The 72,089-nt window shown below is 35.2% G+C and overlaps 2 protein-coding genes and 1 long non-coding RNA gene across 3 annotated transcripts; 2 read left to right on the top strand and 1 right to left on the bottom strand.

The window, feature by feature from the left end:
• Positions 1-7,030: 7,030 nt before the first annotated feature.
• Positions 7,031-8,145, bottom strand: LOC145614210 (uncharacterized). Its single transcript, XR_014107070.1, has 2 exons — positions 7,870-8,145; positions 7,031-7,758 (listed from the first exon to the last, which is right to left on the bottom strand). It is a non-coding gene; the product is annotated as an uncharacterized LOC145614210 (long non-coding RNA).
• A 20,625-nt stretch (positions 8,146-28,770) lies between these two features.
• LOC145625146 (WAT1-related protein At1g68170-like) lies at positions 28,771-56,491 on the top strand. Its single transcript, XM_081678226.1, has 8 exons — positions 28,771-29,208; positions 36,417-36,479; positions 38,178-38,294; positions 41,321-41,538; positions 50,521-50,549; positions 51,050-51,208; positions 55,850-56,001; positions 56,218-56,491. Exons 1-8 carry the CDS (start codon positions 29,015-29,017, stop codon positions 56,489-56,491), a joined length of 1,206 nt encoding a protein of 401 aa, XP_081534352.1. The 5' UTR covers positions 28,771-29,014.
• LOC145621455 (uncharacterized) lies at positions 45,648-50,515 on the top strand. Its single transcript, XM_081676186.1, has 7 exons — positions 45,648-45,730; positions 46,672-46,978; positions 47,691-47,903; positions 47,998-48,090; positions 48,339-48,466; positions 48,546-48,896; positions 49,855-50,515. Exons 1-6 carry the CDS (start codon positions 45,648-45,650, stop codon positions 48,889-48,891), a joined length of 1,170 nt encoding a protein of 389 aa, XP_081532312.1. The 3' UTR covers positions 48,892-48,896; positions 49,855-50,515.
• Positions 56,492-72,089: the final 15,598 nt, after the last annotated feature.

The raw sequence follows: 72,089 nt of genomic DNA, 5'->3' as shown, positions 1-72,089 counted from the left end.
TGATTTAGGATCGCAGAACGTTCTGAATCACTCTCCGTCCCTATCGATACTTTGACTTTTGTTTTCGAAACTTGCGTTTCTCCAAACTCAGTCAAAGTGGGGGCTTCTGTAGACACCCATTTGTGTCTCCCCAAAACCAAACCCAGTGATGAGTACCTTTCACGTCGAATCATAATCGAATGAAACGAAAGTGTGGAAAGGTCTAGTGTTGCGGAAAGTTTTATTTCTTTTCTCTTCTCTCTGTTTTTGAAAACTTTATTTTAAGAAAACAGCCAATCTAATTTACTAAACTGGGCCCGGTTTGAGCTTTATGTACGGCCCAATGATCTAGGGGAGGGCCTAATATGATTTATCATTCCTAATGCAATTAGGAATGGTTTTAGTCTTCTAGAATCTTCTAGAAGGTTCTTTTCATTCCTAATTCAATTAGCATTGATAAGTTGACTTTGTTGACTTTTCAGAGCTTTAATCAAGATCAAATAGCATTTTCGAAGAAATTATATTATTTTATCCTCCAGTACGGGAAATTTATCAGATTTTTGAAAACGCGTTGAAATCCAGTTTGGCGTCCAACCCCAGGCATTGGCGCCTGGAACCAGGCTTGGCGCCAGACGCTAGCCATTGGCGCCTGGCGCTAGCCACTGGTGCCTGGCGCTAGTTAGCCAGGGTTGGCGCCAACCTTGTTTTGCGTGCGTCAGACTCTGTTTTGTTAAATCATCTTTTTTGGCTAATTTTCTCTATAAATATCGTATCAAAAACTCCGTTTTCATTCACCAATTCTCTTCATTCTCAAGCTTTCAACAACAATCATTAATTCTTTAGCATTCTTTCTTTCATTCAATTCTTTCTAGCTTTTTTCATACAAAATTCCGCATTCGCAAGATCTAGAAACACCTAGCCATATTCGAAGTTGCCTTCGCCCTAGACGTGAAAGGTTTTAATTTCTGAGGGTTTGGTCCCAAATCTCTATTTCAATTATTTAATTTAATTGTTTGATTATTATTTTTCCTTGAGGTTACTAACGTGTGTATTTTGTTATTAGAAAGTGGTACGAGGCATCAAAGTAAGTACTTTAATTGATTAATTGATTTTATGATGTAGAAATCATGTTTAGATTGTTATTATGATTCCTAGTATCATGTCTAGGTTATATTTAATATTAAATATGATTGTTATGATGCCTTTTATTTTCTTCCTAATATTTATGATTGTTAGTATCATGTTAGGGTTAAAGATTTGATTTTTATTGCTTAGTGACATGCTAGGGTTTGTTATTATTCTTGTTAGTATCATGCCTAGGATCTTGCTTTTATGCTTTAACATGAATATTATTATAATTATGATTATTATGATTATTACTAACTATGATTGCTATGATTATGATATTCGTTATTGTTCGTGGTCATTATAATTTGTTATAATAATGGTTCATGATTATTTATTATTTATTGATTATTTTTATGTTGCTTGATTATTTTTATTTATTGCTTGATCACACCTTTTATTGCATGTTTAAAGGGAATTTTGTACTTGTAATCACGCTTAATAAGATAATTAATAATCTTGTTAGGTTAACTTTGATTATAATCCAAGTGATCGCCAATAATAGTTTATTTGTGCATTAATATTCAACCAACATAGATTAAACAGGTTTAGGGTTAAACCTATTGATTGCATGTTAATTAAAAAGCGCACATGAATACGATCAGAATAAAGTAGAGGCATATTATTAGGGCAGGTTCAATCTCTTTTAGGTTGGATTTGTACCTTCATCCCCGGACCCTTATTTGGTTCTAGACCTTATGGAGTTGACGATCTCTTGGATCGTTAAGGGGTGTAACCTTCACCTCGTGAACGGTTTACAAGTTCCTAAAAACTTGTTGGCGACTCTTTTGCTCTATCTTCTTCCCTTTTGGACGCCACCGTACTTTAGTGTATGATCACAGTGGGGTTCGAGCTAGTGGGATTAAAGCTTGAAATTATTCCCTACAGTAAGAGCAAGTTTAAGCATTCTTCTTGTGTTAACATACAAGCGGCCAAGCTTCCTTCGTGTGTTAGCATACAAGCGGCCCAAGGCAAGTCCAATACAAGCGGTTCTAATGTCGAGTCGATGGGTTCGATTGCGTGAGCAGGGGCTGCTTGGTATGCATATCATTATCTTCCAACATCAAAAGAGTATTGTAATTAACTTGTAACCAATGGAGACAAGCGACAACTATGGGGAATTGAAGCCCAGGTTCCGCAAATACAAGCGGCAAATATGCCGACTTATACAATGATAGTCAGGCGGCACTTAGAAAGTGGATGCCTAATTGATACAACCGACCATGAAACTTATATAGCAGCTCTATGTACACCACTATTATTATAGTGAGCTTGCACATCATAGTGCATACATCCGGCTACTATCATCTTTTACATTAGTACACTCAGGCGGCATGGGGCAGCTTTGCTCCAATGGTGTCAGCCGGTGATCGCTATTAATGGTGGCAGCCGGTCAGAGCTATGAACAGTGGCAACCGAGTTGTTTTCTACCTCAATTAAGCGGCTGTCGTGGCTCAATTGCTCGCCAATTAAGTCCGACTGTAGGGGCATCCATGCTTATCAATTTATCCCGGTTGTATGGGAACCCAGGCTCATCAACTAATTCCGGTTGGAGGGGTTGTTACCTGTCTCAACCAAGCCCGGCTGCTGGGCTGCTTTGTTCATCCTCAAAAGCTGGCTGAAGGGGTTGTCTGGTCATCTTTTCACCCAAAAATTTTAGGGTGAGCAAGGTAGTGAGTCGTTCCTCATTACCGGTTGTATTATCATTGAAGAAGCTCACATGTATAAGTGGAGATAGGCAGCTATATGAGCATTTAAAGAAGCCTCGCCACTTGTATATCTCTCTTTGGGAGTATAATAGTTAGGCGGTATTAATGCCGAGGCGAATGAGTTCATGCGGAAGCTGCTAGGCACTAACAACCAGAGTCTCATGAAGGCATGGTCATATGAGTTTTGTTAACGTCAATATATATCATTATTATGATTAAAAAAAAAAAAAAAAAAAAAGATTTGATAATTATTGTTGTATCAAATGGTCGGTTCTTAAAAACCAAGAGGTCGAGATGCGGAGATGAAAGCATCCGGCCATGGTGTTGCAGTATCATGCGGAGAACTTATTGCTGAGTTCTCATGAGACGGTCATCAAAGCCGACCAACGTTTAAGAGTTTGTGCGTGAGTTGGGTGGCCGTTTGAGGTTTGTTCAAGCTAATAATCATCATTATTTTGATTATAATATGAAAATATGAAGTATCATGCCGGAATCTTGCATACAGGCGGCAAGCATAGCCAGCAAGCAAAATCGAGCCATTTTTTATTGAGTATAAGTGGAATCGAAGAATGATCATTTAAGCCGCTTGTAAAACCGGCTATGTATATACAAGTCAAGCCATAGATTTCTTGCAATATGATGGACAGTATTACTAGATAGCTTGTATGTATTACAAAGGCGTCGGCAAGCTTCTCGATGTCTGCTACTTCTTACAACAAGCGTCCCTCAACCACAGCCCAAGCCAACTCCAATGCAGGCGGCATGGGGCAGCATTGCTCGTCAATTTAGCCGCCTGAAAGGGTTTCTTTGTTCTTCAATTAAGTCCGGCTGCAAGGCTACTTTGCTCTCAAGTTAAGGCTGGTCGCAGGGCTGTTTTATTTATCAATCAAGCCGGCTGTGGGGTTGCTGTATGCATCAAAATTAGCGAATGCTTTGCTCAACCTCAAAGCCGGTTGTGATGGTTGCTTCGTTCAACCTGAAAGCCAGCTGCCAATCTGCCATGGCTGCTTTGTTCACCCTCAAAGCCGGCTGTAGGGGCTGTTTTGTTCAAGCGGCATTTTTAGTGACTGAATCTTAGCTTAAAAGCCGGCACGATTGAGCAAGGCATACATCCGACCATGGTACCAAGTACCATGTCAAGAGCTAATGTGAATATGGCTGGACAACTACCTGTTCGAAAGGCCGCTTGAGTGTTGTTCACTTGTTCATGACAATATTTATCATGAAATATCATTATAATGATTTATTTTTATTTTGTTTTAAAAAAAAAATAGTGAACTTGAGTTCTTGGTCTCAAGCTGCATGTCACCAGCCAGGCGGCATCATATCAAAGCCCATGCTATCTTATGATTAAGCTTAAGCTCCTCCGAGTCGGAAAATGATGATGTTGAAAGCAACAATGGAGATCGACTCTTTGGGAGTATAATGGTCAGGCGGCATAAGTGTCGAGCACCCTTCGCATTTGGTTAAGCTCGGCAGCCGGCCTTCCAAGGTTCTTCAAGGGCTAAGCTACCCAATTACATGGGTTAAGCATCAGAATATTTGAGGTAACAATTGACTTACTCTCCTCTAAATAATGTTGATGCATTAAAATAAACAATAAACTAAGTTAAAAACTTAGTAGCTACTAAATTAACGTCCAAGTGACGTGAGGCCAATGGCCGGATAATCAACTAAGTTTGAAACTTAGTAGCTAAACTAACGTCCAAGTGACGTGAGGCCAATGGCCGGATAATAAACTAAGTTTGAAACTTAGTAGCGATTTCAACGTCTGAGTGACATGCGGCCAATGGCCAGATAACTAAACTAGGCACAAAACCGCTTAGTGGCTATACAGCCGGTCTCAACCTAGACCAGAGGCCAAAGGCCGGATGGTTGCTTTTTTCATAAAATCGTCTGTCCTAACATGGACAATGGCGTCCAACGACACCCCTCCGGGTGCAATCGTCGCAGAAAAAGCATACTTGCTTGCTCTACGTACCTATGCAGACGGCAAAGATTGAACGACCAAATTGGTCAACTCATAGCCGTCTGACCAGAACAGTCTAAAGAACGACTAAGTTTTCGGAACACCGGATGTCCAAAAGACATCAGCCGGTGATCGACCAAAGTTCTAACCTAGATTACCTTCCGAAATTATACAAGTCCTCCCAATGGTGTAGAAAGACATTGAAAGTATAATTGGATTACAAACACCCCAGGCGGCCATTTGCCTCCTGCCCTGTGAAGAGTCAAGCGGCCATTTGCCTCCTGCCCTGTGAAGAGTCAGGCGGCCATTTGCCTCCTGCCCCCCAGGCGACCATTTGCCTCCTGCCCTGTGAAGAGTCAGGCGGCCATTTGCCTCCTGCCCTGTGAAGAGTCAGGTGGCCATTTGCCTCCTGCTCTGTGAAGAGTCAGGCGGCCATTTGCCTCCTGCCCCCAGGCGGCATTTTCCTCCTTCCCTATGAAGAGTCAGGCGACCATTTGCCTCCTGCCCCCAGGCGGCCATTTGCCTCTTGCCCTGTGAAGAGTCAGGCGGCCATTTACCTCCTGCCCTATGAAGAGTCACGCGGCCATTTGCCTCCTGCCCTGTGAAGAGTCAGGCGGCCATTTGCCTCCTGCCCCCAGGCGGCATTTGCCTCATTCCCTATAAAGAGTCAGGCGGCCATTTGCCTCCTACCCCCCAGGAAGCCATTTGCCTCCTGCCCTCAGGCGGCCATTTGCCTCCTGCCCCCAGGCGGCCATTTGCCTCCTGCCCTATGAAGAGTCAGGCGGCCATTTGCCTCCTGCCCCCAGGCGGCCATTTGCCTCCTACCCTATGAAGAGTCAGGCGGCCATTTGCCTCCTGCCCCCAGGCGGCATTTGCCTCCTTCCCTGTGAAGAGTCAGGCGGCCATTTGCCTCCTGCCCCCAGGCGGCCATTTGCCTCTTGCCCTGTGAAGAGTCAGGCGGCCATTTGCCTCCTGCCCCCAGGCGTCCATTTGCCTCCTGCCCCCAGGCGTCCATTTTCCTCCTTCCCCTATGAAGAGTCAGGCGGTCATTTGCCTCCTGCGCTCTGAAGAGTTAGGCGGCCATTTGACTCCTGCCCCCAGGCGGCCATTTGCCTCCTGCCCTATGAAGAGTCAGGCGGCCATTTGCCTCCTGCCTTGTGAAGAGTCAGGCGGCCATTTGCCTCCTGCCCTATGAAGAGTCAGGCGGCCATTTGCCTCCTGCCCTTTGAAGAGTCAGGCGGCCATTTGCCTCCTGCCCCTAGGCGGCCTTTGCCTCCTTCCCTATGAAGAGTTAGGCGGCCATTTGCCTCCTGCCCTGTGAAGAGTCAGGCGGCCATTTGCCTCCTGCCCCCAGGCGGCCATTTGCCTCCTGCCCTATCAGGCGGCCATTTGCCTCCTGCCTTATGGGATGTCAAACGTCTCAAAAATATTCTAAGTCACCCAAAGGTCATATGACCACCATAGTGGGGCTAAAAGAAATAAAAGTCGTCATCTGTCTAGTTCAGGAGGCAATCATTATTATGATTGATTAACTTAGAAAATATCATACCATTTAAGGTATCAAATTTTCCAAGTTAATCAAATCTCTCTTTTATTGAACTAGACATATGCCGCCCATAGAGCTTTTGAACAAGCGGAAAATAAAGCCTTGATTTCGAAAGGAGTAATTCCTCTTGAAAAAGAAATTACCCCTTCCGAGGGGCTAATGTTTGGGGGTAAAAAAATACCCCCTATATGTGGACCAATGCCACCTCGACACGTGTCCGCAAGCTCAGCGCTCAATGAGCCAATTAGAGCATGACACGTGTCACTCAATGATAGAAGGGTGAAAATGGGCTTTAAGCCCACAACCCTAGAAACCGTAAAACGGTGGGAAGCCAATCTACTTAGGTTAAATAACCTAAGAGGCACATATCCCAATACTCTATAAATACTGATCATTACATCAGCTTCAAGGGATCGAATTCTCTCTCCAAGGGCAATGCCCCCGACATTTACTCTCCCTTCTCTCTACTTTCTCTCTCTAAAATACATTATTTCGGTCACTGTCTTAATCGTTGGAGGCGGACCTCCGCCCCCCCCCCCCCCCCCCCCGGGGTCCGTTGTTTTGCAGGTGATCAAGCCGTTTGAGTGTTGTATTGCAGATCTGTCTCCCGAGGGACGTACACACCCTCCATTCGGGTACGTACAAAAAACCTCAAAACAAAAATAGTTGATTTTTCTTTTTTGGCAAATTACGAAATTACAATTTAACATCAATAATATTTCTTTTAAATAACAACATTAGTATTATATAACATTTACAAAGAGAAAGAAAGAAAAAAAAATACAACATATACAAAGCTACAGATCTAAATTTACAGGTATATAATTACAAGACGAAAAAATTAAAACTCTTTAGTTCAAAAATTTATACAAACACAATTCCTAAACATATTCAATTGATATTAATCTTTCAACCCCACGCACCAAAGTATTGCAGTCAACAAATTTGCAAATCATAATTATGTCTTCCTTCCAGTAGTTGAAAATTTTGTCCACTATCTCCATTTAATTCATATACTGCAATCATCAAGAACAACCCAAACTAAAAAATCAAAATACCAGCCATAAGAAGAAATTGGACATAAAAATTGAGAATAAACTAAAATAGAAATTAATCATTAATTAAAAAAAAATTAAATAGTCCAAGTTTATGAATATGAAATCCCCAAAATCAAAATCAAGAAAACTCAAATCCAAACCCAAACAGATAGATCTAAGAAATATAAATTGTTATCCACCCCGATTACCAAAATACCTTCATTTCTTTGAACAAATCCCAGTTGCTATTGAAAAAGCGTAAGGAGATGCCGGCATTTCTCGACCGTGACTCTGAGGGACGTATAAACAAAACAAAAAAAAACCCAGAAACCGACATCAAGGCCATTTAAAAACAGCGAACAAGATGACCACGCACGATTTCATGGTTGAATTCTGCAATTTCACAAAAAAAAAAAGAAGAAGACCATAGACATCATTGTTGAACCTCAACATACGATCTAAGAGACGGAGTAAAAATCCCGAATGAGAGAGAAAACTATATACCTTAGAGCATGATTTTCTTAAGGTGATGGTAGGAGTCGCTTCAAAATTTTTAGGAAATTTTTATAGCTTGGAAGATAGTCGGCGGATGGAAGAGAAGATGAGGATTTAAATTTGGGGATTGAGGTTAGGGTTTTGAGGAGAGAGAATGTAAAAATAAGAGAGCATGCATTAAAGGACGAAGGTAGAGACCCATGAAATTTAATAACGGGTTTCATATCCTTTCATCTTTTGTTCTTCAATCAAGTGTGTGGGCCCTAGTACACCTAAAAGACCCGTTGAGTGCATAATTAGTTCTTTTATATCTCATATATTCTTTAGTAGTGGGCCCTAGGATATATAAGAGATCCGTTATATTAAATATTGAATCTCTTACATCAAACAGACCCGTTTATTAAATAACGGGTCTTTCATAAGCGGTATGTTTTCTAATTTTTGTAGTAGTGTAAAACTTCTCCTTCCACCTAGACCATTTGGACACCTTGTCCAAAGTCATTTGGTATTGGGGCAAGGTGGTGAGAGTATACCACACCCCATGACCACTTGGGGCCTTGCTCAGATAATGCATATGAGTGAAGGCAGAAAAGCTGGGGTCTTTATTCTGGAGCTCGCACGTGGCAATATAACTCAATATATTCACCCCACGACTTTGGAGTGAGCTGCCAGACGCCCAAATCGTACCCCTTGAGGATTTTCCTTATCCCATTATGGAGGGGGAACCGGAGGCCGGCTTTTATTACCGCCTTGTAGAAAACAAATTAGTTGTCTGCATTTTCAATTATATCCTCCTAGGCCATGATAGCATCCCCAGGCGGAACAATAATATCCCACCCCTTTCCAAAGGGGTGTTTTTCCTTGAAGGCCTTGAAGCCATTCTTCAACAATGCTATATCACCCGGAAGCATCCTTATCTTCTTCGGTCAGGGTTAGCAGAGGTCTTAGCCGGCTGCTGGTAGTCAGCTGCAAAATTGTCTTGATCGAACCTAGATGCTTCGGCCCCCGATCTTTCGGCGACATCGTTGCCGCCTGCCTCCTCCCCTGATCCATGAGAGGAGGCGGCCTCTTCACCGCCTAACTCCCTCACGCTTGAACTATCTGAGGATGAGGGAGCCTCATCATCGGAACCACTCCTCTCCTCCGATTCCTCTTGTTCCCCATCCGAAACAACCTCAACCGCGGGCACTTCCCTAGCGCGCCGGCTTCTTGGCTTAATAGCCTTTTGTTTAACTCTAGCCATTATGTCCTGCATAGATACAGAGATGGAGAAATTCGGGGATGAGCACAGCAGTTCCGACAGTCCGGAAAAGGCACCTCTTGTTCTAGATTCAGCCGTATAGTGATGAGTGTGTGAATTGAGAGTTCATTTTTATTTTAAAGACTATGTATACAGACTAAACAAGAATGTATACAAATGAAAAAGAAGAAAAAGTTGAAGGAGGGTACAAGCGGTTACCTTACTTTGATTCTGAATTTTCTAAAAACTGCTATAGATGGCTGACCGGGTGTTTTCAAAGTATGCACACGGAAATCTTGAAAATCTGACGCAGACGGAATTAGGGTATCTCTCTCTAAGAATCTCTCTTTCTCTCTCTAGAAAGTCAAAATAATGAAAATAGTGAGAGAAAGGAGGGGGGGTAAACCCCTATTTATAGAGGGGTGAAACGGGGGCATCACTGTCATACCCCAGATTTACTAGCCGTTTTCATTTTTCATCTCACACGGGTGGACACGTGTCACAGGCGTCATGTAGCCCGCCACATGACCCCTGTGAGGGGCAAATGTTTAGGGTAAAAATACCCTAGACATGTGGACCAATGAGAGAGGGCCACGTGTCAAGCCCAGGCTGGTCCAAGTGGACCAATAGCCATCTAACACGTGTCACCTTCAAATACCTTCTGAAATTGCGGCCTTCAAGGGCCCAATTTCCAAGAGCGCTGTAAGACGGCGCAGCCCACCAAATCTAGGTCAAATGACCAAGATAGGGGCACACCTTCCAATGACCCTATAAATAGGGAGATATTCACCAAATTGTGGGACACATTCAATCATTTATTACATTTACTTTCTCTCTCATCAAAGAAAATCTGATCTCGGAATCCGAGAAGATCCTATTTAATTTTGTCGTCCATTTATCTCTTTTCAAGTTACTAACTTGACCGTTGGAGGGGGAGCTCCAACAACCGGAGTCTCCGTTGTTTTTGCAGGTGCAGCTCAAGCCGGACCAATCTTTGTGACGTAACTCTCCCGAGGGACAAAAACACCCAAAACAATCTTTCTCCATGGTAGTCTAATAAAATCCTTGTCGTTGAATCTTTTGGACTAACATTTTAGCATTCATATGCGTTCCACATATTCTGGCATGAAGATTTTCCATGGTTCTGTACGCTTCTTTCTTATCTATGTATAAGAGATTTCTTCCTTGAGCGGTCCTTTTGTAGAGTTTTCCTCTAAGGAGCACATACTGTGAGGCTAGGAGCCTCAAATCACGGCGTACTCTTTTATCAGTGTTAAGAGGGTATTCTTCCTTTGTCACATAGTTAAGGATGTCTGTATACCACGGTTCTTCATGTTCTGCTTGTGATTCTTGTTCATCATCAAATGCATGAACGTAAGCTGGCTCATATCTTGTTTCTATGGTCAATGGAATTCTAATACAGTCTCTTGAAATTCGCACCATTGATGCCAACTTAGCTAGTGCGTCGGCAAACTGATTCTCTTCTCTAGTCAAATATGTGTATTCCAATTCATTTAGTTTCTCCGTGAGGGTTTCCAGATGAGCTTGATACGTAGCGAGACTTTCACTTCTCACTTTCCATCTCTTGGAGATCTAGTTGATGATTAGTGACGAATCGCCATAGATTCTGAGATTCTTAATTCCTAGGGCCACATCTATTTCTAATCCCAGGATGCATGCTTCATATTCTGTAGCATTATTGGTGACATTAAAGTCGAGCTTCATGGATATTGGGATGTGTTCTTCGTTAGGCGATACGAGCAAGACTCCTACACCACAAATATTTTGGTTCGAAGCTCCATCAAAATATAGCGTCCAGCTATCATCCTTGGTCATTAGTAGATCCTTATCAGGGAAATCATACTCTTCTTCTTCTTTCACAACTTCTTCCAGTGGAAAATCTACTAAGAAGTCAAAAATTGCAGAACCTTTGATGACCTTTTATGGTACGAATTTCATGTCAAACTGAACAAGGTTGACTATCCATCTTGATAATCTGCCATTGGGTGTTGCCTTTTCGAACAGGTACTTGAGAGGATCCATCTTTGACACAACATGAACTGTATGCCTGAGCATGTAATGTCTTAATATTTGTGCGGCCCACACGACTACGAGACACAACTTTTCAAGTGGTATTTACCTAGTCTCATAACCTTGAATCTTCTTACTCAAATAATAGATTACATTTTCTTTGTTTTCGATCTCTTGCGCTAGCATTGCTCCCATTGTTTCTCTTGTGACCGTAAGGTAGAGTCAAAGAGGAAAGTCAAGTATTGTTAGTGCCAGTACAGGTGGGTTTGTCAGGTATTCTTTTATCATGTCGAAATCTTTTTGGCAGTCGTCATCCTATGTAACTGGAACATTCTTCTTTAGCTTCTTGAATATATGTTCACATATCGCACTGAGTTTGGATATGAACCTACTTATATATTGCAACCTTCCAATAAAATCCCGAATCTCCTTCTCAGTCTAGGGTGGTGGCATGGCCATGATTTCCTTGACTTTGTAGGATCTATTTCAATCCCTCGGGAACTAATCACAAAGCCAAGTAGTTTACCTGATGTAACTCTAAATGCACACTTTGCTGGATTCAACCTCATGTTGTATTTGCGGAGTCGTTCAAAGAACTTACGGAGTGCAATGATGTGGTCTGGCCGATCTTTGATTTGACAATAATATCAACAACATAGACCTCTACTTCTTTATGCATCATATCATGTAACAATGTTGTGGCTGCTCTTTGGTAGGTGGCTGACAGGATAAAGTCGTATCACCTAATCAAAAGTAGTTCCTAAAACCACTAGCTAAAATAGATAGGGAAGTAGGGTCGAATCCACAAGGAAACAATGTTCTTTTATTCCTAATAAATTATTATAGTCTAAATTATCAAGAAACAAGGAAGAATTGTGAGAATTATACTACGATAATAATTAAATTAAGGGAATAAGCAATTATAAAAAGATCTAGGGTCATAGATTCACCAATAATTAATACTCCGGGATAAAACATAAAAAATCATTTATCAATGCATAAATTAACCAGATTATAAAGGGCTTTCGCTACATATTATAATCACAGCATACTACCAGTATTAAATCGATTCTGTCGAATCTTGACTTAACCATTTATAAATTAACCTGCCTATTGAAACTAAGCCTAAACATCGATTCTCATATCTCGAATCTCGAATCAATATTGCATAACTCATACAATTAAACCAGCGCTAATCTAATTGCATAGCATTATCACAATCAATAGGAAATTAACCCAAAACATTAACAATCTACAATATAAATTATCCCATTCATATTAATCATGGATCCCTAAGAACCCTAGTATTAAACTACTCTTGCATAATTAAGTCTAAACTAAACAAAGCGATTAAACAAAGCATAATAAAAACAAGATAATAAAACTAGTATTAAAACTAAAATAACAAAATTGAAGTAAAACAAGACCGTAACTATGAAAGCTAACGAGAATCGAAAAGCAATGTAAAAACATAAGAAATAAAGTCAACATTAACTAAAGAATCTCAAAACTAATAAAAACTAGAAACTAACTTAAGGAAAAACCAAACTAAAACTAAAATATTGGGAACAATAAATAATCTAACCTCCCTAGAGTATCAAAGTCAAAGCTTATAAATAATCTACTACGAGTAAAAAAACATATCCTAACTAAGTTAAGCTAATATTTTAAGAAGCACAAATCCTAACAGAAGTCTAACTCAATTGGTCTTAGGATGCACCTAAGATAGGTGCAACAAGGGAAGTCCCAAAACGCGCGACCCAAATTATTAACCCAGACAACATATCTGCGATCCGCCAAATTAACACTACGCTCTAAAAAATGATCATTTAGTTAAAAAATATGAACATGAAAAAAATGAACATTTAATAATAAAAACTGATCACGTAAAAAAATGTACATTTAATACTTATAAATTATAATGCATATGTTTCATAATCACATTATTTTTTATTTCTTCATATATTTATGTTCATAATTGAATGCATTATATTCATAATAATATTTTATATGTTCTTATATAATTTCAAATATTCATAATGTAAATATGTGTTGTTCATGAAATATTAATTAAATCTGTTTATGCATATGTTGTCTTTCTTAAATGTTTATGTTCATATTTTTTTAAGTATATGTTCACATTTTAAATGCTTATATTCACTTTAAGAAAACCAATGCTTACGTTCATATTTGTAATGTTATGTTCACTTTCTGAAAGGCATAAGTTCATATTTTTTATGCCTATGCTCACTTTATGAAAAGCTAATGTTCACATTTAAAGGAGCCTATGCATATGTTCATAATGTTAATATTCATAGTAAATATTTGTTGTTCATGAAATATTCTCATTAAGCCTGTTTATGCATATGTTCTCTTTCTTGAATGCATATGTTCATATTTTTTACGCATATGTTCATCTTTTTAAATGCTTGTATTCACTTTAAGGAAATCAATACTTACGTTCATATTTTGAATTGTTATATTTACTTTCTGAAATGCATATGTTCAAATTTTTTATGCCTATGTTCACTTTATGAAAAGTTAATGTTCACCTTTAAGGGAACCTATGCATATGTTCATATTTTGCATAATTATGTTCATTGATAAAATAAATGCAAAAAGTTAGATGAAATTCATACACAAATGAAATTGATCGAAGCTAAAAAAAATTCAATTCATATGAATTCAAAAATTCGATAAACTTAATCAATCAAAATTAAGCACAAATTCACCACATAATAAATTCAATGGAAGAATTGAATCGAAAAATTGAAACAAAAGAGGAAAAAAAAACAGAGGAGAGAAAATAGAGAATAATTTCTCCAGAAAAAAAAACAGAGAAAAAAATATAGTAATGAAAATTTTAATGGAAAACTTTGATGAGAATAAGGAAAGATAGGAGAAGAGAAATAATTGGAAAAGAGGAAACCAAAAAAATTGAAAAAGGAAACCAAGAAACTTGGGCGGGAAGAAACGTTAGAGAACACAATATAAGTGGGATGCGTTTTATGTAGATTCTCTCATGCGTTTTGAGCAGTGACACCTATTTCTAGGTGCAGGAGGTTACACCTAAGAATATGCGAGTCTAACTAATCCCACCACCTCACTCCAATGGGCTTCAATAACAAACCCACTAACAATAAAACTCCCACAAATTTGGCCCACGCAAGTCTGATATTTACTAGGACTCTCACGCCCGATCGGGCCCGGCTAATTTCATCCGTCCAGCTTCTTCTTTGCTAAGATTTGTAAGCTTGGGCCCTTTCAAGATTTGGCCCAATTTCTTTCCTTGGTTGGTCCAATAGCTTGTACTTCGTATAATCTTGTAAAATCTTGGACCTCTTCATATATCGAGCCATTAATCACACAACTAAATTTCTCTTACTCGGCCTTGGGTTAAAAATATTTGGTCATAAAATACGATCAAACTCTAATATCTTTGTAGTGGCTGAATGAGTTCAAGAATTGACATAATTCTGCAAATTCCTATAAAATAAAACCAACTCTACAAAAACATTAGAAAAAATATATTAGTAATAAAAATAGCTCCATAGAGCTCAAATAAGCACAAATATGAACGTGGGACGGGGAATAAATTATATATAAAATAGACTCATCAGTGGCACCCACGTTTTTCAACCCGAATGGCATTACCGTATAGCAATATATATGTACCCCATTGTGTAATGAATGTGGTTTTCTCCATTTCTTCGGCCATTAGTACTTGATTATATATAACGTAGCCATCCATAAAAGATAGTAGTGCATGGTTTGTTGTGTTGTCGACCAGAATGTCAATGTGAGGTAGAGGGAACCCATCCTTTGGGCTTGCCTTGTTGAGATCCATGTAATCAACATACATTCTGACCCTTCCATATTTCTTTGGAACTGGAACCACATTGGCTATCTACTCTAGATACTTGGAAACTTTGATGAAACCTGCAGCCAATTATTTTCTGGTTTCTTCCTTGATTTTGAGACCCACATCCGGTTTCATACGACGTAGCTTTTGTTTGACAGGCTTCATACCTGGAATGAGTGGTATTGTATGCTGAGCTATATCCCTGTCAATACTTGGCATATCTTGGTATGAACAAGCAAATACATCAACAAATTCACAAATTCATCGAACCCGATTTTTTTCTTTCTTTGAAACTATTTTTTTTTTCATTGAGTAACCTTCAATTAGAACACTTGATCATTGAAATATTTTTTTTCTTCTTTTGCTCTTATTTTTCTTTTTATCTCACCTTGGAATTTTTTTCCAACTTTTGAACACTTTTTCAACTTTTTCCAATCAACATATAAGAACAAATAACTCCTCATATCCACCCACATTGTGCAACTTATGTGCACACTACAACTCCCTCACCTCACTAACTATTAGCTCCCCCAAGCCAAGCTTGGGACTAGTAATCAATAGGGCTCAAATAGGCTTTTAATATGGGTAAATAAATAATAAATAGTCAAGGAAAAAACATGGGTAGTAAGAAGGGAACAAAATATATATATTATCATCTGAAGGCCACCTAAAGAATAAACACTTTTGTCCTCCTCAATGTGCATAATAATGATTCATACAAACATTACTCAAAGTTAAAAATCAATACTCAACTTCATTGACATACCAGTAAATAACATACATTCCTCACCAAATCAACTAATCAAGCACTATATTCACATGGTAGAGGTTCATCCATAGATTTGATGAGTAGTGACGAATCAAAGGAGATTTCATCTCCTGTGACAGCTAAAGCATCAGAAAGAGGACATGTTTGAATATTGGGCTTCTTGCCCCCAGACGGGTAGGAAGCTTATTAGCATCAATCAAGTCTTGGATCGCATCCTTTAACCTCCAGCATTTCTCAATAGTTTGACCTTTGCCTTGGTGAAACTTGCAATGAGCATTGGGGTCATAGCGAGTAGTTCTGTTCTCTGGTCTGGGTTCTGGAAACGGCCCAATAGGCATGATCAATCCTTGATGGTGCAGGCGATCAAAAGAAGTGTCATAGCTCATTCTCAAAGGCATGTAAACCCTCCTTTACCTTTGGAATCTTTGAGTGGGAGCACTAAGAGCCAACACATCATTAAGGTTAACATTGTTAATAGCATTATTGGGCTTGGAAGACAAAGAAGAAGGATTGTTGTTATTCTTGTTTTTCCAAGTGTTGTTGTTGTTGTTGTTGTTGCTACCAACAGTCTTCATCAACTCATCCTCGATATTGATTCCAATATCGTACACAACTTCAAAGGTGTTCAAAGGTAGAAACTTAAAATGCTGCTTGTACTTATGAGTCAGATTTTAAATAAAGAAGAAAACCATCTCCTTCTCTTTGGAAGGATCCACCAAGAGTGCAGTTGTTTCTCTCAACCTGTTCAGATTTATAGTGAAGCTTTCATTCTCCTTCTGTTTGAGAATGGAGAGTTCATGTTAGAGGTCTTAGCTTGGATTTTACACTTGTAATGACTCAAAAAACTTTCAATAACATCCTCCCAAGTCGTAGTATGCTTGGAATCCAAAGGGTAAAACCATTGTTGACAAGCGTGCTCCAAGGAAAGAGGGAACACAGTAGGGAAGAGTGCTACATATACTCCCTTGAGAGAAATAGTTGCATAAAAAGCCTTTAAGTGAAACATAGGGTTATCAGTAGGCTTAAATTTTAGGATGTCAGCAGTGGAAAACTTCTTAGGAAGCTTGTCCTTGACAGACAATGAAGTGGCAGGTTTCTCCACGTAGGTGAAATTTTCAAAAATTTTGCTCACTTGTTCCTTGATCTTGTCCATCGCAGTCTTAGTGACATTAGTTTGCTCCGTGGTGTAGACCTTAGTGGTGAGCGTTTGTACCATAGCACCAAGTGCTTCAATGGTCTTGTTGAGGCCCTCAACGTCTTCCTTAGTGGCCATTGGAATGAATTTAAAATGAACAGGAGATGAAGGTGAATTATGAGGAGAAGATTGCGGTTTTTTTCTTATAAGCCTCTTAGGTTTAAGAGGTTATTGGGGTAGTGAATCGAATCGTAAGAATCTACCTTTGCTTCTCGACCAAGTGCTGTAACATTGAAACAAACACACCTTTAATGACTAGACTTAACCTTGACCCATCCGTAAAAGAAAAGGCAAGAAATTTTTTTGAATTTTTTTTTTAGAAAAATAAAAGTATGTATGGGAGGATACCATCCAACTTACTCCTAAAATATGGAAAAAGACGACACAAGACCATCCTAAAGTATGGTTATAAATGACATGGTGCGTTACTCAAGAGGTGTGTGGACTCAATCATGACTTGTGAGTGATTAAGTGAGGTAATAGACGCATTTTATAACCGTATAGCTAGACATGAAACCAAACCGGACATACAAACCACATAAGTACACACAAAGACCAAAAGTTGACTGACAGGAAATTTTTCCTAGGCATCGTGTCACGATGCTGACTATCGTGACACGGTGCAATATACCGTCAGACAGTACAAAGCATTGTGTCACGAAACTGCACACCGTGGCACGACAGAGTTGTCGTACCACGGTGCACAGTTCCAGGTCTTGTTTTGTGAATTTTCCAGATTTTATTTAAGTCTGTACTAATTACTATGTTGAAATAAAAACCCTCGATCATAGGTTAGTCCGAAAAACCAAATGAACAAACACATGTGGGGTTAGCACCAAATAAACTACATAGCACTTAATCACGATGATACAAAAAAGTTCGCAACCTTAGGTCAAGCTAAGATCTATGTTCAACTATGGTCAACCTTTTTGGTGTCAAAGGGTACCATGGTTAAGAGTTTGGACGCGTTAGCAAGGCAGCCTCCCTTGAGGGTGTATGCCAACGGGCGGCTCCGCGAGTTCGCGATGAAATCAAACTTGACTCCATGGTTTGGGTGGATTTAATAACTCGGACAAACCCTTATTTCCATGAGTTTTTTTGGGTTGACAGAGCTTAAATCCCTCGGGGATAAGACGTATGTAGAACACACACGTTTTTTTTTCAGAAAAATCAAAGGAATGAAGCTGACTGTGAGAAGGGAAATAAAGCCACCGGAAAGATTTCAAGACTGCCGCAACACAGCAGAATATACCGTGTCATGGTGCTAAACACCACATGACGGTGTCCAGTGCCATGACACGACAGGCTCTGGCGAGGCGTGGCAGCCAGGATATCTGACTGGTGCCTCTAATTTCTTTGTTCACGACTAGGTTATCCAATTTTTTCCTACTGGACAGAACTGAAATACGACACTAAAACGTCTATGCATATGCAAAAATGCCAATTTAATCACAGGAATAATTTCAAGAATATTTCAAGTCTCATCCAATCATCTTAATTAAATACCGATCACTCAAATCGATAAATAACCAAGAATGTTCCCCAGTGGAGTCGCCAAATTGTAGGCGTCGTTTGAAGTGCGCCTACGTTAAAGCATGTGTGAATATTCCTGGAACTCATAGGAAGTGGGAATTGACATATACGATAGGGACAAGGAAAGTAAGGAGCCGCCAACAAGTTATTAAGGAACTTGTAAACCATTCACGGATCATAAAAGGCAACCACGATAAAGGGACAACAAAGGCAACAACGATTGACCCGTGGAGTTTACACCCCATTCATAATCCATGAGATTACTAACTCTATTTGGTTTGGAACCACGAAAGGAGGATCGAGGATGATGGTACAAAGTGAGTCATGGAGTCACATTCGCCTGTATTGGCCTCTACTCGGTTCTTATTTTAAAAAGTGATTCCTGCGATCTCAAAGGCACGCAAAAAAAAAATTATTCAATTGCTTCAAACTATCATTAGGCTAAATTGGTTGAATACTAATGCAACATATAATTCTACAAAAATTTGATCACTTGATTTAATAACAAGATTAAAAAGGAACCTAAACCGGTTGTCTAAATTATCATATTAGGCGTGATTTTCAATTACATATTCCCTTTAAACATGAAAAATGGTGATCATAATAACAATAGACTTATCATTAATAGTGGAAGCAATTTAACAATAATCCAACAATATAAAATCGTTAGAAAAATAATAGAAATAAAAGGAACATGATTCCTTGCTTTGATTTTGCTTGCTTGCAACTATAAAATAATAAACAAGTTAGTAACTTCAAGGAAATAATTAAAACAATAATTAAAATTAAATTAAATAGAGTTGATTTGGGGCCAAACCCTCAAATAGTTCTACCTTTCAAGCCTTAGTTTAAGGACAGAATCTCGGGTAAAGCACGGACTCCTTGGAGTGCTTAAAGTATTTTTAGGGAACAAGGTAGGCTAGTGTTTAGGCGGCTAGAGCATAGAAGAGAAAATTAATTGATGCCCTGAATTGCAGAAATGAGGGGGGTATTTATAGGGAAAATGAGTAGAGGGAACACACGGGACCTTAAAAAGATTAAACGCTAAAAATAAATGTCGCGACATGGCAAAATATGACGTGACACGGGAGAATTTAGCGTGACGCGGGAAAGCAGCATCCCTGAAAAGGATAACACGCATTTAGGTTTACGCGAAGAAAACACGGGAAATTCCCGTGTCGCGGCATGTGTATCGTGACACGACAAACTGTGCTACGTTGCGGGAAATTCCACCATGGCGCGGCACATGATGCCGTGACACGGTGGAATTTTTTCCATTTTTACGTCTAAATTCATTTTAACCCTAATTACGCTCAGCATTTTTTATGTGATGTTTCATAATTTCGGGCTATTTAGGTTTATTATTTATTAATTAGGCTAAAATAATTAATAATATGAAATAAATAAAAAAAGGTTTGGGCCGAAATATAAATTGGACTATGCTTTGACTAAACATTAGGACTGATCCGTTGACCATTTTATGAATTGAGTTTGATCGAATACGAATTTTAAGCACACCCGGGATTAAATACTCAACCTGACCAATAATGGCGGTGAAAGGTTTTCATCATCGGGTTTGGTTTCAGGGAGACATTTTTAGGTGTCAATAGTGATGGAAAACTCAGCAGGTTGGCATTGATTGAGGTGAGACTTTTAGTCTGGTGGTGAAATCGGCTATGATCCGCACGGTTCTCAGCCTTTCTCTCTCTAAGGCATGACCAATTCATCAATTGGATGTCAAAAATGTCTTCCTTCATGGTGAATTACAGGAGATGGTTTATATGCATCAACACTTGGGGTACAGGGATCATGACCATCCTAATTATGTTTTCCTTTTGCGAAAGTCCTTATACGGGCTTAAGCAAGCAACCCATTCTTGATATAAGCCTTTTAATGATTATGTTCTTTCTATTGGTTATACTAATAGCAGGTGTGACAATTCTTTGTTCATTTTCCGTAAGATATGGCTTACATTTTATTATATGTTGATGACATTATACTCACAGCTTATTTTGATACTCTGCGACGTTCTATAATGGATCGTCATAGCTCTGAATTTTCTATGAATGATCTCGGCCTTCTTGTACACCTTAAAATGTCTCCCCAAAACCAAAATCGATGATGAACAACCTTTCACCGCCATTATTGGTCGGGTTGAGTATTTAATATTTGGAGTACTTAAATCCATATATACATTTCATAAACAAACCAATTCCTAGCCCATTTCCCCAAACCGTCACTTAATTTCCTCTTTTCATGGCTTTAAACCCAAAATAATTCATTTCGAGTCCCATAAATCATTCATTTCGTGTCCTTTTTATAAAAACATTTAGTCTAGGTTATTTTGGTATATAATCTGGGTCCAATGATTGAATAATTGGATGGGGCTTTAAAAGAGCTTTCCAACGATATATTATATGCCCAAATCCGAGTTATAACGAATAAGTTATGACCAAAATATTAAACTGAGCCCAAAACGAACCTAAGTCCACCTTACCTACGACCCAATGATCATGTGGAGGGTCCAAATTATTAAATCCCATTCCTAAACTAATTTGGATTAATTGGAAGCTTCTATAAGTTTCTAAAAGATCTTAATTATCCTATTTAAAAAGATAAGATTAAAGAGTTTGAAATTGAATAAAACTCCTTTTTTTTAAAGTCCTAATTCTATCCGAATTGAAAAACGTTAAAAGATAGACAGATATTATTTTCGTGCCTCATAGTTTTTATCCAAATTTTATATGGTTGGATATCCCTTGAAATTATCTTTCCAATGATATATTATAATATCAATTCCGAGCTATAACAGAAAAGATATGAATAAAATATCAAACTTTATCCAAAACTGACACCATCCCACTATTTCGGCCATATCTTTTATTCTACAAAATATTTTAATCTTATTCCAATTGGGTTAGAAATTAGATTTCAAGATCTTTTCAACAACATATTACTTATCTTATTTCAATTACTGGATCAAAAGATATGATAAAAACAAAAACCGCAAAAACTGTAGTCTATCGAGTTTTATCCGATTCGAATTCTTATCTTTTCTTGATTCTTCGACCCTTCTTTTTTCTCTATAAATAGAGGTCATATCTCCCCTTTTTCAATCATCAACAAGATTGATCATCAAATCATTCTCTCTTCCTCTCTTTTACACCAAAAATCATTCTCTTCTCTCTCTCTCTCATATTCTAAGCCTTAAACCTATATTCCTAATTACACCATACTTCCCTTAAGCACTCCAAAGAGTTCATACTTAACCCGAGGTTCCGTCCTTAAACCAAGGCATGAAAGGTATAATTAACTGAGGGTTTGGACCAAATAAACTCTAATTTTACTTAATTTAATTGTTTCAATTTTATATTTTTATTGAAGTTACTAACAGTTTATTCATGACGTAGCAATTCAAGGAAAAGCGAAAAGTGAGTAATTAATCACTTTATTACTCTTATTTTTATTCATATTGCTAGTATCATGATTAGGTCATTTTATATTTTATTTGACTAACAATTTATTATTAAATTGCTTCCAATATTAATGTTTGTTCTATTATTATTTATTGATCACCATATTGCATGTTAAAGGGAATATGTAATTGAAAATCACGCCTAATAAGATAATTTGGACAACCGGTTTAGGTTCCTTTTTAATCTTGTTGTTTAATCAAGTGACCACAAATATTTTAGAATTATTTGTTGCATTAATATTAAACCAATTTAGACTAATAATAGTTTGGAGCAAATTGAATCTCTGTTTGTATGCCTTCGAGATCGCAGGAATCACTTTTCACTATAAGAATCGAGTAGAGGCCAATACGAGCAAATGTGACTCCATGACTCACTTCGTACCATCATCCCCGATCCTCCTTTCGTGGTTCTGAACCATATGGAGTTAGTAATCTCATGGATTATGAATGGGGTGTAACCTTCACGGGTCAATCGTTGTTGCCTATCGTTGTCCCTTATTCGTGGTTTCCTTTTATGATCCGTGAACGGTTTACAAGTTGCTTAAAAACTTGTTTGCGGCTCCCTACTTTCCTTGTCCCTAATCGTATTATGTCAATTCCCACTTCCTATGAGTGCCAAGCATATTCACCACATGCTTTACTGTAGGCGCACTTCCAACGACGCCTACACTTCTCAATTATTTTCTTGTCATTGATGTGCCTTGACATAAAGGTGGTATGTTTCTTTCCCAACGTAAATATGCCGAAAAAAAATCATTGAGCGCGCAAGCATGTCATCTTGTAAATTGTCACCTACACCCGTTGATACTAAATTAAAGGTTGGTGCTAACTTTGGTACTACTTTTGATGATCCTACTCTTTATAGGAGCCTTGCGGGGGCTCTGCAATATCTTACGTTTACTAGGGCGGACATATCTTATGTTGTCCAATAGGTGTGTCTTCATATGCACGATCCGAGAGTTGCTCATATGTCTGCTCTCAAACGTGTTATTCGGTTCTAAATTTTGGGGGTTTTTTATAATTTTTAATCCCAAATCGGTCAACAAAAGTCAATGACCTATTATATCAAGTCACTTGTAACGTGTTAAGCCTTGATTTGTCTAAAAAAAATTTTAAAAAAATAACAAAAACAAGAAAACACCAGCCCCTCCTCCCCCACCGGTGCATCCTAACCCCCATTCCTACTGCCTAACCTGTCGCTTTCTCTCGCCAGCCCTCCGCTCTTATCGACTGGTTCATCAATCTTCTCTCACCGTCGTTTTTCCCCATCCCCTGACACAACCACCACTGAAATCCCTTATAACTCCTTAAAACCCCAAATAACTCATTTCCCACCTAAAAACTTAGCGGCTAGGGTTTTTCAATGGTGGAAGGATTGTTTAGGATGTTTTGAAGCGGGGGAGGTTGTTTTAAAGGAGTTTCGAGTGGTGGTGATGACTGGAGTTAGCACGGTTTTAATGGGAGTTTGAGTGGTGGTTTTAATTTCTAGCAAGAGTACGTAGCTTGTGGTTTTGTTGGAGGTGCACGGTTTTAATGGAGTTTCGAGTGATGGCCTACTTATTGGAGACACTAGGCTTGTTGCATGGCTGCGTCAGCTAGGGCTACAGGGATTGGGCTTCGGTCTGCGTTGTAGTGGTTGGTTGTTGTAACGGCAGTGACGTGGCTGGGAGCAGCCAGTCACGTACCCCTTTTTTTTTTGTAAAAAAAAAAGTTTTTAATTACTTTTTAGTTAAAACTTAAAATTTAGTAATAGATAATTATTTTAATTTTTGTTTATTTTTTACAAAAAAAAAAATTTAACCCCTTTAACTAGTCACCGGTAATTGAGATTGAACAAAGTAAGCAGCTCCCAAAGTTCGGATTATTCTACAATAATCCAAAATTTAAAAGAAAATATAGCAAAGTTGGGATTATTATTTACAATTTTTCCAACTATATATTTATAAATGTTATTGGATTAAAGAAAGAAAAGTAGAGCCTAAGGGTCTGTTTTGATTGACTGAAATTAGCTGAACTAAACTGAATAGAATGAACTTATTGGAGCTGAACTTAACTGAATTGAACTAAACTGAACTGAATATTTTACGAGAGAAGGAAATTAAGAAGTGAACTGAACTGAATTGAACTTATGAAACTAAACTTAACTGAAAATAATCTGAAGAGAACTGGCCCTAAGGCCCTGTTTTGTTCACCTTAAAAAAAATAATATTAAGTAAAAATAATTTAAGTTCAGTAAAAATAAGTTCAGTGCAGTAAAATTAATTTCAGTTCAGTAAAAATAATTTCAGTTCAGTAAAATTAAGTTCGGTAAAAATAATTTCACTTCAGCAAAAATAATTTCAGTTAAGCAAAAATAATTTCAGTTCAGTAAAAATAATTTCAATTCAGTGAAAATAATTTCAGTTCAGCAAAAATAATTTCAGTTCAAGAAAAAAATAATTTCAGAAAAATTAAGTAGGATTATTTTTAAGTAGGATTTTTTTTATGTAAATTAAATTTTCCATATATTGCAAAATATTGTCATACAAATGTTTTTTATATACTTCACACACTTACATATATATGTCTTTTTTTTTTTCTACACTATTATCATTAATTAGGGAATGAAGATTGCAAGCGATGTATAATTATATTGTACGAGTAGTTTAGTACGGAGTAGCATTGTACAAGAATTTTAATTTTATATATATATATATAAGAAAAAAAAGATAAACATACAACGTCAAAAGAAATATAACGAAATTATTTTATTCAAATTATTACGAAGGACCAAAGTTTTTATAAAAATAAACACTCATTTATTTAAGCATAAACATAAGGCATAATAATCTCCACCACATTAGTTTTTGTCCTCATCATTTATTTCATCATCAAATTGGGGAGTATAATAGTCTCCAGGAAACTGTATACCCCTTGACTTCAACCAAAGCAATTTTTGATGATTAGTAGCAAGTGCCATGAAAAATTCCCCATTGTGATCTTGAGTTAAATAATCTAAAACATGGATATAAAAATCATTAGTGTAATCTTTCATTTGAGGGATCTCTTTAAGAGTTGCAGCAAGGAGATTGAACTTTTCTTGTACAGAATTGCTTTGTACCTTTGATGACTGAGCCTGAATAGTTGATTTCACAACCTCCATACACTTATCAATGTCATTCATCCTTTTTTATTATTAATTTTATTAGTTTCCCCCAAACTCTTACGCTTTCCTAGAAGAGGTGATATTGTAGAAGGCTCCTTCTCAAGACTTATATTGTTATCCTCGGGGTTTATGTTTAAATTTAAATGATCATCTTGCTCATCATCATTGTCTCCTGTGGGTTCTTGATCTTCATAATAAAAAAATAGTGATGCATTTTTTGCCATTAAGGGGTAGATAGCCAATTTACTGGTTGCAAATGTGCCCTTGAATAAGCATGCATCAGATCTTCATTAGCTAATGGCCTCTTCAAGAATTGTATGGGTCTTCTCTTATATTTCTGTATTACAAGATAATTACATTAACTAAAATTACTACCATACATCATTAACATAATTTGAATAATTGATGACAAGAAATAAAGTTTAATACCTTAACAAACACGACCCATCTATCATCTTGTTTGATGAGAGGGCAGCCAGTCACTACATCAAAAGCAAGACCTGTCCAAGTCTTCAATTCATACCAAGCTGTATATTTTCCTTTCAAATTTGCAAAATGATTTTGCAGTGGTTTCTCAGCAAAATTTTATCCAGTTTGCGCATTACGCACAATTTTTTCCCAATCTAGCTTTGAGTATCCATCGATTTTGTGTTGGAGAAGAATCTCCAAAAATTTTCTAGTAGTGTCATTGGTGAATTTGGTTCTTGAACCCATGAAGTTTTGAAGGCTACAAGCTCAACTTGGATGAACTAGAGCTATGAAAAAGAGGTTTTTATAGGCACTATAGAGTACTTTGACATATAATTTATGATCTTTATTTTTCCAAAAAAAAAATATACAATATTGTGAAATCATACACACATTATTCTTACCATATATATATGTACTCATTTATTTCATCATCCATATTAAGGAACAAAATATTAACATTTCTAAATACGAGTGTTATTTTTTGTAAACGCTATTTTTCTTCTGGTATATACTTTGTCATTCATGTAATTTTACCAGATATGTATTTGATGAAAACTTTATATAAGCAAATTTTACAATATATATAATCAAGGTAAATATATATGTTTCCTAATAAAAAAAGTTAAATATATATGATATATACGAGATATTGGAAAAGATATGGGCAAATCAATCTCTTGTCTCTTTCCTTTGCATTATTCGTATATATGGTAAAACAAATAATACCCTTGTATTGCATGTAGTTTTATATATATATTTATATATATACACACGAGATAATGGAAAAGATATGGGCAAATCAATCTCTTATCTCTTTCCTTTGCGTTCTTTGTATATATGGTAAAACAAATAATACCCTTGTATTGCATGTAGTTTTATATATACCTGCTTGGGTGGGACGAACTGGACAATCATAAAATTTGAGATCTCACTTCTTGTTGTTGCTTTTATATTGTAGAATGGACAATGAGTTGCTTCAGAAATGCATACTTTTTTTGGTACTATATGAATTGTTGAGACTCCTTACCCCAATTCGTCGCTTACCTTTAAGGATCGGGGGTGAAAGTGGATCAGCATATATAACAAGGTTGTTAACAGTTCATCCTGGTTTGTTTAAAGAGCAGCTAAGATTGGATAGAGATATGTTTGTGAGACTAGTCCAATTGATGATAGAAAAAATTTATTATCGGACGGAAGGTTTGTAAAAGTGGTTGAACAAATAGGAATTGGTCTATTTATTTTGGCAAGAGAGGCATCTCAACGCCAAGCTGCTGACACATTTAAGCACTCAATATCAACAATTAGCATATATTTTAGAAGGGTGTTGTGAGCATTGACAAGATTGTCATGTAATTTAATACATTCTTATCAGGATTTGGCCGATACACCACCGAAGTATAACAAAACTCATTATATTGGCCTTTTTTAAAGGTTAGTATGTTATTTAATTTTTATATAAATGCATTTATAAAAGCATAATTTAATAAAAAAAAAATAATTTTCATGTGTTAGGATTGTGTTGGTGCTTTAGATGGAACTCATATTGATGTAGTTGTGTCTGATGTTGAGGGTCAACCGTTTCGAGGGCGTAAAGGAACTAAAACTTGGAATGTACTAGCCTCATGCTCTTTTAATAGGTTATTCACATTTGTCAATGTTGGATATCAAGGAAGTGCTCATGATATAACGGTGTGGAGAAATTTCTTAACTGATCCTAAATTTGAATTTCCACACCCTCCTCTAGGTATATAGGTCATTCTTTAATATAATTTTCTTTTCGCAGGAAAATTTATTCTAATGAATTTTTTATTTTCTTATCAGGAAAATATTATTTAGTGGATTCAGGTTACCCTAACACACTCGGTTATTTGAGTCCAATTAAAAACAAGTAAGTAAGGTATCATATGCCGGAATTTCACAATGGTCCTCCACCTCAATGAATGCAGGAACATTACAATTATCGTCATTCTTTATTGCGTACTACAATTGAAAGGTGCTTTTGCAATGTTAAGGGGCAATGGAAAATTTTGAAAAACATGCCACAAATGTCTCAAACATATCAATTATCAATCATCATATCAACGTTTGCGCTTCATAATTTTATCCGCTTGTACAAATTAGGGATACCAATTTCAGAAAGAGTTGCAAATGTTGAGCCTGGAGCGGAATACTCCATATTTGATGAAGGTAGGAAAGCTCAAATGGATATAGTGCAAAATGAGATAGCAGAGGAAATTTGGCAATCAGTTAGGGACACTGAGGAAGAAGATCATCAAATGAACACCGATTAATAAACTCAAATAGTCATATGCAATAAGAAGCAATCCTTGTAACAATTTATGACTATAATAAAGCTATGATTTTTTTATTATTATTTTTAATATTAATATTATTATTATTATTATATAAGCTCTATTGGTTTGGTATGTTTGGTAGTAAAATTAGGCAACGAAAGGCATTTTAATTACTACTATGGCCGGCCAGTAGGATAGAAAAGATGCCTAGACTTTAAATACGTAATATAATATACAAGTATATGTAAATATATCATATATATCAAATGAGATTATATATGCCAACTATATAAATTACTAAAAAAATTATTTAACCTAATATATCTATACATTAAATCAGTAGATATATTATGTAAATCAGTAAAAATAAGTTCAGATCAATAAAAATAAGTTCTGATCAGTAAAAATAAGTTCAGTTTAGTAAAAATATGTTCAGTTCAGTAAAAATATGTTCAGTTCAGTAAAAATATGTTCAGTTCAGTAAAAATAATTTCAGTTCAGTAAAAATAATTTCAGTTCAGTCTAGTAAAAATAAGTTCAGTTTAGTAAAAATAATTTCAGTTCAGCAAAATTAAGGTGAATCAAATAGAGCCTAAGTCTACAATAATTAAATTTACATATTATAAAATGGGGTGTACTATATACAAACATCCTTTAGAAATCCCGATTTACCCAAAAAAAAAAAAAAAAAAAAAAAAAAAAAAAAAAAAAAATCATTAGTTGGACCAGTACACAAAGTGTTTCATGATTTACCCAAAAAAAAAAAAAAAAAATCATTAGTTGGACCAGTACTATATACAAGCATCCTTTGACATACCGTATGGCTTGACTTCCAAGCCACAAAGTGTTTCACTTAAAATTTGGACATCAACCTTAGTAGTTCTATACCTTTTTTTTTAAGGGAACCTCAATTATATATTTACATACGACTTGAATTGGGGGTATCCCAAGAAGAAAAACAAAAACACTCTTCTTAAATTTCCATGCTCATAAATACACTCTAATATCAAGCTTCAATTCTGTTGCACTGCAAACACAGAACAAGCAAAAAAAAAAAGGAATAAGAAAAAAAAAATTCTTCTTTAACTTTGGAGGAATAGAAGTACAACTTTCCTCATTGTTTAGGGTTTGTTTTTAAAATGGTTGAGTTTTGGCAATTCATGAATGACATAACATCAATAATTATGATGGTGACTGTTCAAGTTTCATTTGCTGTTGTCAACATTTTATACAAGCTTGCTGCAGTTGATGGCATGAACCTCAGGGTCTTAGTGGCATATCGCCTTCTTTTCGCGGCCGCCTTCATCGTCCCAGTCGCTTACTTTGTTGAAAGGTTCTTCCCCTTTTCTCTCTCTTTTTTTGCAACGACAATCATAACATTCGATAATGGTAATGAATTTGTATGCAAGTTTGTATAAAAATTGAAAAATCATTCTAATGAAAACTTAGTTTGTCCTCCTTATTTATTTATTTTGATTGGTAAATGGTAATGAATCTCGGCCTAATAGGGTAGTATTACTATACTGAGTACAATTAGCTTGTCATTTTAGATTCTTAATTTTTTTAACGGAGGAAGAGAATGAGCAATCTCACCTCAAAGTATACGGCCTAATTTAATAATTAATTAATGGGATTTGAACCCAACACCTCAAACCTTTTTTTTTTTTTTTTTTAACGAAATCTAACACCTCGAATCTAATTGATTGACATTCACCTCAAAATGTCTATATCCGTGCAAAATTGGTAATACTTGTTTTTCATATACTACTTCCGTTGATTTTATATGCATATTTGGGGTATTATATTATAATATTATTAGTAAGATAATTTTAAGGTTGCTTATAACAATTAATAGAATTAATACAATAGTATAATCTTAGATTAGTCTGTAATTATATTTTTTTTGAGAAAAACTTTATTACTATAATAATAAGGGTAATGCTATATGCAGCCCTTAGGGCTGCATATAACCATTTAATATACTTCATTTTTTAGTATTAAGTTGGGAATTTATCAACAATTGACGAGTAAATCGGTGTAATAAATGTTAAATTCATGTTTATTCTTTGCACTTTTAGCTTCTTGTGTGCAGCCCTTAGGGCTGTATATATATAATAATAAGTAGTAGTAGTAATAATAATAATAATAATAATATTATTATTATTATTATTATGAACTTTTTTTTTGGAAAATTAAATTATCAAATCTTTTTTTTTTTTTTTTTTTTTTTTTTTTTTTTTGAAAAACTACTTTATATAGTACCTATGGCATGCCGCATTCTAGTAGTTTGATTATTTTTGGGTATTGACTTTTCATTTATTGTCTCTTAACTTTTTAATTAATTTCATCAATCCGACCTTGCCTATTTTCCAGCAATTGCTGTTTTCATACCTGAAATTTTTACTTATAAAGGAGATAATAAAATTCAAAGTAGAAAGCATAAAATTATGGAGAGTGTACTATTTTAGTATTTTTCTCCACCATCAAAATATTACTAGTAGGAAAAAAAAAAAAAAACTCGTTCGAAAAATGCATGCATGCATGCAAGCCTGTCTTTGGAAATAAATGAGCCAATATCATAAGAATGGTATTTCAAAATGAAACATTAAATACCATTCAATTGCATTATAAACTCAAATAATTACGTGACTCAACCAAATTTGTGTTGAAGACCAAAATCTTTACAGCTGTTGGGAATTGAGATGATTCAGCAATTATGTTCTTATTACCACGAGTCCCAACACACAAGTGACACAACAGCGAAATTGAAGTAGCAAAGTTGTAATTCTATTTGTTTTTTTTATTATAGTAGAATTAAATTAAAATTGTAACTAAATGCATTAAATGTGTGACGTTTATTTAATTATTATTGTTCGTGTCAAGAATTCCATTAACGAGAAAAAAAATTTCATTAAGCATTGGTGTAAATTTTCCTCGCGTAAAGTAATCAAATGGGCTCAAAATTATACGTAGTATTGTTGGAAAATGGTACCCCATATAAATCTAGTGCGTGTCAATGTGTCATAATGAACGATGTTCCAAATTGTATTCTGAATGATTTTGGTTGGATAGACATATGTTTATTGGAAAATGCTATACATAGTTGTTAGGGATACATATAAGTATTAAGTTTACACTTGAAAATCGTAAAAAGTTAAGAAATTACCAAATATAAACACTAATTACACCGATTTACGCGTGTTTTGTCATGAATTCCTAATTTTACACAATTTTCAATAGCGTATTTAATGCTTATATATAGTCCTTAAGGCTATATATAGCATTAATCTTATTATTATTTTCTAACTTTCTAAAATAGATAAAGTTGGAAATGTATGAAAAATTCACGCACATATCGTGTTATACGGAATACTACACAATGATTATTAAAAACAAAACATAATTATCAAAAAAAAAAAAAACAACTAAAATTATTTACACGATACTTAATTTGTTTGCAAAAATATTACTCTGTACATTGATGAACATTATCAAATACTCCCTTCATTTCTCCACCACTATTTATTACGTAGTATTTCTCGCTCCACGATCATTTTTACGGATTTTACACCAAATACCATTGAGTTTTAACATAATTAACCAAATACCACCAACATTTTTCAAATACACTATATAACATTCAGTTTAATAAAAATGTCACAACATGTCATTTTCGTTAACTCAGTTAGTCATTAATATTAATTACGCCACGTGGCAGCTTGTAATTGGTTATTATTAAAAAAAAATTTAGAAACAAATAATTATTTTATTTATTTAATTAACTTTAGAGAAATTATTTTAATTTTTTTTTTAAAATCCACTAACTTAGCAACTTAGCCATCGTTGCCACCACCACAGCCCCGACCTCCACTCCCGACAGGCCGGCGACCAACCCCCCTCCTGCGCCGGCTACATTTTCGACCCCATCCACCTCTCCCTCCCGAATTCCTAGCCACCACCTACAAATTCCCCTCACCCTGTCGAATTCCCCAGACCACCTGCGAACTCCCCTCTCCCTCCTGAAATTTCCAGCCACCACCTTCGTCGGTAGGCCAAACCCTCTCTCACAATCGTCCCCGCCCAACTTGCCGAACACAACCACCCAAAACCCTAAAACACCAAAATTGAAACCCTAGATTTTGGTTTTAGGGTTTCGACGTACGTAGTGGTGGTTTAGTTGGGGTGGAGATGACACCAGGAGGGGCGAAAATCAGTTCGCCAACGCGGGGGAGGTGGGTTTGGTCACCTACCGGTGTTTAGGGAGGGTTTTTCGAGAGAGATAGGATATTTCGCGGCTGGTGGTTCGGTTGATTAATTTCGTGGACACCGTGTTTCAAGGGAAAAGGAGTAACGCCGACGGGGTTTTTGGTCGAATTTTGGGCCGGTATGGGGGTTCTGGTCGGATTTAGTGCCGGCGTAAGGGTTCTGGTCGAGTTTCGCCGGCCGGTGGTGGCTGGCTGGAGAGACATGGGTGGTTGGTTTTTTTTTTTTTTTTTAAAAAAAAATTTTATAATTAATTAAATAATTTTAAAAAGGGAACCAATTATATGTTGCCACGTGGCTTTATTAACCTTTATGACTAACGGTGTTAACGTCTGTTAGTCATTAATGACATATTGTGACATTTTTATAAAACTGAAGAGTATATGGTGAATTTGAAAATTGTTGGTTTTATTTGGTGAATTATGTTAAAACTCAATGGTATTTGGTGAAAAATCTGTCATTTTTATCATGATCATCATTATTCTTTAATTCTATTGGTTGATTTTTCCCTTTTTTTTTTTTTTTTGATTGGTCAAACCTCTTTTTTATAATTTTTTTCTTTTATCTAAATAATTTTTTTCTTGAAAATTAATTTTTGATTTTTGGAAAATTAGTTTGTAATTTTCATAGTTATTTTATTAAAATCAGTTTTTATTAAAATTAAAAAATAAAATTAAACTAAAAAGTAAAAGTCCTTCATTGTTCCTCAAAATAATAATCTTCATTCATGGATAAAATTAACCATCACTTAATGATTCTTGTCACATAAATACACTCTCACATCGATGAAGTTTAAAATTATGCCCCGATCAACACAGTATATACGAAATTTTATGATTTGATTTCGAAAATCGTGTTTCTAATGAATCTAGATTTTTTTTTCAAATCTAGCAAATCTGGATTGGTAGCCTCAAACTTGAAAAAGCCGTAGAAACTTGGGGAAGAATTGAAAAAACATTGAAGATACTAAGACAAATTCAACCACCAAATTCCCCAAAGGGTAAAATTAAATTGTTTCAAATTTTGAATACGAACCCAGAAAACCCTAGAAATTGGGGATAATTAAGGATGAGAAAGAGAGAAAATTAACTGAAGAACTTTAGATGGTTGAAAAATTGAGACACCTTACGAAGGAAAGAAGAATCAGGTAATGATTTTCCACCAATGTAACATATTTAAACACTGTACAGAGCTTGGATTTCAAGGAATTGACGGAGAAAAATCACCTTTAATGGAGGAATGAACGTTGAAGAATGATGAACAGTTTTTTTTTTTTATTTTGATTATAATTTAATCTGATTTTTCTTTTAAATTTTAGTAAAAAACCAATTTTAATAAAATTATTATAAAAATCAGAAAATGATTTTCCAAAAATCAGAAATTAATTTTTGAAAAAATCAAATGAATTAAAAAAAGAAATAAATAGAAAGAAAGTTTGACCAAGCATTTAAAAAAAAAAAAAGAATAATCAACCAATCAGATTAAAGAATGGAGATGGTCATTTTAAGAATGACCATAGTAGAATTTTTATCCAACTAACCCACTTGATGAAATATTAGAGTTTTATTTTTCTCTTTATAACCCTATTTAGGCCTTGTTCTTTTCATCTTGAAATAATAATATTTAGTAATTAATTTCGTCAAAAATATGTTCAATGTAACAAAAAAATAATTTCAACCAAGTAAAATTAATTTTTAATAAATAAGAATCGATAAATTTTAAGAACCAATATAATAAAGAATCAGTAAAATAAGTTTTGATCAGTTAATAAGTTCTTGCACAAAATAGGGTGAAGAGAACAAGGTTTTACACAGTTACACTACCTTTTTATTATTTCCCTCTCCGACTACCTATATGTTATATTTAGAAAATGTCATTTCCTAAAATTCTCATACAACACTATGCAACATCTAGTATTGTGATTATTCTGAAATATAGGGAGTAATAAGATTGGTTAAGAAATTGTCATCACTAGTCAAATTCTCTACCTTCCATGTATAAAAATATATTATTATTAGTCGGTTATAAACGCATGATTTATCTAGTCAATATGACAAGACTTTTAATTCACATTTAAGTGATTTTGAGTTCAAACCTTTTGGTAAGCATTTCATTAGATGATGCTCATAGTTGAAAGATGATGTAAGGTGGAGTGGAAAAATTATTTTTAGGAAGACTGTCTACATCACATGAGTAGAGTAAAAAATTTATCCATTTAAATTAATGAAAAGGTTTTATGTGAATGTTGTAAAATAGAATACTAAAATATTCTTTGTAGATGGAGGGAATGCAACCAGCGGTGTGACCGGTGTCAATAATTGTTTATGATTTGTACATAAAACTAAAGATGTGATTCAAATAATGTTGTTTAATGGAGAACATGCAAATATGTAAATAACAAGATTCTTAAAGACCAAAAAAGTAAAGCACACATTTTTTAAATGGAAAAATGGAAACTAAAAATCTAACCTTTGCCCGGTTTTTTCTTAAAAATCCAACATTCAATTAATCTCATAAAAATCCAACCTTTATACCCCACCTTTTTCAACAGATCCATTACCTGTTGATGATCGACTTTTGTAAGTTATATGCCACGGGTAAGCTAATAAAAGATCAATTACCTTTTTCAATTATTTATTTTTAATCAGAAACCCCTTTTCCACCACCACCACCTTCCCCTACCACCACTCCCTCTCCCCCTCCCATCGGAACCCAATGCACCCGCCACTAACAAAACCGCACAGCCACCGGAACCCAACGCACACCATCACCACCTTCCCCTGTCACCAACATACATACCTAGCCACCAACTCCATTACCTAGCCACCAACTCCAAACCCAAACCCTCCCAAACTGGCCACCAACTACAAACGGAAACCTTCCTCGACCTGCTTGAAACACAACCACCATTAGGGGATTTGCAATTATTTCTAATTTCTTGGATTCGCAAGCTCAATGTCGCTGAGGGTTGATCCATGGAGGAGGAGGTGAGAGAGAGATAGAGAGGGAGAATGATAGTGAGGGAGGGGTTAGTTGTGGCAGAGGTGGTGGTGGCAGCGGAGGTGCGTGCTGCCTTGAGGAGAGAGGAGTGAGAAGGGAAAGTGAGAGATTAAAAATAAATAAATAAAAAATTTAACTTGTTTAACGTGTTATAGGTCAAATGGATCTGTTGGAGAAGGTAGGGTATAAAAGTTAGATTTTTATGAGATTAATGGAATGTTGGATTTTTAAGAGAAGACCGGACTGATGTTGGAATTTTGGTTTCATTTTTCCTTTCTAAATTGGTAACTTTAAATTGTTAGACAATTATCTACTTGTTGATCTTTGTAATTTATCTTTGTAACACTCTCTTGTTGTCATTGACATATACTTGCATTGTATGTTTCATCAAAGGAAAAAAAAACATATACCAGCTTTACGTAGTAAACTTTGTTTGGATTGATAAAAATTGTGGGAAATGAAAGGAAGAGAAATAAAGGGAGGTAATCATTTTGGATAACAAATGAGGAAGGAAAGGAATTAAAGAGTAGATAAATCGAGAGATAAAATTGTAAGAAATTGATTTCTCCAACCACGGAGAAATTTAAAAGGAAAACTCGTCTTTCTTTCCTTCCCTCCCTTATTCTTCCCTCCCCTTCTTTTCTTTCCTATTTCATTGTCCAAAAAAATCATAAATGTTTTAATTACTTGTGCGAGTCTTTTAATGATCATAAATAATTATTATATTTAAGGCCTTACTCACTTTAATCAGTGTTAAAAAAATACTTAGAGTCATATCATCAATCCAAAACCAATTAATTACAAAAAAAAAAATCAAGTTATGAATAAAATATATTCAATATGGGTAGATATTTTTGAAACGCCCAAAATAGTATATGGGACTAACATTATGAATTGGAGGGAGTAATTAAGTTCCATAAAAAATAATTATATTTTTTTCATCAAAAAATAAAAAACATTATATTTCATCAAATATACTTTAAATTCTGTACAAATAAGTACTCCTTACTTCATTTTAATCAATAGAGAACAATTATAGTTAATCAAAATTTAGTTCATTAGTAAATATAATTTAAGTTAATTAAATCATGTCTGACGGGTAATTTATCCATCTGTTTTTATTACTCCGTAGCAATCTTCATTGAGCCAAAATGTACGTGTAATTTACCCATTAAATTCCCCTTCTCTCTCTCTCTTATTTTTCTATTTATTTTTTGACATGTTACAAAATGTAATAACCTGCTAATTACCATGTGTATTTTTGGTTGTCTTTCTTAGGAAAACCAGACCAAAGTTAACATGGACGGTTCTCAGCCAAGCTTTTCTGTGTGGACTATTCGGGTTAGTTGTTTCTTGACACCCAATATTTTGGATCTTTTAATCAGACTTCTGTTTATATAGAATTAATTAGGAAATTTTGTCAGAAAAAACCTTTTAAAGCAACTACTTTGTCAGGAAAAACCTTATAAAAATTTTTTGGCAAGGAGAAACCAGATTATAAAATTTTTTTGTTAAAGAAAACCAAAGGTGAGAATTAGTGTTTTCCGACGTTGACCTAACACGTGCCGGTCACGTGCTCGTTTTTTTACTAATTCCACCCAATTACTCCTAATTCCCCCCCACTAATTTCCCTCTAAACCTCACGTTTTTATTTACCCCCTTATTTCTTCTTATCTCCATTCTTCTTCTCTCTCCTCTCTCACTCTCGGAGATCTGCTATCTCCTCCCTCTAATCCCATAAATAATCTTGTTCAATTAAAGTCGAGCAAGTATACAGTGAATTAGGTGTTTAATTGTTGCCTAGTTCTTCGAATTTGCAGGTGTTTGAAAAATTAGGTCTTTTTCCCCTCTTTTGTAATTTTCCCTAATTGATCTCAAATTAGGTCTTTTTCCCCTCTTTTATAAATAACTTTGTAATTGGTTCCTTTTAGCTTGTTCGAACAAGACGCAACTCCAGCAATTCCCCCTTTCGTTGCTTTGTTCTTCACCATTGTAGACCAGAGTAAGAAAAAAAAATCAGAACAATATATATATGTTGCCCAAAAAAGGAAACCCAATTCAATTAAAACAAAGCATTTAGTGAACTTACTGTTAAAGGTGGGTGGAATTTAAGTTGTTTGATTGATTTCTTGCTAGAGGAGTGATGCCATGGCAGTAGGCGCAGATCAAATAAATTACCTCGACAAAGGAGAGAGGAGAGAGAAGAAGAATGGAGATAAGAAGAAATAAGGGGGTAAATTAAAAGGAGAGGTTTAGAGGGAAATTAGTGGGGGGGATTTAGGAGTAATTGGGTGGAGTTAGTAAAAAAACGAGCACGTGACCGGCACATGTTGGGTCAACGTCGGAAAACACTAAGTCAATGCCGGATTCTAACCTTTGGTCTTCTTCAACAAAAAAAATTTATAATCTGGTTTCTCCTTGCCAAAAATTTTTTATAAGGTTTTTCCTGACAAAATAGTTGCTTTAAATGGTTTTTTCTGAGAAAATTTCCAATTATTTAATTAAGAAATTTCTTGTATTTCTACTTTTAGGTCCTCTAACATGTAAATATGGTCAATGCCCCCCCTCTTTTAATCATAAATGATGCTAAAACAAAATACTAAGTAGTAGAAAATTTTGTTAGAACCTACTCCGATCCATACTACAACTATTGTAAAAATTTACGTCTCATATTTTTTCAGGGCTTTTCAACATAGTGCTCCTATGTTATTGACTTTTTTCAAGTTATGTCCATTGTTTTTCCACATTACACACGGTACCCCTTGGTTATAATTTTTTAACAAGCCATGCTGTCCTTACCTGGTTAACCTGACGCTAAGTAGTTCTGTTAGTTTTCAGTTATTCCTTTAGGTTTTGAAAATAACTTGCTAGTATGTAATCAAACCAAAATTTGCACAACTCGACTTAAGACAAGTAGACAACACAGTAAAAGACTTCTAATTCTAAACCTACATAATTCAAAATTTTCATGCTAATTTAATTACTCATATGTTCAACTTGCGTTATTTTTCTAATACAACCCTTAATAAATTAATGCAGGGGAACATTTGTTTATAATCTATTTTTGGAAAGCCTTGTATTAACCTCTGCCACCTTTGCTGCTGCTATGTTAAATCTTATCCCTGCTATTACCTTCATTCTTGCTGTTTTTTTCAGGTATTTTACTATATATTCTCAATTATCACGTCATTAGTTTATTTCTTCCGTTTTTCTATTACAAGTAGTTGTCTTTGTATATATATATATAATTTTTTTTTGCGTTTATTTAAATTTTATATTTCATGTTGTAAAAATAAAAGTCATTCAACGTTTTTAAGAGAAAATTCAAGTTAGGCCATATTCACTTCACCTTAAAATATGATACTTCCTCCATTCTTTTTTTATTGCAACATATAGGTTTAGTACAAGATTTTTTGTAGTGGAAAAAAGGACGAGAGAGAAAGGTAAAAATACAAGATTGCCCATGTGATAGTATACATAAACTGAAAAATGAAGTATGAAAAAGTAAGGTTATATTTGGTATTTGTAGTGTGAACATAAATATTTTTTTTCCTAAAATAAAAATGGTGCAATATTTGTGATATTTCCTTAAAAGGTTAGTGGTGCAATATTTAAAAAACGAAGAAAGTATTAAGTAAAAATATGTGCAATAAAAATAAGTTTAGTTTAGTAAAATAAGATTAGTTCAGTAAAGATTTGTTCATTTCACTAAAATTTAGTAATTTTATAAATAAATTATAAGGGTTTCTAAAAAACAGAAAAAAGGAAGAGTTATAAGGCTCTTTTGACTACCTCACCTTAAAAAAATAATACTCCATCCGTTTTTTTTATTTGCACCACTTTCCTTTTATGGGTGATTTTTTTAATGCGCAACTTTTACATTTGGTAACTTTATACTATATTTTATTATTTTTCTCTCTTATTTTAACCCCATTCAAATTTTTTTTTATCATTTTTCTTTCTTCCATGGTCTCCATTTAAATAATAAAAATATCTATCATATCTAGGGGTGTACAAAAACTGACCCGGACCTGAAACCGACCTAAACCGAACCTGTTTGGACCAGACTAGTGAATTTAGGTCCAATCTTGGTTCTTAAAAATCTATGATTTCGGGTTTCAAGTTCGGACCTGAAATCGGTAAAGCTACTTTTTTATTTAATAATCCTAAACAGGCCTAAATAAGTCCATAAATAGGTGTACAGGTCCATAAAAAGGTCTAAACAACAAGTTTTTAAACAGGTGCAGCAGTTTTATTTTATTTAAAAAAAAACCAAAATTCAATTAATAGGTCTATTCATATCCAAATCCGGATCATACCTGATTTTTCAGGTATGGACCGGAATCGAACCTGTTTATTCAGGTTTGATCTCCGGTCCTTATATATCAATAATTCAAGTCCCGATTCAATCAGGTCGTGGTCAGATCCGGTCCGGTTTTGGACCAGTGTATAGCCCTAATCATATCTCACATACTTTCTCTTTCATGGTCCGATCCCCATAGCACTTTTAATGTAATAATTGATTCACCCAGTCACAATATTATAGTATTACTTTCCTAAAACTATGTAGACTCCCAAGTGCTGAAAAAAAAAGGAGGGAGTATTAAGTAAATATAATTTCAATTCAGTAAAAATAAGTTCAGTATTGTAAAAATAGTTTTAGGCCCCATTCTCTTCACCTTATTTTTGCTGAACTGAAATAATTTTTATTGAAACAAAATTATATTTGCCGATATTAAATTATTTTTACTAAACTGAAATTATTTTTGCTGAGCTGAAATTATTTTTACTTATTTTCTATTATAATTCTTCTGTAAGAAAACTGAATTTTACTGAACTGAACTTATTTTTACTGAACTGAAATTATTTTTATTGAACTGAACTTAATTTTACTGAATTGAACTTATTTTTACTGCACTGAAATTATTTTTACTTAATATAATTTTTTTAAGGTGAAGAGAACAGGGCCTAATAATATTCAACAAAAAAAAAAAAAATTCAATTCAGTAATATTCAATAATTTTAAAGAAGATATATAAAAGGAAATCAGTACAAATAATTTTATTTCAGCAAAAATAATTTCAGTTCAGTTTAGTAAAAATTATTTCAATTATGCAAATATAACTTCATTCCAGTCAAAATAATTTATATTCAACAAATATAAGGTAAACTGAACGGAGCCTAATAGAAATTCACTAAAAATGATTTCATTTCAGCAAAAATAATTTCAGTTCCATAAAATTAGGCTCTGTTTACTTCACTTTAAACAAATTAATTTTAAATAAAAACAATTTCAATCCGTATAAATAAGTTCAATTTAGTTAAAATGATTTCATTTTAGTTCAATAAAATTTGGTATCTTTAAAGAAAAATTATATAAGTAAAAATAATTAAGTTCAGCAAAAATCATTTCAGTTCAGTAAAATTAATTTCAATTCAGGAAAAATAATTTATGTTCAGCAAAAATAATTTCAAATATGGTGAAATGAACCGGGCCTTAATTTCAATTTAATAAAAGTTTAGCAAAAATAGTTTCAGTTCAGCAAAAATAAGATGAAGCCAACGACACTTTAGATTAAGTCTAATTGACATTGTTAGTAAATCAAGGGGCACACTTGGTGCAAATATTTACAAGAATACCACATAATATGGCAAGTTTGGCATATAAGCTTGATTTATGAGAGTCTCTTCCATTTTTAATAACTCAAATTTAGTAAAAAAAAATTATTATATTACTAGAAACATAAAATTAAGATTTAGTGGGGGCGCGTAGGGTCTGTCTATTTCATTTTATCTATTTGAATTTACTTATCTAAATTTTTTATTTTAACTAATATATTTTTTTGTTTAAGCTTTTTTCATTTTATTATATATCTATCATAATTATTTTTATTTGACTTATTTATTTTGTCATTTTTTGAACTTATCATGTCTAAATTTATTTTGATTCGTGAAATTAGTAGAGCTAATTTTGTTTCTTAAATCGGATAAAATAAGTTTAATTAAGATGAAAAATAATTATTAGAAGTAAAGCTACTCCAAAAAGTGACATAATAGATAATACTTCCTTAGTCTCAGCTAAAAACAAAAAAATAATTATTTAATTAACTCATTCAACAATCCCTTGAATAATGCTTGAATAAATCGTAATTGATGAAGTTAAGATAATTCGATTTTCATAGGTTGGAGAAGGTAACACTAAAAACATTTCCGGGAAGAGCAAAGGTTATGGGAACTATAGTTGGGATTTTAGGTGCAATGGTGCTTACATTTTATAAAGGTGCTGAAATTAAGATAGGGTCACCAAAGGCTCACCTAATGAAAGAGGTAGCTCATGGACCAGTGGTACATGATGCGCGAGAACGTCTAATTGGGTCTGTACTTGCGCTTGGTGGTTGTTGTTCACACTACAAGAAAAAAGATCAAAGAGGGCGATATACATTGATCAAGGAGGGCGATTTTGATTTTGCCTTGTTAGTTTTTATCAAGCAGGGCGAAATTAAGATTGCCCTTTTATTACAGAGCAAAGAGGGCGAATGTTACTTTCGTCTTTGTACTTCAAAGCAAACAGGGCGAATTAATTTTTCGTCCTCTATAATAGAGCAAAGAGGGCGAATTCACAAAATCGTCCTCTATAATAGAGCAAAGAGGGCAAATTCCATTTTCGCCCTCGTTGTTCAATAAAATATAATGTAAACGTTTTTTCTATTTTACAAAACTTAAAAGAAACAAACAGGGCTAATGTTACTTTCGTCTTTGTATTTCAAACAAATAGGGCGAATTCCATTTTCGCCCTCGTTGGTCAATAGCAAAAAGGGCGACTTCCTTTTTTGCCCTCGTTAGTCAATAAATATTTTAATAAAATAAAACAACGGTTTTCTCTATCAAAACAAAAGGACATAAAAAATTAAAAAGTTAAACGTTTTCTCTCTGAACGTTTTCCCCCAAAAATGTATGAACCCTAAATCTTCGTTCAGATTTTTCGCTCTAATTCTTCGACCTAATTCTTTGCTTTAATTTTTCACTCCTAATAGACGTTCAGATTCTTCGCTCGATTCAGTGCTCGAAGTCGGTCAGATTTCGCTCCAAATCATTGCTCGAAGTCGGTCAGATTGCAAGTCGTTCAGGTGTCTCAAAATTTTGGTAAATTTTGGCTTAAAACTATGTGATTAAGCTTTTGATTTGTAAGAATTTGTTGATTCTTGAAATCCTTGCTCTTAATTTGTTGATTTTTTTGTCAATTTGTTGATTTTTTTGTCAATTTGTTCCTGCATGTTAGTATTGCTCTAAATTTGTTGATTTTTTTGTCAATTTGTTGATTTTGCAAGTTATTTGGAGTTGTTATTTATGCTAGTAATGTCAGATAGCTTATGAAGAAACAATATAAAACATAATGATGAAACTGATGAAAAACGAAGAGAATTGCAATTCGAGTAAAGAGGAAAATAACAATAAGAAATAGAAGAAACTGGAGAAGCAAAAATACTGGAGAATCTTCTATAATGTACATAATTATTGACATTATTATAAGTTATATTTATACAATTGATATTTCGGAATATTGAGCTGGAAATTCGGGTCCATGAATATGATGATGATGATGATGATGAGATTATTAAGTTGGGAGTTTAGAATTTGATTCAGATTCCGTGATTGTGGTTGTGGTAGTGCTAGTGTGAATGATTGGTGAATTTTTAAGAACACAATGATGATTGGCGAGCTGAGTAGGTTTGGTACTCTTTACATTTTATACACTGCATTTCATGTCTGTATATACCTATATATGCAACTCTGATTCGTGTGCCTTGTATTCAGAACTAAAAGTAAGTTGATATATGCAATCTTGCTCCTATATATGTGTTTTTCTTTCATAGATCAGCACTACCTTTTTATAGTTGATATTAGCTATAAAATTGTAAGTTGATGATGGACTTTTATCAAGTGCATAAAAAAAGGAAATCAGAATGCTATATTGTTGTTAAAAAAGGAAATCAAAAAGTTTAGAGGATATGTACCTATTATAATTAAATATACACTAGTGATAGTTCATCATGTTAGCAAGTTAATGATAATAATGTTATTTTGGCAGACATTGATACTCGAAGTGATTTTTCTAGCTCATGTGATTTGCTTATGCTTATCATTATGTTAGCATCTTCATCATTCAACCACCCAATTAACATTTAGCATAATAGTGATATAAATCCTATTTTGACACTCATAAGCCTATGCAATTTTTTATAACAGTGTGGTATACTTATATATTGTTTTATGTAATATAGAATGGATAATGATAGAAGTTGGATGCATGTTCAAGGGTTGAAAGGTAGGCTTCAACCAAGTTACCGAAATGGTGTTAAATACTTTCTTGATTTTGCTTTCAAGGACACTAACCCTAATTCTGGGGATAAGAAGAGGTGTCCTTGTTTGAATTGTCGAAATTACTTTGACCATGACCGATCGACAATGCGTGTTCATCTTCTTCGAGTGGGAATAGACCCTGATTACAATCCATGGGTATTCCATGGAGAGGAACAATCCCTTGACATCGGTGAGATGGAGATGTCCGAGGAGGAAGGTGATGAGTTATATGATGAAGATCCTCTTGTATCAGAAGAGATGGCTTCTTTGGTACATGATGCGACAAATGTAGTGCGGGAGGAGCACGATGGGGATGAAGGGGGTGAAGATTGTTCTGAGATTCCCGATAAGTTTTATAAATTGATGAAAGATGCAGAAGAAGAGCTATTTTCGGGTTGTAAAACATTTTCAAGGCTTGAATTCATTGTAACTCTCTTACACCTTAAGGTTAGTGGGGGTTGGAGTGAGAAATCATTTAGTGGGCTTCTAAGTGCATTACAAAAGGCCTTTAATTATGACCCAAACTTTCCAAAAAGCTCTTATGAAGCCAAGAAGTACACAAAAGACCTTGGGTTGAATTATGTGAAGATTCATGCTTGTGTCAATCATTACATACTTTATAGAAAAGAGTATGAAAATGCTGATTCATGCCCTATTTGCGAGGAGTCAAGATGGAAGGAAGGTAGCAGTGAATTTGATGATAGTGTTACCTTCTCGGAATCTCAAGGGGCCTCACAAAGAATGCCTAAGGTACCTCGTATGGTTCTACGCCATTTTCCTTTAGTGCCAAGGCTTCAAAGGCTTTTCATGTCATCGAAAATTGCAAAGCACATGCGATGACATAAAGAGAGGCAACAACTTGATGACAACATATTAAGACACCCATCCGATTCAATGGCATGGAAGAAGCTTGATGAATCATTTCCAGAGTTTTCAATCGATCCACGTAATGTGAGATTAGGTCTTTCGACTGATGGTTTCAATCCCGGTGGACATTTTGGCGCTAATTACAGCATTTGGCCAGTGTTTTTGGTGCCATACAATCTTCCACCATGGATGTGCATGACAAGTCCATACATCATGTTGTCACTCCTAATTCCTGGTCCCAAGTCTCCTGGAATGGATATTGATGTGTTCTTAGAACCATTGATTGATGAACTTCAAGAATTATGGGAAGTTGGGGTGAAAACTTATGATTCACATAGTCGCCAAAACTTTACAATGAAGGCAGCCCTATTGTGGACAATGAGTGATTTTCCTGCTTATGGAAATTTGTGTGGTTGGAGTACTTGTGGTAAACTTGCTTGTCCATCATGTCACATAGATACCTCACACAAGAGATTGAAGCTTGGAAAGAAAGAATTCTTTGATGCTAATCGTAGATTCTTGGATCCCGATCATAGATGGAGAATGGATAGAAAATCATTCAATGGAGAAACAGAAAGACGACCACCTCCTATCCCTTTGTCGGGGGATGAGATAGTAGAAGCCTTTGATGGTGTTCCGAATGTGATATTTGGGAAGAAGAGAAAGAGAACCAAAAGATACTTGTTTGGCCAATGGAAGAAGTTTAGTACCTTCTTTAGACTCCCTTATTGGAGTAAGCTTTTGGTAAGGCATAACTTAGATGTGATGCATATTGAAAAAAATATTTGTGATAGTATCTTAGCAACTGTACTTGATATTCCTAATAAGACAAAGGACACTTTGAACGTACGAAAGGATTTGTTGAAGTTGAACATGCATGAGAAATTGAGACCTATCAAGATAGGTGATAAATATGCCATTCCTAGAGCTCCTTATCAATTGACATTGCTTGAGAGGCGTAGAGTATCGGAGTGGTTGTCTAAGGTTAAAGTGCCAGATGGTTACTCTTCTAACATAGCTCGATGTGCAAGTGTAGAAGATGGAAAAATCTCGAACATGAAGAGCCATGATTGTCATGTTTTTATGCAAGATTTGCTTACACCGGCATTTCAAGGCATTTTGCCTAAGCAAGTGTTAGAACCTTTGGTTGAGCTAAGCTTGTTTTTTAAGCAATTGTGCTCCAAAACTCTAAAAATTGATGTGTTGGAGCGATTGGAAAAGAGTATTGCAATAACTCTTTGTAAGCTTTAAAAGGTGTTTATTCCATCGTTCTTTGATATTATGGTTCACCTCCCAATCCACTTGGCTACTGAGGCCAAGCTTGCTGGGCCAGTGCAATATCGTTGGCAATATCGATTTGAAAGGTAATCTTGTAGCTCATCTACATTAATATGTGATTGTTTAATTTGTGGCATCATTTAATAAGGTTTTTTCTCGTAGGGAAATGTACACCATGAAGCCGCCTACTGCAACGAACAAAGCTCAACTAGAAGGCTCTATAGCTAATGCCCGTATAATGGAAGAATGTCTTACCTTCGTTTCTAGATATTTAAGTGGTGTCGAGAAAAAATTCAATCGCATGAGTAGAAATGACTTGGATAAGAATTATCATTCTCCATTGTTTAAACTATCCGTTTTTCAAAACAAGGGAAATCCATTAGGTAGAAGAACATTCAAGCAATTGAGCATCTTAGATTGGGAGCAAGCTCAATTATATGTTCTTATGAATTGTCCAGAAGTACAACCATTTGTGGAGTAAGGCATCTATATCTTTTTATTCTTTTAATCATTAATTCATCATTATGTGAAATACCACTAACACGTATATGATGAACAGAGAGTATGCCTCTATTGGTGGGCCAAAACCAAGTGTAGTGGATTGGTTTCAATCACGAGTAAGTGTTATGTCTTTATGTTAAGGTTAAGATTAAGGTTATGATTTGTATGTGTTAATGCTAATTCGATCTCTCCAAAATGACTTATTTTCATAGATATGGAATCTTCATATGGAAGGAGATCCAAGAGTAACAACTGAGTTACTATCATTGTCACGAGGCCCGAGTAAAAGTGTTAGAAGCTATCAAGGATATTATGTAAATGGGCATCGTTTCCACACATAAAAACGTCAAAGAAGGCGAAAGACACAAAATAGTGGAGTAATTGTTAAAGGAGATGAAGAGAGTGGAGAAAGAGACTTTTTTGGGGTTTTAAAAGAAGTCATAGAATTGGAGTATGATGTTCCAAATGGTGGGGATAAGGAACCAATCGTGGTGTTGTTTAGATGTGTTTGGTTCGATATTTATAGGGAGGGGCGAGGGATAAAAAGGGACAAGTTTGGCACTATTAGTGTCAACACCAAAAGGTTTTTACAAACCAATGAGCCATTTGCTATGGCATCCCAAGTTGGACAAGTCTATTACGTGAGGGCACACAATGAGCCAAATTGGAGAATCGTTATTAAGACAATTCCTCGTAACTTCTACAATTTTCCAATTGTTGATGATATTGGTTGTGATGATGAGAATGATGATATTGAATTAGGAATACCTAACTCAATAGTGAATGATGTAGATGATGAGATTTTACCAAGAAATGATGTCCCTCCTATGTTAGTGAACTCAATTGATTTTGAGTCAAAGGAGAATGAGATTTTGGGAGAAGAAGAAGAAGAAGAAGAAGAAGAAGAAGAAGAAGAAGAATAAAAATTCGAAGAAGAAGAAGAAGAGTATGATGATGATGATGAAGATGATCTAGTTTTCATGGAAAATATTCCGTTGCAAAATGTCAGGAAATGATGTGGATAAGAGCATAATAAGAATATCAAAAGTAGAAAGGATAAGAGTATCTTTTTACAGAACAAGTGTATGAGAGGAATCAAAACCTTTTATTACTTTTTGGCTTTGGATTATAAAGGTTAAATCACTTTGGCTCATAAATAATGTGTGTTGTGGTAGTATTATGAAGTAGCAAATGTTGGTCTATTACATCATAATGTAATCAGATTAGGATTTAGTATATGAATTAGTGTCTTTTACATCTATTTATAACTTCGATGCATTATATTGTTTTGAGCTCAGAATAATTCTGCAACTAGTCTACTGATTGAAAACTTCCTGCATATAAAATGGTCATATGATCAATATAAGATCAAACAGGACTTTTACTGTCAGATGATTTCATGAAGAACAATATCTTTTAACACATGCAGTTTTATCACTTTGGCATGGTCCTTCACTCCTTCATGATTTATATTGGGTCGTAAACTCGTAATCGCTGTCATTGCTATTAAAAGGTTCATATCACTAAATTTGAATATTTTTGTAGTCAAAGTACGAATTGGGTGAAGGTTCACACATCCGCAAAGCAATAAGGATTCAATGCTCAACCCTTTATAGGCATTGGAGAGAAAGGTTGAAGGCCGACTATTTTTCAAATCGCAAATCTTTATTAGAGGCGGAGCATGCTTGCCCACCTTCAATAAAACTTGAACAATGGAAGTGGCTTGTTTATAACTATTGGAGCTCTCCTAAACAAAAGGTAAGTTATGGGAATGCTCTTGTAATCAGAATTCTGCAAAGAAGATTGTTTTCTTCCCCTTTACTAATCCTATATGTTGTTTTGTAATCTGTAGGAAAGGAGCGAGAAGAATCGGGCAAATGCTCTTGCAAAGAAGATCAAGTCGGCATGTGGTGCGAAATCAACAGCTCGCATAATTTATGAATTGGTGAGTATAAGTTATTGTTAATGTCTGTCTCTGTCTCTGTCTTAGCTGAATCTGTTCACTGTCTTAGCTGAATCTGTTCTTTGTCTTGGCTGAATCTGTTCTCTGTCTTGGCTGAATTTGTCTCTGTCTTAGCTGCTGTGACTCTGAAACTCTGCTGACTGTATTCTCCTTGATCTTCTAACAACAAAATCAGTTTCAGATTGTATCAGAAAACAAAAATTAACAAGTGTATGTATATGATTTGATAGGAACTTGAGGCACAAGCTTGTGAAAATGAGAATGAGGTCACCGAAATTAATGGTTCTAGTTCAAACGTCACCTCATCCCAAGCTAAAGATGATCCCATGTATTTAAAGTTATGGGAGAAGTCAAAGAGGTATATTGAATATTTGTCTAATGCACGAACACTTTATTTTTCTTTATACTAAAATTCTGGCTTTGTTTTATCTTGTAAGGCATAAAAATGGGAAGTTTGACGATGAGGCTGAGGAGAAGTTCAAGGAATTAAAGGAGTTGCATGAGAAGGAAATTGGTGAAAAGGGGGTTGATAATCTTACTCTTGAAGAAGCTTATGTGAAGGTTCTTGGACATCGTTCAGGTTATGCCCGAGGTTTAGGCAAAGGGCACCCGGTGTCATCTAAAGATGGAAAGATAGGAAGAGCTGAGCTGGAACAAAATGTTGAAAAACTACAAAATGAAAATAATATTATGCGAGCTGAATTGGAAGCGTCTAAGAAGAAACAAGAAGACCTAGAACAAAAGCTTCGGTTAATCATGGAGAAGATTGGCCTTGATGCTTGATAGAGGTAATATTTTATACAAAGTATCTTTTTCTACTTTGATATTTTTGGCCAGCCATGGTTAACTGTCAAAGTATGTTGTATGTGGAGTAAATCACTACTTCTATTAATACTTTATAGAGAATTTTTCCCATTTTACTGACTGCCATCTAAATATTTTATTATGATATGTACGTTGCTTTCTGCCAATTTTGCTGAGCTACTCCAAGTTGGATTAATCGTAATGTTTTGACTTGTTTTTTTTCTGAATTTTCATTGAGTTTGGGCATAGGGTTTTTATAACTGATACACTGATTTAGTCTATGCATATGTAACTTCTGTGACTATTTATGCGTTTGTTCTCAATTTTTTTTTAAATCATGAAATGTGAAAGTAAATCACCAGGGGATAATTTTAATTCAGGATTGGATTCTGCTAAAATCGTTAAGCTCCACTTGTATTTTGCTTCCTTTGGTCTTGGGAGTATGTAACTCTCAATCATCTCTAATGTGCCTAAATGTCAGTCCTTAATGTTTTCTGGCATCTGATGGTTTGCAGCTTATATTTGTCTATTGATATTTTATCACAGCTGCAAAACTTAATTGATTAAACTTGTCCAATATGTGACATTTATTGCAATGTTGTGTGATGATAACTACATTTGTGTTGTTCCTGATGTTCCATATGTATGATTCTTCATGCATGCCTGTTCATAATTCCATTTGTATTATCTGAGTTCACAAAGTCATAACTAATCCTTAATTTTATTGATCCTTCAAATCTGTCCTTGATTCTCAGGCCTAATTCAAGGGTTATTAGACTAATAGAGCGCATGGGGTCTGAGCCTAATTTAAAACAAAAGCGTATTCTCTGTATGAATAAAGTTGATTTAATTGAAAAGAAGAAGGATTTGCTGAAGGTTTCATTTATTCATCATCAAGTTCCTACATTCCTACTAATATATTCTTTTCTGTCATGTTTGCAGGTAGGGGATCAAGTCAGTGTGCTGATGTTTTGGGGATGGAGGACACCAAAGGCTGGTTGCATTTCTTGGAAAAATGATCAGATGGAAAAAGGGGATGCTTGAAGATGCAAAAGATGTCCTAGAATTATTAAATAATTGCTATTTAGGAAAACTTGGTTAATACTTTTGTATATATAATGACAAAATTAGAATATATAATGAAAAAATTAGAATTTATATTAACTAAATGTCCTAGAATTATTAAATACTTTTGTTAATACTCTTAGAATTATTTTTTTTAAAAACTAAAAATTGAACAAAGAGGGCGACTTTGGTTTTGCCCTTTAAAATTTGATCAAACAGGGCGAAGTTTGAGCAAGGAGGGCAATATTGATTGACTTGTTTGAGTTGTTTTCAGAGGGCAAATAAACATTTCGTCTTGCTTGATTCAATCAAAGAGGGCGAAAATTTTGCCCTATTTGATATTGATCAAAGAGGGCGAAATTTTTTGCCTTCTTTGATATTTAACAAAGAGGGCGAAACATTTGTATGTCCTTTGAAGCTAATAGGACGAAGCTAATAGGGCGACCTGGGGGCGATTTCAAAATCGCCCTCTTTGCCTAATAGGGCGAAATTTGAACCTAAGAGGGCGATTTTAATTGCCCTCTTTGATATAATATCTTGTAGTGTCATATGCTTCTTGGTTGATTGTGCAGGTAATCATTATTTAGAGAAAGTTCTAATACATCACCGTTAGACACAAGCAAAATTGCATAACCTTTTATAGTACTGAAAGTCCTAATAGTACTACTAAAATGTTTTTTTTTTAAGTATTACTAAGAGTGTCTTTTTTACTACTGGAAACATATATAGTATTAATGAGATTGTTTAGCAGTACTATATTACCTCTCAGTACTACTCTCAAAATGTTATTATTTACAAAATTGTCATTATTATGTATTTGTTTGTGTCTAACAATGGTATATTATAGGACACCCTCCATTATTCAACCTTTTTCACTTTTATGTTTTATTTTGTTCTGAACAAACTTTGTTTTGATCCTAAAAAAAAAAAAAAAAAAAAAAAAGCATTTCGGCTAAGATATGAAAATAAAATTAGTATTAGAAACTTAAATTTTATAAATGCATGTATTTTGTAGCATTATTTCTTAATAGTATTTAAAACATTAATTTGCCATAATTTGGGGTTGTGATAGGCGAAGATGAGTATCAACTATCCAAGTCCTTATTCGTGCACAGCTTTGATGAGTATAATGGGATCAATTCAATCTGTCGTGTTCGCGTTTTGTATGGATCGAGACTTGAAATCATGGAAGCTGGGTTGGAACATTCGACTTCTCACTGTTTCCTACTCCGTAAGTTTGTTATTACTCATTCATTTAAATACTGCGTATAACATTAGTGTTAGATTTTGTGAAACTCCTCATATTGGAGTGATTCCATTGATCAAATATATATAGGTAAGGTAACCCAAAAATACACAAGGCGTGGAATGAGGTGCTAATTTGTGAGGAATAGTAGCAGACAAGTTTGGAAAGCAAAGACACCCAAAAATCCGAAGGTGACTATAGGACGGTATTACCCCAAGAAGTGCTTGAGCTGGATTGATTTGATTGACAGTTTTATTTGGCAAGATGTTAAGCAAATATGTTGCGGTTTTGAGAGTGAAATACCACATATTTGTAGGAAGGGAAGCATGAAATAGAAGAGTACGTTTAACATTGTTAATCGTACTTATCATTCTTTCGGCTTTGCCATTTTGTGAGGATGTTTGAGGACATGAAAAGCCAAAAACCAATCCATTTTTGACACATAAAGTTTTGAACGGGTCATTATCAAATTTGCGACCATGGTCGCTTTGAAAAGACTTAATAGGACGTTCAAATTGAGTGAGAACATATTGTCTAAAATTAAGAAAGGTTTGAAAACACTTGAGACTTGTAAGCAAGGGGGATAGTCCACACATAATGAGTGAAATCATCCAAAAGCACTAAATAATATTTGTGACCTTTGTTGCTACGAATAGGATAAGTTCACAAATTGGCATGAATAATCTCAAAAGCAGAATAAGTATTTCTTTTAGAATGATGAAAAGGCAAGCAAATATATTTTCCCAATTGACAACCAACACAAGTACTGGAGTCAAGCTTCTTATTACAATCAATCAAATTACTAGTTCTTAAAAAATTAAAAGTGGGTGCCCCGGGATGTCCTAGACGGTTGTGCCATGTAGATGGAGACAAGGATGTGAGAGAGGTGGCTAGACAAGCTGACGGAGTACTAGATAAAGGTCCCCGGTACTATTGCATTTGGTTATTATTTTCCTCGTTCGAAGATCCTTCACAGAAAAACCACAAGGATCAAATTCTATAGACATAGAACTATCATTAGTAAATTTTCGAACAGAAATTAATTTTTCGAGGATTTGAGGAGCTTAATAGACATCACGTAAAGTGAGAGATTTATTAGCAATAGTAGAATGACCGTAACCCGTTATTGGAATGAGTTGACCGTTACCCACTTGAATATAATTATTAGTGCTTAAATAGAAAATGGGTAAGAGACTACCTACTTGATTTGTCATGTGCGATGTGGCACCAGAGTCCATGTACCAAGACGGATAATAGTTTGGGAAGCTCATAGTCGCAAAAGCATTGCCTAGTTCAATTGGGGTCATCAAAGAACCGTACTTTGAACCTTGGGCTTCATATTGGGGCTGCCATTGCGGGGGGCCTGACTAGTAAGCTTACGGCCTCTTCTAGGTCTGCTGTTGCTACGGAGTGGATAGCCTTGGGGCTGCCCACTATTGTGGATGCGGGTAGGGGGCATATCCCCATTGAGGGGCCTGCTGGCCCGTTCTGCTAGGCCACTACTGCTGCTGGGCATCCCCCACAATGGTGCACCCTCCTGCTGCTGTTGAGGGGGCTGATGTTGTTGTGCTTGGCCACGGCCACGACCAAGACCGTACCCTTGCCCCGGCCACGACTCTTACCATAGCCCCGACCACCAGTGTTGCTACCTTTGCCGGTGGACTGCTGCTGTTGTGTATGTTGGTGTGGAGGTGGTGTTGGTGGAGGTCAAATTGCTTGATTGAGCCACAAACAAAGTCACGAACGCTGTTGTATCATTGGCACGTCTTGACTCCTCGAGTAAAAGACGGGACCGAGCAGTTTCAAACGATGACAAAGTGTCCATCTGTTGTATCATGGCAGCAACAGTGTCGAAATCAGTATTTACGAGACCCGAAACCATTTGAATCACCATATTTTGCACCGACACCGGTTGATCAACATTGGCTAATTGATCTTTTATGTTCTTCAATTCACGACAGTATGAAGAAATATCAAGAAAATTTGAGAGATGCAAAGCATTAAATTGATTTTCAAGATACACTTCCCTAGTTGTTTTATTATCCTGGAAAATCGCTTTGATCTTGTCCCATTGAGTTTGTGTCATATCCCCTTTGCACAAAACCGTGTCAAGCAAATCAGGGGAGATTGTGCCATAGATACAATTGTTTACAACCAAATCAAGTCTTTTCCACAAAGCATTCGACAAATCCGTAGGCTTAGGAGTTTTTGGGTCAATATGGTCTACCTAGAACGTTGTCCGTATGAGCATGACATTCAAAGAGTTCAACCCAATTTGAGTAATGTACTTTTTCACGATCAAGAATTTAGGGATAACATTCTTGATGTTGTTAACTCCAAAAGCAAGGTGATAGTCAGAAGAGGATGGTGTGTCAGTGTCCTTGGTTACGGTGGCCGGCTAGTGGTAGAGACGGTTGGTAGGGGTGGCAGCTAGGGCTTGAAGGAAATAAAAGAAGAAATAAATTAATGCAGAAGCTAGGTTGGATCAAAACCTTGGCTGTGATACCATGTTAGATTTTGTGAAACTTCTAATATTGGAATAATTCCATTGATCAAATATATATAGGGTTACAAGAGTAAGTCCTAAACATGTTAGGATACCTCACAAGATAATTTTATAATATTAACAAACTATATCCTTCTATATAGAATAATATCGAGAATATTTATCATATTCTATCAATTAGATTTAGTCTTCATGAAGTTAGGAATTAGGGCACGCCGTCTCGTGCTTGATGTCGTTATTCAGTTTAATTTCAGTTCAGTTTAGTTCAACTCAACTCCAATCACTTCACTTTAGTTAAGTTCAGTTATTAATTTTCTTCTCTCATAAACAATTCATTTCAGTTCAGCCCCAATCAGTTGAATTGAGTTGAGTTCAATTTATTTTAGTTGAATTGTTTTCAATAAAATAGAAAAGGCCCTTGGTGGCTACATTTTTTTTTTTGGCTTTTAAACCATTGTTGGTTTTGTTTTAACCTACATACAGAGGAAATTCCATTGTTATTAATTAAGAATGCAACATTAATCTCTTCAGTAAATTTCTACATTTTGTTTTTTTTATTTCCAACATTATTAATGTAGAGTATATGTTATAAAAGTAAGATTAAGAAAACCCTTGATTTCTATTATATAAGCTAAGGGAGAAGAGAGTGATGTTCCTCTGAAAAGACTTAAATACCCTTACTCTCTTTTTTCTTGATTTATTAAAAAAAAGTCTAGTTTTACTTTTTTTTTTTTTTTTTTGGAGACACTAGTATTACTCTATTAAAGGGGCTAGGTAAATGGTATTTACCAAGTCCTTTTGGTGATCATTATATTGACAACTAGTTAATACCCGAGCTAGATTTTTCAATTAATACATAACTGGATTATTTTTATGCATAACATAATTTTTCAATTACTACATAACTGGATTATTTTTATGCATAGTATATGAAAAATAAATTCAGTATGCTGATTTACTTAGTCGATCAATATTGGAATTATCAATATGTAACAAACTCTATTTTTTTTATTTAGTCTAATTGAATATAGCATTGTGTATGTTGAAATTGAAATTTTCAATCTTATTTTTTTACCCTGATAAAGTTAAATTTTAGTTATTGATTGCTTTTAAATATTAAGCTTTAAAAGTAACTTGAAATTATTTAATTTTCAATGAAAAAAATGACAAAAAAAAAAACTATGCTTTCGGCAGGAAATTTTATTATGTGGTGTTGACATGTGTAATCTAATAATTTTTTATTGAGATCACTTTAGTATAGTACTAGACTAGATTAGGCTCGTGTGATGTGCGATTTTAACATTATTTTATTTTAACTATATTTTTTACCTTATTTGTGTGTAATGTGTACATAGTACAAATAATTTAAGCAAAATCTAATAAATTGAGAAATTAATAAAGGGTGGAAACCCCAATTCATATAATATGTACAAAATATACGGAGCAGCAGAAAAAGATATTGTTTATAAGAAAATGAAATAGTCCGACCTTCCTTTTATTTCTATAATGAAAATTGAATAATTAGTCAAATTAAATATAAAATATGTTAGGAAAATATAGAATTGATTTACCATTTTTCAAATTTTTATTTATGTTGAAAAAAAAAATGATGTCATTATTAGTTTTGGAGGAAATTTTTTGTATGAGAGGTTGACATGTGAAAAGTAATGACATCAGCAGTAATTACTTTATTTATATATATATATGTTGAGATCCAATGAGAAGGATCTTATAATGAGAAGAATGAGAAGGATGAAATGTGCATTTATTTTAAACTAAATGTGCATATATTTTCCACTAAATGTGCGTATTTGACTTTGAACCTGATACTTTTTTTTGCAATTTCTGGAAAAACGAGAACTTATGCACATTATGTGCAAAAAATATGCACATTCAATTTCGGTCAAATTTTTTTTTTGCACATTATATTAAAAAAAGATGCACATTCAGTGAAAATTTTATGCACATAAAATCCTTCTCATCCTTCTCATTTAAGAAACTTCTCATTTGACCCTATATATATATATATATATATATATATATATATATATATATATATATATATATGTTTGTGTGTGTGTGTGTAAATGATGATTAAGTGATTCTTCACGTTATTGCAGGGTATTGTTGCTTCTGGTGTAATGGTGACATTAACCGCTTGGTGTATTCGTCTTAAAGGACCATTGTTCGTGTCCATATTTAACTCTTTAACAGTCGTTCTAGTCGCATTTGCAGGATATCTCTTACTGGATGAAAAGTTATACTTTGGAAGGTACATTTTCAAATCTTTTTCCCTTTAAGATATATATACCAAGATAGAGCCCCAGTTTATCTAGCGATAAATAAAAATCGTTTATCTACTGACATTTTCATAAATAAATCAACAAAACATCTCAGTTAGCATGCCATTTTCGTAAATAAATCAACATTTTCTTAATCTCTATTATTTTTATGAGATAACAACATATAAGTGGTGTACTTGTACCAGTGTACTAGGAGCAATATTAATTGTGATCGGGTTATATGGGGTAGTGTGGGGTAAAGGGAAGGAGATAAAGAAGATAACAAAGCTGATGCCTTCAATGAGTTGCAAAGATTCAAATGAAGATATCGAAATTATTACATCTTCAGTACTTGACAAGGGAAGCAACGCTAATAAGGATATTGTTATGAACAATGCTTCAACAAGGCCAAATTTTGCAACAAAGGAAGATGATAATCACTCATTTCAAAGCGACAATATTGACGTTGATGCTCAATGATGTGAATCCAAAAATATTGTATGATTATCATGAAAATCGGTATGTTAATCATCTATTACTCCATGCTACAAGCTGTAATGCAGGTTTAGTAGTCATAATCGTAGCTAGTTATTTTACAATTTAGAATCTTGTATTGCAATATGAGTTTTTGATGCAAGACGCAACTCCATTCTCTTTTCCTTGTGTTGTTAAATTGATTGTTGATTTTATGAAAATTGCGTATGAAGGAGAAGAATTATAAGATCGAAGATCTCATAATAATAGTTGCAACGTGGTCTAGTGTCCATTGTCTAAGAAGAAAACATGCCACTGCCAACACAAGATATTAATAATAAAAATTTTAGTACGTTCACTCTCACAATGACCTTCACTATACTTAATTCTCATTGGTGGATTTTGATTTAATTTTTAACCTTGGTCAAACCTTAATTTTGGTATTTTCCTTTTTTAATTCATTTTCTTTTTTTCCAAAATTCAATTAATTAATTTCTGAAATTGTTATTTTAATTTTCGAAATTATTTTATCTAAATCTAATTTTAATAAAATCCAAAATTAAGAACTGTCACGGTCCGGGAGTTTGGACCCCAAAACGTGCGGCGCGCTCTAGCCTTTTGGCGGCAAGAACGCTAGCCTTGAGCGGAAGAGGTGCTCGTGAGCACAAGGCAACACAAGCAGACAATTAAATCAAAGGAGTACTTGCGTATATTTGGGCAACGGAGTGTGGGTGGTCGGGGCTTGTGACGGTCGATAATTCAAGGCGGGCACAAGCAGGTCCGAACCACGAGTTCTTAGTGCATCAAGTTGGTTTGGAGGGGAGCTATTATGCAAGTAAGACACAATATCTATAAAGGTCTAACAACAAACAAACATAAGAGCAAAGCAACACTAGGTAGAAGGAAGATGAAAAATAAAAAATAAAAATCGAAAATTTGTTCTTCATAATTCATCGATGTTCTTCAAAAATTTTCATCAAATAATGAAATCAACCACGATTTTATGTTCCATGTACCTAACTTTTAATTGCGCATCAATGGAGACCGAAAAAATATTCCATATTTACACAAACATTGCGCATTGCTATGATATACATAATCGGTTTCTTTCATCATGTGGGTTGGTTATTAATCTTTGATTAATGGAATTAAAGGGATGCGATAACGACATTTTTTTATAATCGAATTCAAAAATTATGAGTTTTTGCTAGGATTTTTTGACTTTTACCACCAAAAAAATTCACGAAATTGTTTTTTACTACCAAAGTTTTAAAAAGTTGTATTTTACCACCAAAAAAATTCTAAAAATTGATTTTTTACCAACTACCGTCAAGAAAACTGTTAAATTTAACGGTTTAAAGAAAAACTCTTCGATTTTCGTGCGCAAAACATGTTGTTCATAGGTTTAGGGGGGCATTTTGGCCCTATGAGTTTAATTTGTAGTCAGAATTGACAAAAAAATGATCGAAAATGCCTCGTTTTGTGTGTTTCATGCAAACCGAGGTGTTTTTAAACACACAAAAAGAAGCATTTTCGATCATTTTTTGTCGATTCCGACCTCAAATTGGACCCAAAGGAACAAAATGCCCCCCAAAACCCCTAAATATGATGTGTTTAGCACAACAATTGAAGAATTTAAAATATTCTATTAGGTTTTTTACGGCAGGTGGTAAAAAACAATTTTTAATTATTTTTTGTGGTAAAATAAAACTTTTAAAATTTTTGGTAGTAAAAACAATTTTGCGATTTATTTTGGTGGTAAAAGTCAAAAAATCCTTTTTGCTATTATGGATTCATCATTCAAATCTGACAAGAAACCATTTCATTTTTTTTCCCGTAACCCCATTTGATCCAAAAAAACCGCATATGGATTTTAAATATTGTTTGTGTATGCGGTATTTACCCAAACAATTATAGGACATTACCTTTTGCAAAACAAGTTTATTAATATATAGGAAATTTTTTCAACAACTACTAATTATAGCCTCGGTTTTGAAAACAACTACCTTTTAATTTTTTTGTTTTTTAAAAACAACTTCCACAAAATTTTAAAAGTTAGAGTAGCACTACCACATTAGTATTTCCGGCTAGAATCTCTAGTGAGGGGGGCCCACATTTTACCTTTCCCTCCAATATGACCATCTGCAATTACCTTATTACCCCTCATTTAATCCGGACCCAACTACCTCCCCTTCTCTTCATTAATTTCCCGCTTAACTCTCTCTTTCATCTCCATCTTCATTTACCTCCTCTAATGTTCACAGAGAATATTCTCCATTTCTCACCTCACACTATAAGCTAGCTTAGGTCATTGAATTTGACCTAATTTTTGTCACATTTTCTTTCTCTTTTGCCGTGGTCCAAAGTCTCCACCCAAAAGAGCTGATTTAGGAGTTGTCGTTTCTACTTTGGGAAAGAGCTGGAGCTTTAATGGAGAAGGGGAAGATGGTGACAGGTGGTAAAGGACACATTCCACTTAAAATCAGGTACATTATGTAATTATAACTCAAATCTATAGGCTTTTGTTCCACCTAGACCAGCAGCCCCAATTGTATATAACCCCACCAAAAAGTCACCTCCTACCCATTAAAAAGGAGAGTGTTAAGATAAGTAGAAGTTGTAGGTTATCTCCAGTCAAAGAAAGTGGTTCTAATGTGGATATAGAGGATTTGGTTGTCAGAAAAGAGGAGTTTGAAGAGCACATGGCTTCACTTGCTAGACAGGGCCCATTACTGCCTCTAACATCCACCAAAACTACCAGGGCATCTAACCCTCTTTTACAGTGCATTGCTTATTCTCCTAAACCCATAGCATCTCAAAGTAAACCTTTACCAATCCCTGAACCCAATCTATCATCTCAAAACATCAACTTTCCCTCTAAAAACCCTAAAACTACATCTGTATCCCATCTAAGTAAAGGAACACCCAGAAGAAGAGTGTTGCTGTGAAAAATAAGAAGAAGAAAGCAGGGAAGGGAGTACAGGAGGGGAAGAAAGAGCAAGGCAACAAGAAAGCAAAGAGGGTTCTAGAGTTAGGATGTGGCTCTGATTATAGTGAGGAAGGGCAGTGGTCAAGTGATTCAGAGTTGTCTGACCTTGATGTTGATTTTGATCTATGTGAGGAAGATGATGGTAAATAACATGGAGAGGAAGAAATACTTGTAAGGGTTTCAACTAGGGCAAATGGAGAGGGTACATCTCAACCCACACCACAAGATGACAATGTAACACAAGAAAGCAAAGGTAAAGTAGACAGTGTGCCACAAGAAAATGTGCTCATTGGTGATGTGCAATAGTTAAGTATGATTCGGAGGAGCTGAGAAGCTTACATGAATCTGATGATGAGGTAGACCCATACCCCAACTTCAACCCCGAGGTAGCTTTTAATAGTAAAATTAACTTCACAATTGGTTTGAAATTTCCAAATGTTTATGCAGTTAGAAATGAAATTAGGAATCATAGCATTGAGAATAATTATGATTATTATTTGTTGCATAACAGTAGCAAAAGAGTGATTGCATATTGTAGGAATAAGTGTTACTGTCCATGGGATAAAAACATGGGAATTAAAGGAGTGTAAGTGTCATGATGAAAATAAGTGTAATTTTAGGATATATTTAAGACAATTGAAAGGTGAATCAACTCTTCAAGTGAAAACAATAAATCTGAAACATACTTGTGGGTTTTTTCATTCAAATTCAAAAGTGAACTCAGAGTGGCTTGCATTGAAATACTTGGATGATTAGAGATCAGATCCCACATGGAAGTTGGTTAGATTTAGGGATAGGGTGTACAAAGATTTGGGCATACATATCAGGTATTACAAGGCTTGGTATGCTACGACTAGAGCGAAATTGATATTGTATGGAGATGCATCAAAAGAGTATGCTAGGATATTTAACTATAGGTATGCAATCTTGAAATACAACCCTGGTTCAAGTGTCATAGTTGTCATTGAAGGAATTGTGAGACCTCCCCCTTATTTTCAAAGAATTTATGTTTGCTTGGAAGCTTGTAAAGTGGGATTTAAAAGGGGTTGTAGGCCATGGCTTGGTGTTGATGACTGCCACCTGAAGGGTGCTTTTCCAGGCCATATTCTGATTGCAGTAAGGATGGGAATAATAATATATTTGTAGTTTCCTGGGCCATTGTGGAGGTTGAAAACAAGGATAGTTGGACTTGGTTTTTAGAATTGCTGTTGAAGGATACTGGCTTTGAAGACGGCCTTGGAGTCATACTAATGTCATACATGCAAAAGGTAACACTTGTAATGTTTTTATTTTTTCATTCTATATGTACCTAATGAACTTTATACTGACATTGAACTACATACAAGGCCTGATTGAAGCTAGTGCATTGGTGGCTTCAAAAGCAGAAGTGAGGTTTTGTGCCAGACACATCTGGGCTAATTTTAAGCTCAAATTCCATGGTGATACATTCAAGGAGCTATTTGGTAGGCAGCCAGGTCAGCAAACAAGGTAAAGGATTGGTTTTGTGAATTTCTAAAATTGTCTTGTTCCATGATAAGTATTGTATGTGCTGTTAAGTGGGATTTAACTTTGTAATTGTTTGGGTCAGGCTGATTTTGATGCTCAATTGGAATGCATAAGACTGTTAGATCAGGATGCATTCAACTACTTACATGTTATCCCACCACAACATTGGGCAAAGCATGCTTTCAGCACTTTCAGTAAGTCTAACATGCACTAGGTGAAAAACTAAGATTGGCACCGCCCTAAAGCCACCGGTTTTTCAAAACCGATGGGGAAAATAGGGAGAAAAATAGGCGGGATTTTGAGGGGTGGTTTTTGCCACTGGTTCAAACCAAACCGGGTGGAAAAACCATTATTCCCACCGGTTTGAACCAAACCGGTGGCCTTTAATTAAAAAAAAAAAACAATATCTAAACCCCCTAACCCTACCATACGTACCCAGTAACCCAGCTTCTTCATTCACGAATAATTCACTCCTCTCTCCTCTCCATCTCTCAATCTTTCAATCTCTTGCTCTCTCCTCTCCTTCTCATCTCACCACCGCCACCACCATAACCGCCGTCGTCTCTCCTTCTCTCTCCTCTCCTTTCCCTCGTCTCTCCTTCTCTCTCCTCTCCCTTGTCTCTCCTTCTCTCTCCTCTCCCTCGACTCGTCTCACCATCACCACTAATAACCACCGCCGCCACCAAGTCCAAACAACAACGACACCCTCACTTAGTGCGTGCATGTTTCTGGGTTTAATTATTTGAAGTTAGGGTTTCTGGGTTTAATTATTTTTGTTAAATGTCTTGATTTGTTTGGGTTTGATGGTTGTAATATTGTTTGGGTTTGATGGGTTTAATTGATTTTGGAATTTTTTGGGGTGATTTTGAAAATTTTTGCGTTTAATTTATGGGTTTAATCGATTTTAATTCGATTTTTTAAATTTTAATCTATTTTGGGATTTTCTGGGGTGATTTTAATCTCTTTGAAGTCAATTTTTTTTATTTTAATTGATTTGATTTCGATTTAAATTTTGGGTTTTTTTTTACTAGTTCTTGGTCATCAATTTCTGGGTTTAATCGATTTTGATTCGATTTTTTTATTTTAATCTATTTTGGGTTTTTTTGGGGTGATTTTAATCGATTTGAAGTTCATTTTTTTTTTAATCGATTTGATTTTAATTTAAATTCTGGTTTTTTTAACGAGTTCTTGGTCATCAATTTCTGGTTTTTTTTCTGGGTTTTTAACTAATTTGTGGGTTTTTTTTTCCAAGTTTGATTTTATTCGATTAAAGGGTACATGCAGATCGTTCTTGTTTTGTTTTTTTACAGTTTATTTATTTTAATATATTTATTTTTTTGTTTTAATTGGTGCAGGTATATTGATTTAAATCTTAAATCGAAGAAACAAGAGCCCTTTCCCTAAATAATGTCGGGAAATTATCTAATTTCCAAATTACAGCTAGTCTTTTTTTAATTCCCACCATACCGTCCACGTCACCGGTTCAGTGGGAATTTTTTTTTAAAAACGGGTTTATTAGAAAACCGCTACTTCAAGTAGCGGTGTGCTACTGAAAACCGCTACTTCAAGTAGCGGTTTCTATATTACTAATTACTGATTTACAGATATTTTGTTTTTAAAGAAAAACTTACAAAACAAACCCATAAACCGCTACTTGAAGTACCGGTTTTAATATCATAAACCGCTACTTCAAGTAGCGGTGTTTTGAGGAAAACCGCTACTTGAAGTAGCGGTTTACAAAATTAAAACCGCTACTTGAAGTAGCGGTTTGTTGCTGGACCGAGAAAAAAAAATCGATTTGTTTTCCTTAGCTGACGTGGACGGTATAATGGGAATTAAAAAAAGAGTAGCTGTAATTTGGGAATTAGATAATTTCCCAACATTATTTAGGGAAAGGGCTCAAGAAACAAGCCAAAGAATCAAGATGCAAGAATTTTGATTTTGATGTTGTAATTTTATTTTTATTTTTTTTTATTTATATTGTACATTTTTTTTTAATTTATATGTTGTAAATGTTCGTTTTTTTTTTGTAGGAAATACTTGATCGATTTTATTGATCTATATTGTAATTTTTTTATTTTATATTATAAATTTTTGATTATATTTATCGTTATTGTTTGATTTGGATTTAGATGTTCTAATTTTTTTTTTAATTTAATTATCTAATTCCCAAATTACAGCTACTCTTTTTTTAATTCCCATTATACCGTCCACGTCAGCTAAGGAAAACAAACCGATTTTTTTTTTCTCGGTCCAGCAACAAACCGCTACTTCAAGTAGCGGTTTATGGGTTTGTTTTGTAAGTTTTTCTTTAAAAAAAAATATATGTAAATTAGTAATTAGTAAATACAAACCGGCACTTCAAGTAGCGGTTTCTAATATGTAAACCGCTACTTGAAGTAGCGGTTTTCAGTAGCACACCGCTACATGAAGTAGCGGTTTTCAGTAGCACACTGCTACATGAAGTAGCGGTTTTCTAATAAACCCGTTTTTTTAAAAAGCTCCCACTAAACCGATGACGTGGACGGTATAGTGGGAATTAAAAAAAAGACTAGGTGTAATTTGGGAATTAGATAATTTCCCAACATTATTTAGGGAAAGGGCTCTATATTTCTTTTTGAAAAAGGCAAAAAAAAAAAAAAAAAAAAAAAAAACATAACATGTACATTGCCACCGGTTAACCGGTGGCATTTATATTTAATACAAAAAAAAATAAAGCGGCAATTGTTTTTGTCACCGGTTAACCGGTGGCAATACTTGATTTTGCCACCGGATTTGAACCAGTGGCTTTTCAACTAAGTATTGCCACCCCCCAAATGCCCACCGATTCAAAACCGGTGGCATAAGGGGGTTTTTGAACCGGTGGCCTTTTGTGTTTTTTTACTAACCTATGTGAGACCTTCAATGTTGTTATCAGTGATGCTAAAGATAAGCCCGTGATAACATGCCTTGAATGGATTAGAAGGTATGTTATGCAAATGAAAACAGAGAAGTGGGAGAAAGTTCAAGCTCAGGAAGGGAGGTTTATGCCTTATGTGAATAAGGTGTTTAAATGGATTTCATCATATGCAGCTAAGTGTACTGTTGCGCCATCTAGGTTAGACGTTTGGGAGGTTGATTTTGACTACGATAGGTTTGTAGTCAACCTAAATGATAATTGTAGGAAATATTTCAAGCATCCCACACTGGAGCCCCACTGTGATCATACACTTAAGTATGGTGGCGTCCAAAGTGAAGGAAGCTAGAGCAAAAGAGTCGCCAACAAGTTTTAGAAACTTGTAAATCGTTCACAGACCCCTTCACGATCCATGAGATTGCTAACTTCATAGTGGTCTTGAACCATGACTGGATATTCGAGGATGAAGGTACAAATCCAACTTAAAAGAGATTGAACCTGCCCTAAAAATAGGCCTCTACTTTATTCTTCTCATATTCATTTGCGCTTTCTGATTGGCATACAATCATTAGATTAACCCTAAACCTGTTTAATCTATGTTTGTTGAATATTAATGCACAAACAAAACTATTATCGGCGATCACTTGAATTATAATCAAATTAGCTTAAACAAGATTATTAATTATCTTATTAAGCGGGATTGCACGCAAGTAAAAATTCCCTTTAATCATGCAAGAGAGGGCGTGACCAAGAAATAATAATAATATATATCAAGCAACATAATACAATCATCATCATCATGATAATATTCTCAATAAAGCATAATAATATTAGCAAGATCTTAGGCATGATACTAACAAGATTAGTAACAAATCCTAGCATATCACTAAGTAATAAAGATTAAAGCTTTATCTCTAACATGATACTAACATGATAGAATGAAATAGGAAGCAACCTAAACATGATACTAGAAAGCAATAAAAAAAACATCCTAACATGATACTTGATGGGTGTCATAAATGGAACCCATTTGATGAGCATTTAGGTTGTTTTTATCTTCTTTTCATAGCTTTCCTTCTTAATAAATGCTTAGTTTTATGCTTTTGCTCTTTGTTTTACCTTTTCCTCTCTTTGTGGTTTTGTGCATTTTGATGGTTCTTCTAGTTTATTCTCTTTTATTTGCTCTCTTTTCGTGGTTGTAGGTATTGTAGGAGGTTTGGGTCTTGATATGGATGGATTACTAAGGTGGAAGATGCTTTTGGAGCAAGCTCATGGCAATAGGAAAGCTCAAGATGCAAGGAAGTGGGTTCTCCAAGTTCTAGCTCTTGCGGTCTCAAGCCGTGCTCTCATGAAGATGGGGTGTTGAACCCAATGTCAAGTGCTTTTTGGGATTGCCACTCTTAGTGTTCATCATCATCATATTGCGCGTTCATTCGAAGACCTTAGCGAACGCACAAAACCGCGAGAAGAGCCCTAGAAACCCAGAGAAGCGCGGGTGCGGGCTCGCCACCAGCCAGCGCGGGCGCACTACCTGCTGGTGCGGGCGCGCCATCTTCCAACGCGGGCGCGCCTCCTTGCCCACACGGGCGCGCTCCCCTAGGTATTTTCTTGCTTGGTTTTTACTTCGCGCCTCCTATTTATACCTCTTTGTAACCCAATTTTGAAAGAACGAAATTCACAATTTTAGATCATAATTTTAGCTTAGTTGAGAGCTTATCTCTCTAGTTGTAGGGTTAGTTTAGGAGTATATTTTGAAGAGAGAAAGTGAGTAATTTCAATGGTGATTGAGCGACTGAAGATTCAATGGTGACAATTATGTTGGAGATCTTCGCTATTATCAATTAGGACTTCTAAACTCTATCTCATTTATTGCTTTGATTAGTTAGTTCATATTTGTTTGATTTGATTTTGATGTTTGATCTTTGATTAGTGTAATTGTTCTTAATAGATTGTTAATTCTTGTTTTCTTTAGCTGTTTGTAATTAGATGATGATGTTTGAGTAGTTGTTTGGCTAGGGATAGGGTGAAACTTGTATGATATGATTGATTGATTGTGCTTAATTTAAGGATTGTGTTGTTAAATTGTTGAGATTAAAGTGATTAATGGACTTTGCATGTGTTTAATTTGATTAGGCCTTGAGAATTATGCTAGATTGCATTGTAGTTTCTAATGATACAGACCATGGATTAAGGAACTGCAATAATTGTCGAATGAGCTTGATTAGTGATGCTCCTAGTTAGAGTCTCTCGTAGTTGGCGCTAGTTTGACCTCTAGGAGATAGATTGTTGACTTTTTTTATTGAGCTTGCCATTAGTCTTCACAACCATTGACTTGCATGTATTTCTGAGTTGCTACAATTATTATAATTACTTGTTGATCCCCGTTCCTAATGCTTTATTTGTTTGGTAGTTGGTTAGTGTTCTCTCTTTATCTTTGTCTTCGACCTAGCTTAGGCGCATAATTGGGAGCGCTTCAACATTACCGTTCCTTTGGGTTCAACCCTTGACTTGCCTCTATACTAGTATTTAGGTTGGTTAAGTGTTTATAAATTTAGTATTTAGGTTGGTTATGTGTCTATACTAGTATTTCCAATTGCCATGATCTTGCTCCAAAAGCATCTACCACCTTAGTAAATCACCAATATCAAGATCCGGACCTCGTACAATACCTACAACCACGATAATAGAGCAAATAAAGGAGAAAAGAGTAGAAAAACTAACAAAATGCACAAAAGCTACAAAATAAGAGAGGAAAGGTAAAACCAAGACTAAATGCATAAAACTAGGCATTTATTGAGCATGAAATCTATGAAAAGAGGAAGAAAACAACCTAAATGCTCATCAAATGGGTGCCATTTATGACACCCATAAAATACCCCCAAGCTTACCTTTTGCTCGTCCTCGAGCAAAACAAAACAGAGGGAGAAATGATGAGCTTATTCAAACAAACAAAAGAAAAGGACAAGAGACAAGAATATACACTAACTCACTTTTGTAGGAATCACGGTCAATTTTTAACAACTAAAGACAAGCCATTTAAACCCCTAGATCGCCTTAGAGGATGAGTGATGCTCTCGTAAAGGTAGATTAACTTATAACTCTCGTGATAATACAAACAAGGCAAATCATGAAGAAGAAACCAAAATACAAGAAACCTAAACAAATGTTCATGAAAATGACTTTTCCAAATGTACAAGCACAAGTGAATGCAAATCTTTCTAAACAAGTAAGTGAGTACACGTTCTAACATATCTAAGGTTGATTGAAACATAGGATATGCTAAGCATAGAGAACTAATCGAACGCGATTAACTTTAATCTCAAAACATTTTAGCACATTCTCCCAATTAGCTTCAAATCTAATTTTTAGTGAGCGTCTCTATAGTTCCTCGAAGGAACCGGGAAAACAAATAGATTTGAGGTTTCTCGACATCTTGACTTTGCATCCCCTTTCCTTAGGCTTTAACTCTTAATGCCTTCCCTCGATAAGTGACTCAACCTCTAGGTCGAAAGGTCTTTCCCAATGGTTGTAACATAAGGGCAAAAAGAGTGAGGGTAGGCTAAAATTTTAAAATTTGGTGGTATCCCTAATAGTGAAGCAAAGAACATGCCCTTTCTTAGAATAACAATCAAGTAGTCACCAAATAAAAACAAACTAACACCCCAAGCTTATTCAAAGCTATACTCACAAACATATATACAAAAAGCGTGAACGCTTCTCCTCCAAGCTTAAATGAAGCATTGTCCTCAATGCTTGAAAGGGAGAATAATTCATATCAAAAAATATATTTGAATTTTCTCATTTTCACTTTTTTTTGTTGTTTTCATTTTTTTTAAAGCAATTGTCCTCGCCTCTTTTAACTATGGACGACTCTTACAACTTTGCATTTATTATGTCCTTGCCTTTTTTTTTAATTTTGGACGTATTTTTCATTTATTCACTTGCCATTATTCACAAAATATACACAAAACACAAGCTTGCTTAAAAAAGGAACCAATATCCATACTTATATACCACAATCTCCAATAAAAGTGATCATTTGCTTCACAAAAACCAAAAATGGAAACAAAATGAAACAAAAGGCTCAAAATTCTAAAGATGTGGCTTGAAAGGAAGGGAAAAGGCTCTAATGGTTAGCAAGTAGGCAAATGTAAACCCAAAAATAAAAAATGATTAAAACTATCCTAGAAAAGAAAATACCACCTCGAAAAGATGCCTTTGTCCTCCCTAGATGGTTTGGTCTCGTGTTTGAGAATTATGAGTGAAGATTCAAGATTAGGTCCGCAATAGCCAAGGATCCATGCCGCTCATGCAAGATATGTAGAAGGCTTGAAAATCATGAAACCTCACAAGGTTGTAGCAAAAACTCATTATTAGCTTCAAATTCACCAAAAGGGAACAATTGCAAATTTTCAAAAACAAATAGAATCCGTCTTTAAGGTCCCAAAAGTTCTAAACCACTACCTTAGCATACTCTATCCTAGAATCAACCAAACATACTCTCAAACCGTGCACACCGTTACCATTTAAGAAGAAAAGCATTCAACTATACAAGTCCAAAAGTATTATGTCCAAAGCAAGAACAAAACAAAACACATTGCAAATTTTCCTTGATAGAAACAAATTTTTTTTTGGAGTTTTTCAAAATATAGAGCATGGAAATGCATATACAAATGTGCATGGCATACATGAATCAAAATCCCATCAAACATGATAGAATACCCTCCCCCAAGCTTGAATGAGACAATACACTCAAACATAAATCATAGAAACCATGGGAGGGGAAAACAAGGAGATCAATCCAATAAACCAACATATATCCAACAAGTCATCATCCACTTGAGAAAGAGCAAGGATGGATATTACCAGATATTAAGTGGGTGTAAATACTTGCAAATGACCTAATTAAATCTTTCAAAGCTAATTTCCTCAAGAATTGAACCTTGCCTTCCATATGCTAGCAAAAATAAGAGTCAAACTTCCTTGATTCTTGATCCAAATTTGAAGCACCAAAGTATATCAAGTTATGTACCTAGCAAAAGGCACACAAACATTTCCATGAGAGAAAATATATTCTAAAAAGAAAAGAAAATGAAAGCAATAAAACACGGGTTACTTCCCGAGAAAGGCTTGCTTAAGGTCCAAGCTTGACCGCTCTAGTAAAATAGTATTGCAACGAACGCAAGAGCTTGTCAAATTCACTACTAATCATTTCATAAGATCAACGGTAGTCAAATGACGGGATACGAACGTGCAACAAGATTGTTGCACGCAAGTGAAAAGGGAGATGCCAAAAGAAAGAAGAAGAAGAATAAGAAGGATCAAAAGGAAATACAAGAAAATAAGAAGAAGAAAAAGAGGGAAAATAAGAAGGGAAAGAAAAGGAAAAAGGAAAATCCTCCTCATAAAATTTTTGGTTGGCATATTTCCTCTCTTCCTCGACAATGATGAAATGAGGGACATGAAAATCTTCCATAGAAAAGGGCTCCCAATAGGCTCTTTGAGATAGGAAGGGAGAAGAATAGGGAAAGAAGGGATGTGGTCAAACCTTTAAGAAAAAGGGGTATGAGAAATAGGAAAAGGGGTAGCTACTCCCTCAACACAAGATCTCACATCACCAATGAGGGCATGAAAATCAATCATAGAGTCCTCAAATGAAGAACACTCACAATCTACACCTCCCTCAAGCTCAAAGACTCCAAGGGGATCAACCTCATCCTTCTTTCCACCACAAAACAACCTTTCCTTTAACTATCTCAATACCTAAGTCCTCAAAACCGTGCATGAATGGAGGTAGAGTCATCGTAAACTCATCTAAATCCCAAAAAGCGTTCTCGATGAACTCATCCAAGAATCTATAAATCTTCATATGACTCCCACAAAACAAATGGGACATTACCTCAAAAGAGTCTATGTATTCATAGATTGAAGGCTCACAAACATACACTTGAGGCTCATCAAGATGGGAAAGAGGGTTAGGATTTTTAAATTCAACTCTCTCTTCATTCTCAACTCTTTCACCATCCCTCATATGCTCATCAAAGGTATCCTTACACTCTCTTAGTTGCTCTAAATTATCATTATCATCCTCAACACACACATTGGATTTGAAATTTTCACACACAAGCATCAAAGATGACAATTGACTTTTCAACTCTTCTCTTCTTTTCAATTCTTCATTCAAAACACCCTCATGCTCTCTAATCATCTCCATTTTGCTCCTGAAAGTTTCCATCATTTGTCTCTCCAAGGGCCTTAGGTTAGGATTCATCTCTAACTCCTTCAAAGATTCATCAATTTGACTATAGGGGACTAAAGACTCGTCATAAGAGTATGGAGAATGAGAAGGTGAAGAGGTTTGAGGATCAAGAGTAGAAGAAGAGCCACAACCAAAGGTAGGATCATTATCATTACAAACATGAGCATTTTCATTAAATAGGGGAGTGGGGGCACAATCAATCATATGAGATTTGTCAACTTGAGCATGCACCTCATTATCATGAACAAAAGAGGAAATAAAATTGAAAGCATTTGTTCTAGGCTCAACTATGGGATCATGTGACACATCATGGGAAATCATGCTAGCATTAGAAGTATTAACACATTGCACTTCAAAATTAGAAGCATGATTACCCCCATTATAAACCTCCCAAGCAAACCAAACATAGAATTCCCAAGCACCATCAATAGAAAATGCTCTAAATCTACCATTATGCATTCCTTCAACTATGTCCCTAGTTTGCTCATTCAAACCAAAATAACAAATCTCACAAGCCTCCCAAAGACTACAACGATTATAGTCAAGAAATCCCTCAAGTCTATTGAAATATTCACAAAAAGGCTCATTGTCAAATTGAGAAAACGAGAGATATGCCATTTATTTTTTCACAAAACAAACAAAAATCAAATAAAAGAAAAGTATATACAAAGATCTAGACTCAATCAATAAAAAACACTCAAACATAGACACTGTTCCCCGACAACGGCGCCATTTTGACTACGGGTGGAACTAGGTCGTTGAAACTAATCCTCCCTCGTCAAACTAAATTTATAAACACTTAACCAACCTAAGTACTAGTATTAAGGGTCGAACCCAAAGGAACGGTAATGTTCAAGCGCTCTCAATTATGCGCCTAAGCTAGGTCAAAGACAAAGATAAAGAGAGAACACTAACCAACTACCAAACAAAGAAACCAAACAAATAAAGCACTAGGAACGAGGATCAACAAGTAATCATAACAATTGTAGCAACTCGGAAATACATGCAAGTCAATGGTTGTGAAGACTAATGGCAAGCTCAATCAAAAGAGTCAACAAGCTATCTCCTAGAGGTCAAACTAGCGCCAACTACGAGAGACTCTAACTAGGAGCATCACTAATCAAGCTCAATCGACAATTGCAATTCCTAAATCAATGGTCTGTATCATTAGAAACTACAATGCAATCTAGCATAATTCTCAACGCCTAATCAAATTACACACATGAAAACTTCCATTAATCACTTTAATCTCAATAATTTATCAACATAATCCCCAAATTAAGCACAATCAATCAATTATACAAGTTTCACCCTATCCCTAGCCAAACAACTACTCAAACATCATCATCTAATCACAAACAACTAAAGAAAACAAGAATTAACAATCTATGAAGAACAATTACACTAATCAAATATCAAACATCAAAATCAAATGAAACAAACATGAACTAACTAATCAAAGCAATAAATGAGATAGAGTTTAGAAATGATCATTGATAATAGAGAAGATCTCCAACACAATTTTTACCATTGAATCTTCAATCTCTCAATCACCATTGAAATTCCTCACTTTCACTCTCTAAAATGTACTCCTAAACTAACCCAAACACTAGAGAGAGAAGCTCTCAACTAAGCTAAAATTATGATCTAAAGATGTGAATTCCTTTCTCCTAAAATCCGGTTACAAGGAGGTATAAATAGGAGGCACGAAGCAAAAAACCGAGCAAGCAAATACCTAGAGGAGCGCGCCCGCGCTGGCAGGTGGCGCGCCCGCGGTAGCAGATGGCGCGCCTGCACTGGCTAGTGGCGCGCCTGCGCTTCTCTGGGTTTCTTCGGCTCTTCTCGCAGTTTTGTGCGTTCGCTAAAGTCTTCGAATGAACGCGCAATATGATGATGATGAACGCTTAGAGTGGCAGTCCCAAAAAGCACTTGACAGTGGGTTCAACACCCCATC

The sequence above is a fragment of the Chenopodium album genome, chromosome 3 (genome assembly GCF_948465745.1).
Source record: "Chenopodium album chromosome 3, dcCheAlbu1.1, whole genome shotgun sequence".
Taxonomy (NCBI): domain Eukaryota; kingdom Viridiplantae; phylum Streptophyta; class Magnoliopsida; order Caryophyllales; family Amaranthaceae; genus Chenopodium; species Chenopodium album.
The sequence above is the reverse complement of the archived record's forward strand: the minus strand, read 5'-3'. Positions and strand labels throughout refer to the sequence as shown.

Coding starts and splice junctions, on each gene's coding strand:
- LOC145625146 (XM_081678226.1), top strand. CDS start 29,015: ATGGTTGAGTTTTGGCAATTCATGAATGACATAACATCAATAATTATG. Junction 41,539..50,520: donor ACTTGCGCTTGGTGGTTGTT/GTTCACACTACA, acceptor AATATCTTGTAG/TGTCATATGCTTCTTGGTTG. Junction 56,002..56,217: donor GAAAAGTTATACTTTGGAAG/GTACATTTTCAA, acceptor TACTTGTACCAG/TGTACTAGGAGCAATATTAA.
- LOC145621455 (XM_081676186.1), top strand. CDS start 45,648: ATGGTTCACCTCCCAATCCACTTGGCTACTGAGGCCAAGCTTGCTGGG. Junction 48,091..48,338: donor CTCGCATAATTTATGAATTG/GTGAGTATAAGT, acceptor ATGATTTGATAG/GAACTTGAGGCACAAGCTTG. Junction 48,467..48,545: donor TTATGGGAGAAGTCAAAGAG/GTATATTGAATA, acceptor TTATCTTGTAAG/GCATAAAAATGGGAAGTTTG.